This window comes from Nuphar pumila, chromosome 2 (assembly GCF_984573655.1).
Source record: "Nuphar pumila chromosome 2, dmNupPumi1.hap1.1, whole genome shotgun sequence".
NCBI classification, from domain to species: domain Eukaryota; kingdom Viridiplantae; phylum Streptophyta; class Magnoliopsida; order Nymphaeales; family Nymphaeaceae; genus Nuphar; species Nuphar pumila.
In genome coordinates, this window is record NC_143250.1 from 104098982 (window position 1) to 104167194 (window position 68213).

Here is a 68213-nt window from a genome sequence, read left to right on the forward strand (position 1 = left end):
ATGGTGCAGAACCCTTATTCGACGCTGTATGTCATTTCTTCGCCTCTGTTATTAGGGATTAAGTGCATGTCTATTGCTTCTACCTTACAATCAGTTTTTGCAGGTTGATATACCCGGATTCCGCGAAGAACTCTGCAAAAAATTGACGTCTTTTCTAATTGCGGAGGAGAAAGTGAAGGAGGCCTCACGAGCATCTAAAAGGCTTGCAATTGATAAAAGATGTGCGCTCAACCGGCGTGGTTGACAGTCGCTGAGTGAGACTGCGATGTATTTTAATGAACAAAGACTTGTAATGTTCGAAATGATAATAATATTCAACATCGCTATGAAATGTTGTATGCTTAAACATCGCTTTATTGCTGGCATATGAAAAAAGTGGTGAATAACAGACATTAATGTAGCTTTCGTATTTTACGAATAGTACGAAGCGATACGCTTAGTGGTCTACCGTCAACTACACTGCTACCACCATGAAAACTTGTCGGTGTGAATATTATCGATTTGCTGGTTCCTTATTCGCGAAGCAAAGTGAAAGTGTGTGTTGTGTCAATCAAATATTAATGAAACGTCCTATCACCCTCCGTCAGTTTTCAAGTATATACGTCAGTTTCATTAAACCAAAAGCAAATCTTCAGTAAAAATGCACTCCGCATTAATGAAATTAAAAAATGTGGGGGCTATTCCAAATATTAATCAATGCGATTGGACCAAATTTTTCGGTCTAAAATAAATCCAAAAGTACGTCCACACGCATCCCAAGAAATCACCTTAGGCGTACCTTACCGTAGGTTCAGCAATACAGCGATTTCTGAGAACAAACACCAAAACCAGTCAAAATGCACTCCGCATTAATGAAATTGAACAATGTGGGGGCTATTCCAAATATTAATCAATGTGATTCGACCGAATTTTTCTATCTCAAATAAATCTAAAAGTACGTCCACACGCGTCCCAAAAAATCGCCTTAGGCGTACCTTACCGTAGATTCAGCAATACAGCGATTTCTGAGAATAAACCTTTCTTATTGATACGTTCACTGAATGCGATTTTTAGAAATATCTATCTCCGTACAGTATTTTCCATTACTGAAGAACAACCAGCATTTGTTATGCGCATACGACACAAAACTATTTCTGATTACGATTTACATTTCGTAGAACACCCGTCACCGGAATGAGATGAACACCCGTCACCTGAACGACGGCTGTGCTGAGACCTCCTTGCTAGGGAGAGGAAGACGACGTGGTGGAGCTTCTGCTGGCCATCCTCAACGCGACTGCACCAACTGGGTTGCTGTCGAGGAGGAGGGCGAGAACGGTGATGGCGGAGCTCCTAAGGTTGTACAGACAGAACAATCGATATGTTTCACTTCACATATTTTGTCTGTCGTTCTTTTTAAACTCAATCAATTGTTCGCATATTTCATCGCGTATTTTCGGCATAATATCCTGCAACAAAACATGTAATGTGAAACGAATATATAACAAGAATAAACAATAACATCGGATACAAAGCTCATACAGCGTGGAAAGTAACATCCATTCCATTGTATATTGCTTCAATATGCTTCATTACGAATATGCCACAATTGACCCCATTACTTTGTAAAGGAGCATCGTCAGCACAGAGCAACATCCACTCGGCAATGTCCACACCCACAGCCTCGTTAAGGAATCCCGCCTGTGATAAAGGGATAATATATTACACTCCGGTCCACCTCGAATAGCTACGATTCACCTATGGCCACAATCTTAACAAATGCATAGCGTCGCGTTCTACGCCACTGTGGCAGTCCAATGAGTTGTAGCACCATAGTTGTTTTTCCAAAAAATTCATCTCGTATATGACCCAATGGTCGGGATTTTGCCAGAGTGTAGGAAGTAAAATCTGCGAATCGAAAAAATAATTTCTCATTCCAGAGACATATCGTAATGGGGATGTTACGACTAAACCTTGGAGAAGAAGTTTGTTCACTTACCTTTCCAAATTTCGAAATGTCTAGGCACTCATCACCGCTGTTCCAACAAGGTTCTGCATCTTTGAATCCAATGTTGTATGACTTTCGCCGGACGTACATCTGTTGCACGAAATAGTAAGATTTAACCATCAAGAAACTTGAGTACGTAATAAAAACAAAGAAAACAACAGCGGAACAATCATACCATGAAATAAGGGGTGATGATGCGTATTGTATTGCTCGTTGGCTTGCTCTGGATGTAATGGACAAAATCACACATTGTCTGGTTGCACAAATTTACGAACTTCAAAACATACAAACCGGAACGACCTAGAAATTGATAGTGGTTAAATACTTACAAAATTACTGATAGTGTTCCCAACTGCAAATTCTTCTTGCATCTGCTCGATGTCATCTACGCACTCGTCAGGGCGTTGCCGCCCAACCTTGCCTGTGGATGTTGAACTGTCTGCACCATGAGCGTGGTATTCAGGATTCGACATTGAAATTATTGTCTACAGTAAACAACAATAGTCCAAATACGACATGAAAAGGCAAATGTTGACTAAACCGCTCAGGCGTTTCAAAAAATATACGTCTTAAGCGCTAATGTTGGTACTGTGGATGCGGTTGTGTTCTTCTTCGAAGCCGTGTCTGGCCATTTTGCTCCCATCGTCCTCTCCGTTGCCGCTGTGCTTGGTCGTTTTGCTCCCATCGTCCTCTCCGTTGGCGCCGTGCCTGGTCGTTTTGCTCCCACCGTCCTCTTCGTTGCCTCCGTGCCCGGTCGTAATGTTCCCATCATCTTTGGCGTTGTGCCGGGTAGTATTGGCCCCGTAGTCGTCTTCTTGGACGCCATGGCTGGTCGTACTGCTCCGATTGTCCCCTTCTTCGGCGCCATGCCTGGACGGAGATATCGATGGCACATTTGCAACGCAGATACGGAAAGTAAAGTCCTTTAACGTCACGCCCTTTTTCGAAAACAGCCTGCTAATTAAATGTGTTTTAAATAAATAAAAATACGTCGTTTCGCATGCTGCCCTTTTTTCGATACCCGCCGCCAAATTAAATGATTGCTTTCGAAGTATTTAAAAATACTAATCTCCACAAACCGCCCTTTTTTCGATACAAATAATTAATAATACGTCGTCTCACATGCCGGACATTTTCGGAAAACAGCCCGTTAATTAAATGATTGTGTTTTAAATAAATAAAAATACGTCTGCCGCCCTATTTTCGATAGCAGCAGCCAAATTAAATGATTGTTTACGAAAAATTTAAAAATACGTCTTTCCACAAACCGCCCTTTTTCGATAGAAATAATTAAAAATACGTTGTCTTACATGCCGGACTTTTTCGAAAACACCCCAAAAATTTAATTATTAACTTTTAAATAATAAAAACCCCGTCGTTTGTCGGTCGCATTATAACAAGCTTTTGGGTTAGAATAATATTTCACGATTATTCTATTGATTATCGTATATGGATACATCGATATATTCACGCAACGACAAACCCTTTTCTTATCGCTATTGACTGTTATCATTTACGCCGTCAGAACTCGTTAAATTATTGTTCAAGGCTTACATCGCCAATTCTTATTGCGATATTCTTTCGAGGAGGAGACAAATACAGCGATTGCTAAACAAAAATGATATAACTTAGCGATTCTAGAGAGGTTAGGCAATGCCACAATTTTTTAACAAACATCTATTTTCGATTGAAGTTTATTTATTTCAGAGATCCACAGACGAAAAGATGTAATAAAAAAGAATTAAACAATAAAAGAATGTCACGTTACTACAACTCATTATACAATTACAACAAAAACCTAGCGTGATAAAATTGAAAAACTATGATTTATTCCGAGGCACTTGACGAATCAGATGAAATATCATAGAATTGTCTCTCACTTTTTATTTGTACACTGTCTATCCTGCGTGGCATCTTCGTTGCGAGACCTTTATTAAGAAAACTGGTCATCATCTCTACCACTGAGTTCAATTGAATCCCCATAGTGCTTACTTCTGCCCTTAATTTCTTATTCTCCCTCTCCACAACTTCGAACCTTGTGGCAGAGACAATGTTCTCTTTTAGTGCAAGTGTTCGCTCTTCTTCGCGATTTGTTACTGAGGGACCAGTCGTAGTAACCGGAGAGAGACGGCGTTTTGGTTGTAGAGGCTGGGCTGCAACATGAGAAGGGGCAGTTGGGAGGCATGGGTTCACAATTTTTTCAATCTTCCGATTTTGCCTCATTGGTTCCCAATACCTTTCAAAATAGAAGGGATCAAATTGTCGTCCTTCATGTGGTTTCGAAATAGAAGGGATCAAACCACCTGAGTTCCAATTTAATAATTCGTCCCTGTAACGATCGGGCCAATTAACGTTCCTGCCACCACCACTATTCATCTTCCTTCTCACTTCCAAAGGCTTATTTGGGATAGACTGCCCCAAGCCAGATTGTAGAAGAACTCGACTATCTTGCTGCAACTCGGCTTCAAAATTGCAGAATAGCCACAAATCGCGGTAAGCCAATCTAGCAGCCACCGCAACAACGTCTTCATCATCGTCCTCCCCATCTCCATAAGGTCTCCACAAAACCTGTACATTGGTAATTCTTTTTAATAAAGAATGACAAATATATTAACATTTATTTACGCATGATATGGAAACAACGATATGTACTACGGAAGACAATCCTGCAGCGATGGATACTTAAGAATGCTGAACATTACAACGATTTATAATACTCAATGGTAAATGCTGTCGCGATTGTAAATAATTTTAGAACGTTTACCTCGTTTAGTTGCAGCCCATCTAAAATGGACTTAGCATTATAAACTGCGACGTTTATTCTAGCCCAACGACCGATCTTTGGAAAACCACAAATCGGAGGGCCACAACGAGGACGCAATGGGATAATATGTTCCAACGCCCAGGCCTAACAAAAACAATATTATTAGTAACACCACAACCTGCAATGAGATTGTTCTACAATTACTAAGTATGTAATCAACAAATATCTGAACAAATGGCCAAAATCCACTAACTGTTTTCGTACCGTTACTCGCACGGTGGAGTTGACTGTACAAGTGTGCGAGCATAGCGGCACCCCAAACATAGTTGTCCACTTCGTTTAAGTCTGCCAGGTACTGCAGCCACATGGAACTTATTCTCGAACCAGAACAATCGGAAAATAATGTAAGACCAAAAAAATATAGAAGGAAGCCGCACAACTCTTGGTCAGCTATTTCAGATGCACAAGTAGCGGAGTGGCCTTCCCATTTATTACGAAAAAATGAGACCTTCATTGATGTGAAATTTATTCCACCAGAAATACATTGACTTCATTCGTCCATCGACATTCCTAACAGGGCCGTGCATTTCTCCCTTGCCTTATAGTTTGAATGCCGTAACAGGACAGCACTGCCATCGCACTTAAGGCCAGTGATCATCGCCACATCTTCTAGAGTCATGGTGATCTCAAAAGAATCAAACTGGAATGTGTTTGTCTTATCATTCCATTTATTTACCAGGTGGGTCATGGTATTCCAGCAAGTTTCAAAATATTGTTGGTCCAAAAGGCCACCGAAGTGCATATTTCGTAATCGGTCCTTCTGATATGCACTCAGCTGACCATACCACGACAGAACTACAGGCCATTGACACCGACCTCCGAGCTTTTCACCTACTGCTCTACTTCTCATGTGAACTCCCTGTAACACAAAATAACATATTATTCCTACCAATTATAATTTAGTTCCATTTGTACTTATAAATACTATTTTACTAACCGCTATAAATAATATTGGTTGCAGACAGACTATCACAGTAATCGCTATACAAATTAATACCTAACACAGTAATCGCTATACCAAAATCGCTAAACATGTTATTAAATCTTCACAGACAGAACGAATATATTTACCTTGGCCGCTATTTTTTGCTGTTTTCCATCCAACCTGGGACTTTCTGGTGGGTCCACTGCCTCCAATTGCATTTCAATCTCCATCTTTATCGGCTCCACCATCGCATGCCTTTTTCTCACCCTCCTTCTCCATCCTTTCTCTATCCTTCATTTTCTCATCCTCCTTCTCCTTCCTTTCTCTCTCCCTTTTCTATGCCTTCTTCTTCTGCTTCCTTTCTCTCTCCCTATTCTTCTCCTCCTTCCTATCTCTCTCCCTTTTCTCTTCTTCCTTCCTCTGCTTCCTTTCTCTCTCCCTTTTCTCCTCCTGCATCCTTTCTCTCTCCTTTTTCGCCTCCTCCTCCTTCTCCTTCTCCTTCCTTTCTCTCTGCTTTTTTCCCTCATCCTTCTGCTTCATTTCTCTCTCCTTTTTCGCCTCCTCCTCCTTCTCCTTCCTTTCTCTCTGCTTTTTTCCCTCATCCTTCTGCTTCATTTCTCTCTCCCTTTTCGCCTCTTCCTTCTGCTTCTTCCTTAACCTTTCCTGCAATTCCTCCTCCTGCTTCTTCCTTTCCCTTTCCTTTTCTTCCTCCTCCTTCTCCTTCCGCCGCCTTTCTTTCTCTTCCAGTTCTTGTTTCCTTCTTTCCTGGAATTCTTCCTCCTGCTTCTTCCTTTCTCTTTCCTTTTCTTCTTCCTCCTCCTTCTCCTTCCGTTACCTTTCCTTCTTTTCCTCATTCTCCTTCTCCTGCCTTTGCATTTCCTTAGCTTCCTCAAACTCCTTCTCCCTCATTCGCCTTTCCTTTTCTTCCTCATACTGAGGAATATTCTGTTTCTTCTTTTCCTCCTCCTTATTCATTTGCCTTCGCCTCTCCTCCTCCTTCTTCAGTAGCCATGCCTTCTTAAACATTGCACTGCGCTCCAAGCCTCTCCTCTTGCATTCTGCTGCAGTTTCATCCATTAAATATCTAACATAACTTTGAAACTCCTCCTCATTCTTCTTCCTCTTTTCCCTCAACAGTGCCTCAATCCTCAGCCTTCTTTTCAAATTCTCAGCAATATTTCTTGCCTTTGCCTTCTCTTCGTCATCTTTGTTCTGCATCTTTCGTTCTTCAGAGTTCTTCCTTTGGTCCGCAGCCTCGATATCTGATGGATAATCCTCCGCATAATACGATTCCAAGGCTTTTTCACTGTCTTCATCGTTCTCAATCTTAAGTATATTTTGGTATCTTTCAAAAACCTTAGATAGATGGGACTGGTGGATCACTTCTCTAATAGGCAACCCATAGAACGATGAGGTATCTCTAATCTGATGAGGCGCAGACATTGCTAACCTGCACAACACATTACACGATCATCATGATTAGAAATCGTCGGAATATTTGGGTTCATAAGAAACAAATCGTTGTATAAGAAGCAATCTTCAGATTGAAGAAACACATCGTTACACGAAACTCACCGAAACGATGGGAATTTGGATATTCCAACTGTAGAGTAAGCAGTGGTAAGACGAAAACAGATGCTCTGGAACAAAGGGAAAGGATGCTTCGACGACTCCAGATGAAAGCAAAGAATCTCCGGTAGAGTGCTTAGAGCGAGAATGGATTGTTTCGAACTATTTGAATCCTACAACATAACGCTTGCTACATACGCAAACTCTGCGGAACGTTCGTTGGCACGAAATGATGGAGGGCAGTTTTGTCCTTTTCATGAACCGACGGTTCAGTTTTCTAGAAGGAAGGCATTTATGTCCGTTCGAGAAATATGAAGCGAATGACGGTAAAGGGTACTTAAGTCTTTGTTGCGGCACCAAATTACGATGCAGTATGATGCGGACTGTCATCGGGAACCATGCCGGTCTCGATTGTATACGTGGCGCTATTTGGAAGCCCCGAACATGAGATCTCAGTACCGGCCCTGTTCGGGGGGGGGAACATATAACCTGCTTTGATAACCAGAATATGCAAAATGAACTTTTTTTTCTGGTTTACTTCCAAATTTATGAGTGAGTTGAGGACAACTTTGACTGGCTTTCACCTCGTTGCGTTGCGCCTTCTGTTTTTTCTGGTCTTCATGTGTTTCAAAATATGATTTTGTCCAAATGTGATGTTGAGGTGATGGAGTTGCGGAAAACATCCACTTGTTTTGGGTGAGTGTCCTTTGGTGACATGATCGGTCAGGACATGGACACTAACATGTAAGGCTTTTATTTTAATATTTGTAATAATATTTAATACTTTTAATATTAGTTCAATACAAATTGCATTTTTTACTATATTGATTATAAAATAAAAAATGTTTGTGTCCTCCTATCCTATTTTCCCAAAAGATTTCGAACTTGTGAGTTGAACCTGTGTCATGTGTCTTTGTATCTAAATAGTTAATATCTTTGTGACACAGGTGGCAACACTATGAGTGACGATTAGGGGTGGGCAATGGGCCAGGCTGCCCGGTCAGTCAAGCCACCCAACCCACCATGAGCTTGATTTGGGTCAAGGTTTTAGACCCTGACCCATTAGCTACCAGGCCGAAACCCAACTCGTTATATACATGGAGCAGGCTTGGGTTGGTCCACGGGCTACCCCTGATGGGTTTGAGCTATTTAATTAACTTTTTAGGGCTTAAGTTATTTAATTAATTTTTTAGTAGCTGGTTGCATAGTAACTTGGTAACTTACCTAATTAGTTGCAGAAATAAAAAGATAATTAGATGAGTATATTAATCTTTCAATTAATTCATTCTTTTTTTGTATAATAGAAATTAATTTATGAACTTCATTAAAAAATAACTTACAAATGGATTTGGGCAAGGCTAGACCTACCCGCTGAACATTGAGCCAATAGGTTGGGTCATGGGATGCTCTTCAAACCCGATCCCATTAAAAACTGGGTCATCTTCAGGCTGGGCCGCACTTAAAACCCGATGAGTAGTGCTTTAAACAGGCCTGGCCTAATGCCCACCCCTACTGGCGATGTCGGGTTCAAGCAATGACAACCAATAATCTTTTCTCCTGAACCGTATTCAATCCAATGCCTTCTCTGGTTTACACAGGGCTACCAGCAATTAAACTCGAGTATCCAAGGCAACAGAAGGGCATACACAAAGAAATGGCAAAAAACAAAAAATTGTAAGTTTATTTTATTGGGCTCATGAAAATCTAACAAAAGGCTAAGCAACCTTGAGGTAGGAGGAGAACAGATTAGATTAGGGATGGCAGTGGACTTGGGGAAACCGGCTCCCGCCCAGCCTCGCCCCATTTGGACCGGGGATAGAGGACATGAAATGGGGATGGAGGTTAAAATCAAAACTCGAACGGGGATGGACTTATGTTTTCCCCCTCCTAGTCCCTGTCCTGATCTCCGCCTTGCCCCGTCCCGCCCCGTCCCCAATCTTTCTTTAAGGATGGCAATGGACTGAAGAGAAATGGGGCCCCACCCTGCCTCACCCCGTTTGGACTGGGGATTGATGACATGAAACGGGGATGGAGGTTAAAATCAAAACCCATGGGCAGGATTTTGAGATGGGGCAGGGGTGGAGACCTTGTCCCCTGCCCCCACCCCAGTCCACTGTCATCCCTAGAACAAATTTCATCATCTAGGGATGCAAATGGGTCAGATCCAGGATGGGGGCTTTGCAATTTGTAGTTGTTTTTGGATTTGATTCCAATCTGAATCCCCCATGTATTTAACTATTTCGGATTCGAACCATTGGCATCATCCATTCTACATTCAATCTTAGCCGTCCAACCAACAGCTAAGGTTAGTCTAAATTCTCTCCTGGATTAGAATGTGGATTAATTGTAGCCGACTAAATGCATCAGTTGGACAGCTAGGAGCAACATAGATACTTTGAACATCATATGTCAAAGGATAGGATCCTTTTTGCTTATTAAACCACGGTTAAACTAATTGAGTCTTGAGTGGACTAGTTTACAAGATTAAGCCATAAGAGTGATAGCTGGTGAAGTCGACGCACAGTATGGTTTCCTTGGTCTCCAAGCAATCCAACGCTAGGATTTGACCAAGCTTTGACTGGACTGGGCCTAATTAAGTTCCGATGAGCTTGGTCAAATTCAACTCCCTTATAGGTCCAAACCTGCCGAGTCTGAGTCAATATCGGGCCGACTTTGGGTGCACTAACCAAACACTACAAGCCGTATACAATCAGTATCCCTAATGAAACATCATTGGCCCATGCCAGCCTCAAGTGGGTTCCAAACATGCCAAGCAAGATTCATACCAAGTCAGCGTGATCAGGCACAACTCAATCACGTCATGTTTCCAACACCAAGGCTCGATATGGCCTTGAAGAGGCTAACAAGGCTTGGTCAACACGACAAAGACAACCGACTCAACCATATTTTAGATCAAGTTTCCTATGTTCGAGTCATGCTTGAACATTGATCCGAGTCTTATAATGCTTTTGACTGCATCTTAATAATAATAATATTATTGATAGCAAAGGCCACTAGAATATGAAAACTAGTGTGAATTAGGTATTTTTCAATACTTTTTTTTTAAATTCAACCATTGGTTGAAATCGATTGTTGGATCATGCTTTTCCGATAAAAAATATGACTTGAATGCTTAAATATTAAAAATATTTGAAGTGTCGATGTTCAAGCCTTATAAAAATCTTGTTTATGCAACACAATTGGATGAGACCAGAGTCGGTCTCTTTAAAACTAAGCGTGTAGATTACATCCGTATAAGAAATTTAAGAAAAAAACATAAAAATCTCGGTTCACTTATGCTAGTCTGCCCTTGATAACAATGTTAATATGAATGAAGACCCTTGGGCTCCAAGGCAAGACTAGCTTATGAGTGGGGGCTTGACCCTTGGTCACCTTCGAAGAAAAAGTACATGAGTAGGGTTTGTTAGGTCTAAAGCTACAACAGCGACAAACCCCAAGGATACACAACATAATATTTGGACTTTGAATTTTGGATAGAGAAGCGAAGGCTTCGTCTCATACTTAGTATTCATATAGAGGGCAGCAGAGGTAATGGATAAGTGCGAAATGATACATGTTATGAGTTTTTCAGGGTTTTTTGTTTTATTTTTAAATTCTGACTATACAAATGTGATCTATGTACGTGATTTTATAAGGCTTGAAGTGTTCGATTCCCACACATGGGTGGGGTATTTATAAGGTTCAAAAAATCTAACAATTCAAAATCTTTCTAAATTTTTGAGGCTCCAAATATCATTTTTTCATTGGAAACACATGATCCGGATGTAGATTATCATAACTAAAAAAACACTACAGAAAAACTCATTTAAAACATGTCAATTTAGCACCTACCCATCTCTCTCTTAAAGAGAGAGACTAATCAAAAATATCAACATTACAACAAGTTCAACAAAAGTTGAAACTAACAAACACACAAGACCCAAACCAACAAAGAACACATGAGCCAAAAAAGCACAAAATACAAATTAGAAATAAGTTAATCAGTCTGAATTCAGGGGAAGCCTTAACAGCAAGTGACACTGAAGATCAAGAAGAAAAATGCTTAACGAAGCCTATACATCTGCCAGAATATAATTTGGATCTGCTTGAAAATAACATTGTTTGAAAATAACATTGTTGCCCAACATCAAGTTCTCCAAATGACCCACCAACTTTTACATCAACAAACTGACAGGGGTCCCCACAAGAGGTCCACTGACTTATTCCAAGTAACCTATATATATATATATATAGAGAGAGAGAGAGAGAGAAAGAGAGAGAGAGACTCCATGTGGTTTCTCCGAAGCTGCAGAGGCGGCTTGGTGCTAGCTTGCTCAAGTGAGGCAAAGGCAAAGTGCGGTTAGACCTCAATGAGACCCGCAAGATCTCCATGTGACAAGCAGGGTCTTGTGCCAAGCTGAAGGCCCAGGTTCGAATCCCTCTCCCACATGGGGGCTTAAGAGTTATCTGGTAGGGGTCTGCCTAATCCCAGCTAGACTTTCAAAAAAAAAAACTCTAGTGAGCGCGATCTCTCTCTCTCTAAATGGATACGTTTCATGTTTGCTTGACTTAGTTTGGATGGTTATGTTGGTGAAAAATTGATCTCTGATTTTTTATTCATAATTTTCATGGATGGTTTTGGTTGAAGTCTTGGTGAATGAATTTCAGGCAAATGTAGATGTTGTTAATAGCGTGATTTATCGTGTGCCCATATTGGGAATGAAGGTGATTATGGCGGCAGTGGTGTTTATCCTTGATGTTAAGGATGTAGATTTTAGTTTCTGATTGTAAAGATTCAAGGTACACAATTTTGAGAAAATCACATATACAGAACACTTATTGGTTTATCCTTACTGTTAAGGATGTAAATTTTAGTTTTTGATTGTAAAGATTCAAGGTACACAATTTTGAGAAAATTCCCCTTAGGATAAGTTGCAGACCAGAAGAATAGAGAAGAGAGAGGCTACTACTCAAATTACAACCATGCCATCATCATACATTTTTTCAATTAATTACAAAAAAGAAAAAGAAATAGGGGGGGGGGGGGGGGGGGGGGGAGGAAGGAGAAGACGACGAACCTCAAGGTGGGCTCCGCCGTTCATTCTTCGTTGACCTTCACCGGAAATCTAGGTGAGATGACGCCCGTCTTGGCCTTCGGCGGCCGGCCGCGAGGCCGCGTCCCCTTCGTCGTCGGCGGGGCGGCGACATTCACCTGAACCCTAGGTGAGATGACACCCGTCTTGGCCTTCAGCGGCCGACCGCGCGGCCGCGTCCCCATCGTCGTCGGCGGGGAGGCGACCTTCTGGACCTTCCGCGGCCTCCCCCTCGGACTCGGCACCTTCACCGTGGCTGACATGTCCATTGGTTTCGGCGGACGCCCGCGGCCTCGGCTTGGCGGCGTCGCGGGATTGTCGCCCTTCGACTTCGGGGCGAGCTTGTAGCCGAGCATCACCATGACGACCTCGCCCGTCTCCTTTAGCCGCTTGAGGTGCTGAGTGAGGAGCAACGAGTGGGTCGGGGGCAGGTCCGAGTAGGTCGACTCGATATACTTGGCGATCGCCGGCCTGCTGGAGCCGTTATTCTCGTCGAGGGCGGTAAGAGCAGCAATGATCATCTACAATAAAGACAAAAATAATCAAATTTGGGGTTGGGGGGAGAACTTTTCAAGAGCCCTCCTCTGTAGAAAAGGATTCTGCGGGACAGTTTTTCGTTTACCTCTGGGTATGGAGGGTGATTGGGGGAGACCGATGGGGACTTTTCTGCCTCTTCGGACGCCATTAGCGAGGGTTGCGAGCTCTCAGAAGCAGAGAAAGAGAGAGAGAGAGAGAGATTTAAAATGGATTTGATGGTCGATCGGACGGTTGGAAACGGTTTGGGGGAGGTCCGATCGGAGGGCGCCCAGTGGGTTGAGAGGGGGGGACGCGGATCGGTGACGTGGAGGCCTTGGCGTCTTGCTTTTTTGGTGTTTGTGATTCGGATCGGGCACGGATCAGATATAGTCAGATCTAGGTTACTCGGATTCGGAGCTCGAATCACGTTAAGACTATATACCCTAGCTCGTACGCGTGTACGTGTATCTGGGTCGGATTTTCTTGGATTTTGAGTCGGGTACAGATTTGGATTCGGATGTAAAAGTACCACATCCAAATCAAGTCAAATTAGTAGTGGATACAGCTTTCTCTTCCGAATGGGACCGAAATAGACTTGGATTCAGTCAGTCATCCCTAGACACCAAGCCAAATTGCTTGCATCAATAGTCGTGGATGGATGGTCTCATTGGGATCCGTTTGCTTGGTCTAGTCATCATATTTTGGGTATCCAAATTTTCAAATTTTGATCCATTATAATGTATGGATCGGAGTCACCGGACCTGCTATTTGCAGTAGATCCTATTCGTTTGCATATCTTTTACGAGTTCTTTCAGGTGATTGTTCGGATATAGTGAAAACCCAAAAAGAATAAAACACGAATCTATCCAAACTACATTTGGCAAGTTTTCATGTGTAACGTTTTGATTGCAGATGAGCTTGGTTCAGGTTCACACTTAGTTCTGTATTCCGCAATGCAGAGATGGAACCCAACCCAGAATTTGAGAATTACGGATCCAATCATGTTGTCCTTACCCGGCTCTGGGGTTTGAACCCAAGAACCACTGGTTATGGCCGTGCAGAACTACCTGACCCAGCAATCTTGCTCGATCTGATTAAGTTTCACTTGGTTTTGGATAAAGGCCACACCATAGTTGACCAGAATCTGACTTTTAAGCAGCTGCTACTAATTGGATTGCAAATGTGATTTAGATCAGGCAAAGTCAAGTTTGGTCCAGATCCCAATTTCACATGGCTGTACCATACCTTGTCTGAAAAAGTTGTAAACAAGGATTTTGCATGCTTTAAGAAAATAAAGCATCCAACATCTTCTTACACCAGTTATACCGGTTTCTTAATACTATCGGAAGAAGCAAAGAATTGATTTGATCTTATGCATTTTAAAAAATTCTTGAAGGTCATACAATCAAATATTGATCAATGTCTCTTATAGTTCATTGTGTGGTTTTAAAATCTAGTAACCAACACATTTTAGTTCGGAGATAATGAGATAATCATCACATTGAAAGACTTGCAACTTATACAATCACCTATCATTAGTGTAAAAAATAAAATAATTTTAATACCCAACAAATGCTTATATAGCTTATAAATCATACTAAAGGGTTGAACTTCTCAATTATTATTTATGCATTATTTTTATCCGTCATTATTTATTTCATGTCATCAGTATCTTCGTCCTCTTCTATCATTTTTTAGTCATCCTCAACTGACATGTTATGATCATCACCATCATCATTTGATCATCCATTGTCAATGTGATCAACACTATTACTAATTGACTGTTTAGATGCACAAACTAAATCAAAATTTATTGTATCCAATGCTTCATTTTTTTTAATGCATGCATTTTCAACTTTCAAGATTAACCATAAAAATAACACACACATTTCAAACATAAATTACAATGTTTAACAAATTATACATAATTATATCATCGACCCTAAAAGGTTGAATGCCATCCAAATTATTGTGGTGAACATTACTAGCATTAATTTGTCGACGGAGTTCTACATCATCTACAATGTTCTTCATATCATGTACAACATTAATTATTTATGAAAGTTTTTTATTGTCTACACATTCAACATCTATATCTCTTAAGGATGACAATGGGCCAGAGCAAAGGCAAAGGACAAGGTCTTTGCCACCATCTCGTCTCAAAATTCTGCCCTCCATCCTTGCATGGGTTTTGATTTTAACCTCCATCCCCATTTCATGTCCTCCATCCCCAATCCAAATGGGGCAAGGCGGGATGGGACCATGTTTCTTCCCAGTCAGTTGCCATCCCTAAAGGTATTTTAGTTATTTTACTATCAAGGATTGGGGACAGTGCAGGGCAGGGTGGGGGAAAGCGTAAGTTCATCCATGCACAAGTTTTGATTTTAACCTTCATCTCTGTCTACATCCATGTTTCATGTCCTCCATCCTCAGTCCAAATGGAGTGAGGCGGGGCGAGGCCCCATTTTCCCTCGGTTCACTGCCGTTCCTAATATCTCTAATTGGTTGGAGCAACTACATGTCTTTCACGTGCATGTTAAGAACATCATCGCCTACTGTTTTAGACAATTGAATGTTTGCTAAAAGATTGAGTTCAATAGATGGTGTACTTTCTCTTTGTGAATAACTAAATAAACATCGACACTAAATAACATCTATTTTTATATTATCATCATCATAAAAAAATATCTATTCACATTTATTGGTTATCAATGTTTGAAGAATAACTATATCGAAGGGTCGATAACTCTTTCGCATATCCAGTTTTATGAGACATCAAAGCCACAAATTCCTTAAAGTTATAATTTTTTAACACCACTATATATCTCCAAGTAAAGTGACAAGACAATAATGTATTTTAATTCTTTTTGAGGTTATCATTAAATGCCTACACTAACTACACATGTCATTCATCTAATGAAAATAACATGCGAAAAAAAATCATTAATATATATTCATACAATTACTCTAAAAACCAAGTACCTATAATAACCCTAATCTCTATTTAATACTTGTGCACAGTAAACTCTAACTCATCACACTAATTACCTGCTCGTGCGCAGTCAACCCTAGCCACATTATCTCAATACAAAACCATCGAATATTACATAAAGGACAAGTAAACAAATATAAATCATCTACAATACCAACAAATAAATAAATAATATATATATATAACCCTAAACATAATAAATCCTAATAGATAAATATGATGCCAAATATTAAATAAAACATAAAAAAACATACATAAAACATCTCACCATAATAGAGCAAAAAACTTCATGAAAATCACAATAAAAGAAGAGAAAAAAGGGTTAAGTTTTTTTTCTAGAAAGAATCACAAAAATAAAAAAGACTATATATGATTGAACAAACATGTGAATTACAAAAATTTACATGCATATGTTAGAGCATATTTGTGGATCACATTGAAGAGAATTGCATCCAAGAAAATTCGCAGGCACTCTTCGCAAAGGCTTCACATTACTTGCGAAAGTATCATCATATTTGTGATCTTTGTATGGTGTCATGAGAGAGAGATTTAAAAGGGTTTTCATGGTCGACAACTTAGGAGTTACAACAGAAAACTGGGCAGCTTTCTCTTTTTTTCTTCAATCAGCTCTTTTTTCAGCTAGCAATGCAGATGGGGTTCGGGTCGAACATGGGTCAGATGTAGTCACTAGGTTAATCAGATTTGCAGCTGGACTCGGGTTCGGATGAAAAGTAACTATCGAACTGGAATAAGATTCATTAGGCTATATATTGAGAATCTCGCTATGAGATCCCATGTCTGCAAAGATCCAATTCTAGGATCTGAAATCTAAAGCAATCAAACGCACATGTTCCTACAAACTGGGTGTTTGGACTCTCTTGACAGTCGTACCATCCATATGACGACCACTAAAACCTGATCCCGAGATGGAGCTAGGCCGCCACGTGCCTTTAAGACTGCAGTTCAGGTTATGAGTCCTAGAATGCCGCTCATCCACGGCCATTATAGTTTATTTCTCAGATGAGCCCCACAAAATTTTTCACATGGGGGAGATATCTCAGGTCCTGTCCGGTCGCGTCTGCAGAAGTTTCAGGACACGCTATCCTGCTCTGTCCAAGAACCATTAAAAAAAAAGTTTTTTTGGCATCCGTGACTGTCTGTTCGCCACTGTTGGGGGGAGGGGGCGGCATCCTGCAGACGGGGATTCAAACGCCCCCTAACCTACAATGTTTGAAGCCCCCCCTATGTATCAGTCTCAATTGCTTCCTTAAAGACTTAAAGAGGCAGATTTTTTCTTTTCTTTCTTGATCCAATATCATGCAAAAAATTTCATTGAGATTTACAGTGAAAAAATGTAGCTACATTGCCTTGAATGGCAGATATGTGAAAAATCAATGAAAGAATGAAGAGGATGCTGAAGACTTATGTACATGGAGATTGGAAGCTGACTGACTGATTTACAGGGATTATTGAAGACTTAGATGTGTAAGAATGAGGTGCCAATTGGATAGCAGAATTATTCTGCAGCATCAGTGGGGCCTTCTTTGGTACAACGAGTACCCAACAAGTGCAGACATAAAAAGCGTCCACAGAACCTGAAGAAAGTTGAACATTAGTATTGATGCAAACTGGAAGAAAAGAAAATTAGACAAACAATATGATCAGCAGTAATCCTGGGAGTTTGTGAAGTAAGATTGTTTGCAGTAAAGCTTTTTGGAGCACTGCTACACGCTTGGATTTTGGAAGACTAGCAAATCAATCAACTTAAATAGTGTGAATATGCCAGAGCAGTACCGTGTTTATTGCATGCCACCTTTCAAGCCTCCTAATCCTTGATTGCATGTCTTCAAACATTAACTCCATTGCTTGCATGTCTTGGATCATGATTCTTTGGCCCTTGTGAAAGAAGAGAATAAATCTAATGGAATCAAACGGAAAAGTGGAGACCTCTCTCTCTCTCTCTCTCTCTCTCTCTCTCTATATATATATATATATATATATATATATATATATATATATATATATATATATATATATATATATAGCGTGTTTGTGTGTGTGTGTGTTCATAGAGCAACAAGCCCAGAAATGCAGAAAACTTAGCAAGTTGGAATCAGAAACTCGTTATAGCACCCTTTTGAAAAGCACAATGATAATGATCTCTTAAAAGAAATAAAAACGATGAATTATGTTAAGAAGGTACTCTAATGACTAAGAAACAGGCAAAATAACAAGCATAAGTTCATGCAGGCACCAAGTAAACACCCAAATTTAGGTAAGTTATTTTATAAAATAACAATAGTGTGATGAGTTTAGCTCCACTTTATGATCTGATGTTTCCCCATGATGCAAATATAGGAATATCGTCTAACATTTTCAAGTCCCTCTCTGTGGAAGAGTGCCCAAAATGCGATTCCAATGTGCCTATCTTTCTACACTTGCAATGTTGCTCAAGTATTTATCACGATGATGAAATTACCCTACTACATTCTTATCCATGTTCTTGATGGCTTGTCATGCTCCCACATACTCTAGCAAAGGATGAGAGATCAAGGGAAAATATGTGATTTAAAAAGATATACAAAATGTTCTCTAAACCAATACAAGTAGCCTTGTCACGGGCATAGAATTTTTCGCAAACCCGCAACGCGCCAGTCTGAACAGCCCAACGACCAAAGGTCACGCCACAACACTTTCCTATGTGCTGAATCATTTTCATTGGCTCTGCGCATCACCTCGTGCGCAACTACTTAGCGGAAGTTGATCAAGCGCATCTTCAAGTGTGCATTTCATGTAGTCCATGTCGCTTAGTGTATAGCCGTCCCATATCAGCTATCACTTTTGAAAGAGGCACAAACTTTACCTTAGCCTTACGTGTCATGAAGTGTCTTGCAACCCCATGCGCACGACATAACAAAACCCCGCCACTGAAGAGACAAGACCTTGCGGCTCCTAGTCCGAAGACTAGTTGATGATTGAACACCATAGCAAAGAACACCACCCAGACTCATTCACCGGCACCTAGGCATTCACTCGCCTAGTCCCAAGTCACCATACTTGGTTGGAATCACCTAAGGTGATTCTTGAGAGAATTAGCCCTAACCCACACGCACCCCCGTGCATCCAACCACTACGCGTGGGAAACTCCAAGTCGAGAGGTCCATAACAAAATCTCCAAAGGCAACATCCTCTGATCTGTTGGCACTGCACATGCCTCATTCTGAAGGCTCAGTCCGGGACATTCTCCCCCACCCAAACCATTGTCGTCCTCGATAGAGCAGCATGTTCAGCACCTTCAGATTGTATTTCAGACTCTGAAGGACCACAAGTTGTATGTCAAGCGACAAAAGTGGCTATTCGGCCAAAAGGAAGTCCATTTTCTTGGGCATATTGTGAGAGGAGACACTCTCAAAATGGACTACAGGAAGATTGAGGCTATTCAAGCATGGGAGCCGCCCTCTAAGGTTCCAGAGTTACGTTCCTTCTTGGGGCTTGCAAATTATTACTGATGCTTTATCAATGAATACTCGCAGATCGCTGCAACGCTCACAGATCTGTTGAAGAAAGACAGACCATGACTATGGTCTGATGCCTGCTAGAAGGCTTTTGATGGGTTGAAGCATGCCCTGACAGAGGAGTCAGTGCTGAAGTTGTTCGAATGTCGGCAACCGTTTGAAGTGCAGACCGATGTGTCTGACTTCGCTATTGGTGGGGTGTTGCTCCAAGAAGGACATCCTATCGCATTTGAAAGCAGAAAGTTTAACGACGTGCGTCGATACACTGTGCACGAGCGTAAGATGTTGGCGGTCGTGCACTGTCTTCGCACATGGAGGCACTATCTTTTGGGGTCGCAGTTTGTTGTGCGCACTGACAACATTGCGACAAGCTACTTTTAGACTCAGAAGAAGTTGAGTCCAAGGCAAGCGCGCTGGCAGGATTTCTTGGCAGAATTCGATATGGCCTTCGAATACAAGTCAGGCAGGACCAATGTTGTGGCCAACACCTTGAGTCGGAAGGCGAAACTCGCAGCTTTGCTCGCTTGGAACGACAGTGTAAGCTAACCAACGAACAATCTTCTCGAACAGGTGCAAGAAGTTTCAAAAAGTGACCTGATGACTCAACAATTGATCGCATTGGTGAAGGAAGGAAAGACATAGAGATTTTGGCTAGAGGACGATTTGCTCCGCGCAGCGGGCGACCGTCTATATATTCCGCGGCAGGATACATTGAGGAGGCGCTTGATGCACGAATGTCACGATACTACCTGGGCGGGTCACCCGGAGCAACAGAGGACCTTAGCGTTGTTAGAACGCGCATTCTACTGGCCGCAGATGCGCGATGATGTAGATGCTTATGTGCGGACTTGCTTGATTTGCCAACAAGACAAACCCATCAATCAGAGACCCGGTGGACTACTGGAGCCCCTACTTATGCCAAGTCGTTCGTGAGAGTGCATAACCATGGATTTCATTGTGAGCTTGCCGAAAGCACAAGACTGTAGTTTGATCTACGTGGTTGTGGATAGGTTCTCGAAGTATGTTGTCTTCGTGCTTGCCCATGCCACCTGCTCAGCTGCAGATACTGCGAAGTTGTTTGTGCGAAACATAATTAAGTATTGGGGAATTCCTGAGAGCATCGTCAGCGATCGTGATGAACGTTTCACTGGCAAGTTTTGGCGAGAAGTGTTTCGCTTAATGGGGACAAACTTGCATTTCAGCACCAGTTTTCACTAGAGTTACCGGAAGCGCTTAGGCAAAAGGGGAAGTGCGCTTCGAAAGCGCGAAACGTCGCGCTTTCGAAGCGTGAGGGGAAGTGTCGCCCTTTTTTGGGAAGCGCGTTTCCCTTTTATGGGAAGTGCGTCCCCCTTTTATGGGAAATGCGCTTCCCATAAATAGGAAGCGCGCTTCCCCCACGCTTCCCCATTTTTTCCATTTTTTCGCTTCCCCCTCGCTTCCTAGGTCGCTTCTGGTTCGCTTCCGAGACGGTTCGGAATTTTCTTCTAAGTGGTCCCACGCTTCCCCGCTTTCTAAATTTTTGAAAGTGCCTCGCTTCCCGTATCGCTTCTCGCTCCCGCTTCCTCGACTGGTAACTCTGGTTTTCACCCCCAAACCGATGGACAAACAGAGAGAATAAACGGTATGCTAGAGGAATACCTGCGGCACTTTGTCAGTGCCAACTAAAGGGATTGGGTTGATTTACTTGATGCGGCTCAATTTTGCTATAACCTTCAAAAGAGCGAGTCCTCCGGCCACAGTCCATTTGAATTCGCAACAGGATAACAGTCGTAGACTCCGCACTCCCTTGCTGCGCGAGGACGTGGCAAAGCACCTTATGCATACCAGTTCGTCAGGAACTGGCAAGATCAGACAGAGTTGGCGAAGGCATACCTAAACAAGGTGACCAAGCGCATGAAGAAATGGGCAGATGAAAAGCGTCGTCCAACATAATTTCGTGTTGGAGACAAAGTGTTGGTCAAGCTCTTTTCTGACTGCACAACTATCTTTCAAGGCCACTACTGAGGCCTTATTCGCAAGTATGATGGTCCCTTCACCATTATCAAACGTGTGGGAAACTTGGCATACCGACTGGACTTGCCAACAAACTTTTAAGTGCATCCGGTATTCCACATATGTAACCTGAAGTCGATCCACGAAGATGAAGGAGATCCTCAATGGAGTATGCCTCAATGTACTCTGATCCCGCAGCGGGCTCCCTCAACAGTCAGTGTACTAGGCAGAGAGTCAAAGGTCATCCTCAACCATTCCAACAACTATCTAGGGGAAGTCAAAAAGTACTTAGTGCAGTGGAAGGGATTGCCAGAATGTGAAGTCACCTGGGAGAAGGCCAACAACATGTTTCAGCATCGACAGCTTGTAGAAGGCTACCATGAACAATTGGCGTCGAGGACGGCACCAACTTAGGTGGGGGAGCGTGTTCCGAACCGCCACGTTTTTCACCTTCTTGCTTTGATACCAATTTGTCATGGGCATAGAATTTTTCGCAAACCCGCAACGCGCCAGACTGCACAGTCTGAACAACCCAACGATTAAAGGTCACGCCACAACACTTTCCTATGTGCTGAATCATTTTCATTGGCCCTGCGCACCACCTCGTGCGCAACTGCCTAGCGGAAGCTGATCAAGCGCATCTTCAAGTGCGTATTCCATGTAGTCCATGCAGCTTAGTGCATAGTCGTCCCATATCAGCTATCACTTTCGAAAGAGGCACAAACTTTGCCTTAGCCTTGCGTGCCATGAAATGTCTTGCGACCCCATGCGCACGATATATCAAAACCCCGCCACTGAACGGACAAGACCTTGCGGCCCCCAGTCCGAAGACCAGTTGATGATTGAACACCATAGCAAAGAGCACCACCCAGACTCATTCGTCGGTACCTAGGCATTCACTCACCTAGCCCCGAGTCACCATACTCGGTTAGAATCACCTAAGGTGATTCCTGGGGGAATTAGCCCTAACCCACACGCATTCCCGTGCGTCCAACCGCTACGCGTGGGAAACTCCAAGTCGAGAGGTCCATAACAAAATCTCCAAAGGCAACATCCTCTGATCCGTTGGCACTGCACATGCCTCATTCCAAAGGCTCAGTCCGGGACAAGCCTAATGTCACGCAACAATATGCATGCTAGATCTAGTCAAAATGGCTTTTCTGCTTCTCTGATTGCTTAGCACATACAAATTATTACAAATTGTAGACAAAAGCTCATAATCAGAAGGAATAGAAAACATACTTGAGATTGAATGCGTTGCAAAAGTTTCTGCAATCTTGCGGCTGGATGCCCACGAATGCCTATTGAACACTTTTCGCTTGCACCATTGCTCTCCCAAATAATTTGTAGATAATTCTGCAATGCAGAATGCATCAAGATCAATTATATGGATGTCTTCCCAACTAAGCAAGCAAAACCAATTTTATGAATGCACATGTAGATATAAACCAGCCTTGGAGAACACCTGTCAATAATGTCAGAGAACATTCCCTTCTGGTTAAGGATGTTGATGCCAAAAAACACTCAGTATATAAGTGAGCGCATCTGGGTCTTAAGGTAGAAGGCAAATAAAGATACATCCACCCTGTTTTGCCAGTCATTGCTTTTAGACAACATATTATTAAGGCTTGCAGCAGATAGAGGATTGAGATTTCATCCCACTTGAGGATTGAGCTAACTTTATGCTAAAGAGTTGCATATGAAAAACAGACAAAAGTTAAGACAGCTGACACAGTCAAACAACCAAGTTGGTCCAAATCTTCATCAATGAAGTCAATTTTCCTCTACCAAACTTTTTAGAACCAAGAAGTACTAAAGCAAAATGAATAAAGCCCCTCATGTGAAATGCCAAAGAGGAGCCAGAGAACTCAATTACTGAGCAAAACATATTCAACCTTAGCAAGTCAAGAGACCATCAAATCTACTAAGACTTACTGAAGGTTTAACAGGTTTTTAAGCACTTATTTAATTCAGTGCAATGATGGTCTATGTCCAGGAAATAAAGTACATGCTACTTTTGGTTCAAACAGAAATAATTCCGGAGCTTGATTTCATCTTCCGCATATTTAAAACCAACTATCAACCAGTCACATATATCGGCTGCTTTTTGAAAATCTCATGGCAAGATTTGAAAAACCGATAGAATCCCAAAAGAATGAGATATTTATCATATTTTCAAAATAACATCTGTTTTGAAATAGTGCTCTTTTTGCGATATTATCGCATTATTAATGTGATATTTATATTTTTATACATATTTTATATTTTTACAATTTTCTTATATAATTATAATAGTTAAATATACTGATATTTTCCCAAGAAAAACAAATCGGTTAATCTATTGCCAGATTTTCTTTTGCCAAGAAAATCCTGATAATGAGACTTGTGACTATGCTATCAACACCTCTGTCATGGCACGGTGCAAACCTTTGTAGTATATGAGCCATCAATTTTGAGTGCAGAGGCTGCTGCTGCCACTGCTGCTTTATTCAGTCCCTTAATCTGAAGGTAGGGTGTTGCTGCATCTTCAAATTCATCCACCTCTATAAGAATCTGTAGGGCGGAGACAATGAGTATAAGCCGCAGAGAAAAAAAATTATAACGTGAATAGAAAGTTGATCCTATACACACTTGAAATATTTAAATACATGCCATCATAACAATAAACTGGTTAAGTACCTTTTTCTTGAAAAAGCATTTAAGTACCAAAATCACCTAAGGAATTAGGGTTATTCAGAATGTTTAGCAGTTGGCACTTGAGAGACATGCAGCATGATAAGTAAAATTCCTTAGTAGCCATCAACAATATGGCACCTTACCTCAGGTTTAGAACTAGAAGTATGAATCTCATCGATTTGAAATGATCATTTTGAAAGACGGATCAATGGCTTTCATCGTGCTAAGCACATAACATTGATATTAAGGGGTGTTTGGTTGGACATTTTGGAGGAATGATTTTGGAAAGGGCACATTTTGAATGGAATTAGAAAACGGGGTGACAGGCTGGCCCGTGGGCTTTATATATATAATTCAAAAAGTGGATTCATCTTGGATCTCTAATTTTTTTTGTATTTTTCAAAATTTTACTAAAAAACATATGCATTCAAGAAAATAAATGTGAAATATCATGAATATAAGATGTGACTTGTAACCCGGCCCGGCCCGACCCAAATTAGGTCCATGGGCCAAATGGGCGGGCCATGGGAAATGTATTAGACCCAGGTCTGACCCGATTGGTCAATGGGTTGGGCTTGACCTGACCCTGCCCATCAATGGCCTGGTCAAACCCGTCCACTAGCCAGGCCAGCCAGCCAGCCCGTTGTCCAGCCCTATTCAAGATGACAGAAACTTACCAAAATGGATAAAACTTGCAAAATGTGTTTAACTAAATGCATTTCAACAGTTTAACCAAATGCATTACCCTTTCAAAAGTGCATGGTCTATAAAGCTCTTTAGGGTTCTCATCAATGAATTACTTTTTCAAAGCAATAATCTTGAGCGAAAGAATAAAATTGGAGGGGAAGAAAATAACAAATTACACACACAGGAACTATGTCTGCGGAAGTGGTTGGGGTTATGGTCATTAAGGATATGCACAAGAACACACACACACACACACACACACACACACACACACACACACACACACAGACATGTACAAGTTTTTAGGGGTGCACCAGGTTTAGTGTGCACTCATCTTGGACCATCCAATGAAATTATTGGATATTCAAAAGAACCCAATAGATATGATTTATATGGTTGTTTAGTAAAAATGAATTGTGGATCGTGTGATTATAATGTGCAAGAAGGATTTTTTTAAGGGCTACAAAACTCAATGGCTCACATTGTACCAAAATTTCACAGCTCTAAAAGTTATGATTTTACTTAAAAAAAAGAAAGATCTGACGTGTGATCAATAGCAAACAAAACATGCTGAAGACATCTATGGTGTCAGATTGAGAGAGATTGTTGACCAGAGTGCACAATGTGCCGACACCTTAACTGGTACACACCTACAAATTTCTCTCTCACAGGCAGCACAAAAATAGTACATGGATGAGTTAGAAACTTAGAACTTAACCATTACTAAATGATACCTGATGCTGAACAGTGATGCAACATAATAATGTAGTCTTGGGATTCAAGAGCTAAGCAACACTTGATTCAGAATGAAAGACCAAAAAGGAAGGGGACAGCACACGCTGATTTGCTTTTGGAAGAAAGTATTGATGAAATGAAAATAGTAATGACTGAATGACAAACCTTGTCATCTTGGTAAATGGTTGCAGATGCTGATATGTATGCTACAGCCTGGTACCTGAAACCATAAATAAGATCAGAGGAATAAGAAACATACGCACAAGGGTAAATAATAATGCAGGTTATACTGAAGGGATGATCAAAACTGCCTCATCATATAATGCATGTCAAAAAGGTCCTATAACATAAACAGCTAATACAGCCAGATAACCACACACGCACACACATGCATCCTTATACTCAAAAGGTGCAGTATTCAGAGCAGATAAGGATAAGATGGCGAAATTTACTTCAACAATACAGTATGAGACTGCCATTCAACTATTCAAGACTAAATCATGATGATCCTGCCATGATATTTGGTGCCAGCAATTAGCTTGATCAAGCGATTCAATTAGTTATGACAAGAACATGTGCAAAATGCTTTAAGTCAAATGTATTTTGTTATCTAGGGACTTTTCATTATTTGTGTTGCTTAATTTTCTGTCATTACTTGTCATTCCTAATTGGCATTTACATTGTTTTCTCTCCCCATTATAAACTATAGAATGTAAAGAGATGGGACAACATTCTTTCTGCACCAGCACGGATCTATCCTCTCCCTTTTCCTATTCTCTTGCTCTATTCTCTTACATAATCTCCTATATTCAATGATCTTGGCATGAATATGGCATCAGAGCCATTGGTTGTAACTTGTAACCTAATGATGAACCAAAAAATTATAGATGCTAGAAGAAAACGATCACATCACCCATGTTTTGACCAAATCCATACTAAGAGGTGCCTTCAAGAATTGAATAGACTAGTCGTGAAGTAGTCATTTGAATCTTTTTACATAACTTCCCAAGTTACTTTATGAGGAGATCAGATGAAGAACAGAGTAAATGCACATTTTTAACTGGTTGATGAAATCATTCTGTAGATTAGTTCCTAAACCTGTGTCATGACCATGTCACCCATGTTTTGACCAAATTCATAGAAAGAGGCTCCTTCAAAAATTGATTAGACCAGTCATGAAGTAGTCATTTGAATCTTTTTACATAACTTCTGAAAGTCACTTTATGAGGAGATCAGATGAAGAACAGAGTAAATGCACACTTTTAACTGGTTGATTGTCAGAAATGTCAACATGCAAGGGTTAGAGATGAGGTAAAAAGAGAAGAGAGAGAAGAGAGGAGTCGGCGGCAATAGGGTTTTCCCTTTTCTTTTCTTATTTATAAGTGTTATACAGAGTATAACATTACACAAGTAATAAAGTTAAATTACAAACATGCCACCGCCCACGCATCCCGAGGTGGATCCTTGGAATGTGGTGCGGGTCGGATCCATGATCCTAACTAACAGCCTCCCTCAAGTTGAGTATGGTCTTTGATCATGCTCAACTTGTCTTTGAGTGCCCAAAAGTGATGAGTGGATAATCCCTTGGTAAAGATGTTAGCAACTTGCATATCTGACCGAACATATACAGGTTCAATTTCCTTTTCTTCCACCTTTTGTCTAACAAAGTGTTGATCGATCTCGATATGTTTCGTGCGACAATGAAGGATGGGATCGAAGGCAATATTAATAGCACTCTGATTATCGCAAAGAAGCATAGAGGACGAGATCGGTTCTTGTAATTCTTGCAGTAGGTGTCTCACCCATGTAACATCGGTTGTTCCTGCTGCCATTGCACGATACTCTGCTTCAGTACTAGATCGCGCCACTGCCTTTTGCTTCTTGCTACTCCATGTTACAATATTATTGCCGATAAGAATGCAATACCCCGAAACTGATTTGCGCTCGTCAGGATCACCAGCCCAATCCGCGTCTGTGTAGGTGAATAGTTGATGCCCTGACATATAAGTTGTGTCCTTGGTATACATCAAGCCATCTCCAATTGTACCCTTTAAATACCGAAGGATCCTTTTTACTCCTTCCATATGTACATCTGTAGGAGCATGCATAAACTGTGAAGCCTGATTGACAGAGTATGCTATGTCAGGCCTAGTGAATGTTAAGTATTGTAACATCCCTACAACTCGACGATACAAAGTAGGATCATGATAAGTAATGCCTTCTTTAGCACTTAGCTTATGATTTAGAAGGCAAGGTGTGCTAATTGGTTTACAATTCTCCATCCCTGTAGCAAGTAAAATATCAATGGTGTACTTATGTTGGCTCAATGTAATAGTCTCATGTCGACTATCAACTTCCACACCCAGAAAATATCGCAAGGGACCCAAGTCTTTCATCTTGAATTTAGCCATCAGCATAGACTTAACCCAAGATATGTGATCCTCATCACTCCCGGTAATAATGATGTCATCAACATATATAAGCACCCAAACAATGGCTGAATCACTTTTGAATATGAACAATGAATGGTCTAGAACACTTTTAGTGAACCCATGATGCTGGATTTCCGTGGAAAAACTTTCAAACCAAGATCAAGAAGCATGTTTCAGGCCATAAAGAGAGCGTCGAAGTTTACAAACCCAATTTGATGAATCATGTATGCTATAACCAGGTGGTTGCTCCATGTAAACTTCTTCCTTTAGTTCACCATGCAGAAAAGCATTTTTAACATCAAGTTGACTGAGTGACCATCCATGTTGTAATGCCAATGCAATGATAATCCTGACGGTGCCCAATTTTACTACTGGATTGAACGTTTCATCGTAGTCCTGCCCATACTGCTGTGTGAAGCCTCGTGCAACCAGACAAGCCTTATAGCGCTCAACACTACCATCCGATTTATGCTTGATCTTGTACACCCATTTGGATCCTACAACATTCTTGTTATCTGGCCTTGGTACAATTTCTCATGTGTTGTATTCATGCAATGCTTCCATTTCCTCATTCATCGCCTCTACCCAGGCACGGGAATGAACAACCTCATGAAAGGAGGAGGGTTTTGTTTCCTTGGACACTCTAGTTAGAAATGTTTGAAAATCCAAAGAGAAATTGTTATAACTTACCCATCGATCTATAGGGTGTCTAATCCGAGTGGAATGTCGTAGAGGAGTCTTATCATTAACTGGATGAACTCTACGAGAATAAACAAGACCAGAAAAACTTGAGGATGTTGTAGGAGGAATGTCTTCCATATGTGGTTCCACATCAAAAGTATAGGGTTCATTGTCTGTCGATAAAGCTGAATCCTTATAAGGCAACAAGTCATATAAAAGTGAGCCACTGAGCCAAGGATCATAACTATCCTGTGTATCTATGGAAGATGAACCCAGAGTGTCAAAGTTTTCATCATCAAAAACAACATTTCTAGATACCCGAATTTTGCCTATATGAGGATCATAACACTTGTATCCCTTATAGTCATCTGCATACCCAAGAAACTTGCACTGTACAGCTCTGTCTTGAAACTTATTTCTCAATGAATGATCAATATGAACATAACATACACAACCAAAAGGATGTAGCTCTTCATATGATGGATGACAATTATAAAGAACAAAATATGGAGAATTATCTTCAAGGATGGTCATGGGCAACCTGTTAATAACGAAAACAGTTGTATGGAAAGCCTCTGTCCAAAGAGAGAAAGGAATACCCACAGTGTGCATCATGCTCAAGGTTGTCTCAACAATATGCCTGTGTTTTCTCTCAGCTACTCCATTTTGTTGAGGGGTATGAGGGCAAGAAATGTTATATGTAATGCCATGCTCCTTCAAATATTCACTAAAATCATGGGATATGTATTCTCCCCCCCCCCCATCACACTGGAAATATACAACATTGGTATTGAATTGGTTTTGGACTAGTGCATGAAACTGTTTGAACAACTTGAAAACTTCATATTGGTTTTTCATAAAGTAAATCCAACTAAAACGAGTGTAAGAGTCAAGAAAGAGTACATAGTATCGAGATCCAGAAAGAGAGGCAGTGGGCGCAGAACCCCAAACATCTGAGCATATAATCTCAAAAGGCTTTGTTGCTCTTTTATTGATACTATGAAAAGGAAGTACATGACTTTTGCATAAGTGACAACTTGGACATTTTGACTCTAAACTGACTGCGGGTATTAAACCTTTAGCAGACAACTTGTCAAGAAAAACTTGACTACAATGACCCAAACGAAGATGCCATAAGTCTGACTTATTAAGTTTCAAGACTCTAGATGAAGAACTATGATCTGTAGATCGACTTAAAAATGTTGGGAAGGAAGAAGCTGAAGAAGCCACGGCTACGGAAGACGACGTCTTCAAAGGCACATGAGATTATTCAGAGACGTACATGTTCCCGCGCCGGTCACCTTTAGCGAGCATCTTCTTGGTGTGAAGATCCTTAAGATAAACAAAAAGAGTAAATTCAACGGAAGAATTTGTTTCATCAACTAATTTTGACACAGATACAATATTCTTTTGAATAGCAGGTGTGAGTAAGACATTTGACAAGGGTAATTGAGATTCAGGCAAAGAAAGAGAGACATTTCCAGTGTGAGAGATGGGGTGGTGAGATCCATCTCCTATGACTATAGTGCAATTTCCAGTGTAAGGAGTCAAGTGAGAAAATTTATCTGCATCAGAAGTAACATGTGTTGCTGCCCCTGAATCAATATACCATATACCTTCATCATTTTGGCGCAAGTTCATCTGATTGAAAGTAGTCATAAGGATATTTTGTACGTCCTGTGGAAGAACCTGTCCCTGAGAGGTGCGTGCAAACTTATGAGTTGCCTTCTGCCCTGGCCTACTATCTGACCTCCCTGTTTTGTTCCGGTTCTGAGGATTGTACCAGCAATTTGCTTTAACATGTCCCCACTTGTTGCACATAAAACAAGTAGGAACACGTCCCCCTCGTGGTACACTGCCTGAACCAATACCTCCTCCACCTGGTGTAGGTAGTAATCCTCCTTTGTTCATAGGTGTTCCATTGGGACGAGGAGGAGTAAATAAGACTCCTGTTTGAATAGGCGTATGTGCCATCATCACAGGATGGGCATCATCTGACGTGTGTTCCTGATTTAAACTGACCTCATATTGCAAAAGTTTAGATTGAAGATCATCAAAACATGGAAGAACTGAAACAACCTGGAGTGTCGTGCAAAACATGCGATATTCAGGTCCAAGGCTACCTAATACCTGTTGTACCATATCCTTATCTGATACAGGACTTCCAATTGCAGCTAACTGATCTGTAATCACTCTGACATCCCCCATGAACTCTGTAATGGATTTGTTTCCTTTTCGCATGGATTGAAATTGCCACTTGAGTTGTAAAGTCCGAGATTCGGAAACCTGAGAAAAGGAATGAGCTAGTCCATTCCACAACTCGGCAGCAGATTGATCATCAGAAATAGTTTGTAAAACACGATCAGAAAGTGTGGAAGTTATGTAAGCAACTAATGTCTGATCCCGTTGTACCCATACGTCATAAGAAGGATTGGTGATTCGAAGTTGACTCACCTTCCCCTCTTCACCTGTTATTTCTTGCATGATATGTGTAGGTGGGGCGGGTGATCGCCCATCTAGATGCCCATAAAGACCATGACTGCGAATAAAGGGCACAATCTGACGTTTCCAAAGTAAGTAGTTATCATGGGATAACTTGTGGGTCATGAGGTGAGTAAGAAAACTAGGGTTCAACTTGGAATCCATGGGTTATATGAAGAATGAGATGCCAATTGTACCAACAATGTATTGAGGGAAAAAAACAGCAATGTTGTGTGCTGAAAATAATATCAGCACACACGTTACACAGAAGAATAGTGGTGTGCGAGCCAGAAAATTATTGAATGTCGACTGTACTAACAGTGCATTGAGGGGAAAACAACAATGTTGTGTGCTGAAAATAATATCAGCACACACGTTGCACAGAAAATGATATCAGCATACACGTTACACAGAAAATGATATTAACACACACGTTACACAGAGGAATAGTGACGTGTGAACCAGAAGAATATTGAACAGAAATGTTTTGGGAAGAAAAACAGAGATTTGGCAGACTGAATCAAAAAAGAAACTGGAATGACGTGAAAGAGGATTAAGAAAAAGAGGAAAGAAGCAAATTTGATTAAGGAAAAAGGGACAGAAATAAAACCTACGTCCTTTAGCAGCACATGCTGGTCTTTAGAGGCCTTCTAGATGATTGATTTTTGCGCCTGTGCTCTGATACCATGTCAGAAATGTCAACCTGCAAGGGTTAGAGATGAGGTAAAAAGAGAAGAGAGAGAAGAGAGGAGTCGGCGGCAATAGGGTTTTCCCTTTTCTTTTCTTATTTATAAGTGTTATACAGGGTATAACATTACACAAGTAATAAAGTTAAATTACAATCATGCCACCGCCCACGCATCCCGAGGTGGATCCTTGGAATGTGGTGCGGGTCGGATCCATGATCCTAACTAACATTGATGACATCATTCTGTAGATTAGTTCCTAAACTGTGTTCTGGCTTTGAATGAGATTCATTGATAAAGATGTAAATCAAATGCATGAAGTTGCACATACTTGATAAAATTTCCTCAAGAAAAGATATCAAAGGGGAAAATCGGTATGTAGAATAGTTCCTAAACCTACTTTCTGGCTTTGAATGGGACGTCATTGACAAAGATGTAAATCAAATGGGTGAAATTGCTTGTGCTGGATAACTTCTGTGTGAAGAAAAGATACTAAAGGAGTACCAATAACAGTAAATGGATACCATAAAAGAATTTAAAACAGGCCAAGCATATTATTGAAAATAATTCTGGATAACGGAGCATGTAAGTTGAAATTTTGATGGATAGGAGGAAACGAAGTAAGAACTCATGAAAAAAGGAAAACCAGACCTTATTATACCATTGCAACTTTCTGTTTGTGTAGCATACTTGGTACACCCATAGTGATAAAAGTTTAAAATGACAAAACAATGTCACATGCATACAGATGCAAGAACGGGACACAATGGGGATACACTTGGTACACCACAATAATTTTCAAAAATAAATAGATGTGACACAACCATACACACACATAGATGTATGTGTGTGTTTGTCTGTATGTATGTATAAAACAACAATTCTTAATAACCATAACTAGAAACATTAAATAATGAAACTAAATTGAAATTTAATGTAATTGATGACAAATTTAAAAAAAAAAGAACTCAAGTGAATAGGAAATAAGTAAATAAGATTATGAAAATAAATAGATTAAGTTAATGAATGACTCTGTAAAACTGGTTTGACTGTGTGTGTGAAATGTACAAGTGTCATGTCACGATGACACGAGATACACATGCTCCTTTTTTAGTTAGGTCACTGTTCGTACCCTCCAAAAGTTAGTTTTAGGCAATGTTGTCAGTATTGTATCATATGATATGATACAATATATTGTAGTATCAGTGGGGGAACCGATACGATTTAAGTGGTAAATCATATTAGGTACGATTATTATACCGATACAATGTATCATTGTTAAGTTATACATATAAGTATATATGTTTAGCTATATATACTTATATATGTGCATGTACATACATATATACATAAAAATATGTATATTTATATTTTAAGTGGTTGTAATAGGTAATACCCATTAAGGGTATTTTTGTCATCTTACATTTATGTAACAAGCTGTGCCCGTTAGGGGCACATCAGTCTTTTTATATTTTCTTCATTTTTTCCTTTCTTTTGTAATTCCCTTTTTATGTAGGGGCCTTATGGTTAAATGACCATAAAGTCATTGTGAGGGGCTCCCTTGGCCCCTTTTGAGATGTATATAAAAAGGGACATCTTGTCCCTATTTTTGCTAATGTTTTTCCTAAGCAATTTTTATGTCAATAAAGGATTATTTTTTATGTTTTTGTGTTCGTCTGTGTATGCTCATTGGTGCCTCTTGTGATCTTATGCATTTGCCATTGATTGGCTTGTGTTTTGTTCCTTTGTGGACTTGTGCTTGTGCACATTTAGGCTCTTTGTAGTCATTGTATGTGTAATGAAGTGCCAAATGAGGGAAGCGATATCTCCAAGAGCAAAACACACACATACACAAGTAGCCACTAATAGGCAAAAATATAACAAACCACAAAAGTGGTAGAAACGCACAAAATGAAGTGAAAAAATATATTTCACTCAAGAGGGCTTCAAAGAAGCATACTTACAATGGGGGAGAACCCCTTTATTTATAGGCACAAAAAGAGAACCCTTGGAAGGGCTCCTAAGGGATGTTGGAGCCCTTCCAACGTCCCTCAAGGGGTGGCATTTCCAAGGTAAAAGGAAAAAGAAAAAGAAAAGAGAAAAATAAATAGGGAAAAATGTACATGGCGTGAATGGAGGTAAAAAGACTATTTTTACCCTAGTGAGTATTACAAAGAAAATATATAAATATATGTATTTATATATGTAGATAGACACATAGACATATATATATGTAATTATATATATGTACAATCATATTTTAACAGTATGCACTTGTGTACTTGTGTATTGCCTTTGACATTTGTATTGTCCCTTGCAGGACTTGTACTTGTGCACATTATGGTTTGTTTTCCACTTTATTTCCTCACATGGTATCAAAGCCAAGAAAATTTTTCTTGGCATTTTGTCTCTTTGGGTTTTGAGACTCCTTGGTTCGAATTCGTGCTTCGTGAAGAAATCGTGATCGATGTATGGCTTGGATTCAAGGGAGATCTTGACTTGGTATGTATTTTAAACTTTTATATATGTGGTTATGTCTTACTTGAGTTGTTTATCTCATGCATTACACAAGAAAAAACTCATTTTTCTTATTCTTGAAAAATGCATCGTTCACTGGAAAATCTCACCAGTGGAAGAGAGGTGGAGGGGAGACAGTGCCCTAAACCCTTCTCCTTTTCATGTTTTTTATAAAAACTTTTTTTTGTTTTTTTAATAACATTAAGTTGGTCAAATGTGCCTTTGACCCCATTTGACCACCTTATATACATGAGGTGCATGCCTCGAGGAGCATGAGGCACATGCCTCATACCCTGATGTGCTTTATATGTGTGCATTGAGGCAAAGCATGCTGTGCCTCGCTTCGAGGCGCACATTTTAGGCCTCAAAGCAAGCTTTTCACAACACTGCTCCGTACTATTGTTCCTAAGGCATCCATTGTGATATATCTCCAATGCATAAAATGATGTATGTGCTGCTCACTGTAACAATGCTATCATTTTGTAATCTAAGTTCTGACAGTACTCACAACAAGAATGATCTCAATCTGCTGTGCCTGAGTATCTGATGAACTATACTAGGCATTATAGCAGTCATAAATTGGTTATAGTACATCCAACAGGAAACACCATGTAGAAAATAGTGCAAATCATGCCCAATCTCTGCTGGCATGCAAACCGAGGCAACATCTTCAGTTGAGCGAGAAGAAAAAGGAGAAGAAGCCTCAGCTGTAACCTCCAATATTCTGCCGATGGAGGGAGGCCAACTCATTATGATTTGTTTATATATGAAAGTCCTAAAAGGTTGAGTTAAAAAAGGGGAACAAAACAAATAAAATTTACAATGCCATGTAACTATGACTAAAATACATAACACAATAAAAAAATGACAGCAGAGCCGTGCAATGCAACACCCATAAGAAGAATGATAAAAATACCCTCGAGACCTCATGACTTAACAGATAAAGCCTTAGCGCTTCATGAACCCCACATACATGAAAATGCAATTTCCTTACTTTTCCTATCACTGGTTTGGTGGTTCGAGGAGCATGGAGGGGGCCTTCTTTCTTATTGTTTCTTTCTATATCATGATGATAGCCATTCACAGAAAATCACATTAACATAAAATCTAACTGCGTATATAAGAGGAAGTAAATGTGAAGAAGGTCCGCAAGGACATAATTTCTAATGATACCTTCTGGATTACTTCATTCTAATTTCTATGTGATATTTCTCATTATTTTTGTTTTGTTTTTTTAGAGCAAAGAGAAACAATCTAAAACTATGAACTTGACAGACACATGTCAGTGAAGCTAGATATAGATAATCACATGCTTCTGTTTGCCTGCAAATCCGATTTAGCTTTCAGACCAAAAACACTGTATTAGCATGTAAGCTAGCGATAGATGAATCAATGATGTTTAATACATGACACAAACTCACCCAAGTTTTAACAGACCACTGACTGTGCTAACGCTGATGTCAAAATCCACTTTGGGCTGCAAAATATAGTCACCTTCCCTGATAGGCTAAAGTCTCACAAAAAGATAGCACATAGTCAAATTTTCACTATTTATGATGAAACAAAAGAAAGAAATCAACACATAGTAACAACATTGGAAATGAAATGATAATTGAAGTTGATAGAATGAAGTATCAACCTCCCGTATTAATAGTGCAAATCTGCCTTCACACATTCTGACACGTATGAACTCACTTTCTGCAAGCTGTTCAGTCAGACGTTTCCTAGGTGGCATCAAATATATATCTGCAAACTTCTGAACTGAGCTGCTGAGCTTCTCAGAATCAAGAACCTTCATTATTTCACGCTGTGATACCTAAACTTGATACATCATGTACCAAATAAGGGATTTCATTCGAATCATACATGGTTCTTAATAATAACTGAGCAATATACCTTCCTGTTACTCTTCAAAACAAATAATGAACTTTCAGGTGAAAGTACAGGATCAAAGTCGTTCTGTATTTTAATCTGCATTAAAAGGAAAACACACATATGACATCAGCAAAATATTGGTTTCACAGAACCTTAAAAGAATGTCTATTGATAACAAAAAAGACCAAGACCATGACCTACATAAACCACAATGCCCAGAGATACGGTGCAGGTGCAACTGGGAGTAAGTCTAAATGGTTTAATATCCATATACTTTCATAAACTAAAATGAACATCAACGAAATGACTTTCACCACTTTTAAAGAGCTCACATCTGCATCAGCAAGATGAGGTTTGATATTCTGCTGAAACATTGGAAAAACTACATTCATGATCTCCTCCTGTGAGGAAGAGTATCCTGCCCTTTTCCGGTCCTTCATAACTCTGTCGATCAAATGTGAATGCACACCCCCCACCTGCCAGCAAAAAATTACTGAGAAAGCTGTATTTGGACACCAAATCAGAGGCAGACAAACAATACTCATTTACTACTTACAACGGCAATCAGCATATCAAGTGAGTTCCTTATTTCAGGATGCAAAGCATGTACCCCTTCAAAAATTACCTGACCAAAAGAGGAAAATAAATCCGACATTTTACACGAGAGAGTTTAAAAAAAATATTGATCTCTTTCACTTATAAATGCCTAACTTTTTTATGCTTCATCTTTCATGGTCAATTTATGATGCTTTGCAGATCACAGTGTTACTGATCGGCTTGGTGGGGTTGATGTACATTTAATCTCTATGCAGACTTTTTTTTATCATGTTGACTCTTTGAACTTTATCAATACTGATGTGGTTATTTCTCAAGTGTTACAATTTTATATACCACAGTCGTCCCCCTCATTATTACTAAATTTTACAACTTTCAAGTTATTAAGAGAAATACCTGTTACAGATATTTACATTTTATGCTTGTTATTATCTTGCGTACGTTACCTCGCCTTATTCATGCATTAATTCCTATTTTATGCCATTCTTGTGGATCCATGTCAGTCGATAAACTAACTTAGTTAACCTAAGTGAGGTTTATGAACTTTAAATCATAGTCACCAATATCGCTCTCGGCAAGGTTTTTTTTCAAAAAGTTGTGTTCTCAGAAAAATATTAGAAGCATTAAAATTTGAAATATAAAGAATAATAAAGAAATAATAGTTTTTTCCTGCAAAATGTAAAGAAACAATTACAAAAGTTTTTAAAATATAAAATAAACAAAAAATAGAAAACAAATACTTGAAATATAAAAAAAAAAAGATTTCTGAATATCTCAAGAAAATATCACGATAATATCACAATAATATAGTGATATTTTATGTTCTAGCGATATTTTAAAAATCTCAAGAAAATATCAGCAGTCCTTCAAATACCAATAATATCACTCTATTTTCAAAATATTAGTGATATCAGTGACTATTTTTAAATCTAACTTTAAATTGTTCTTTCATGCTTTAAAAGGACTTTCTGCAATGAAAGAGCAAAAAATACAAATAAATGCCTCTTATGGGGTTACAAGAACACAATGACCACTTATGAGTCAATACAAAACTCGTACACTTACGTCACTTATGAGATTGAATCACAAGTAAAAATAATGAATATTTTTTAGAGATTGGGTGATTGAGAAAGCAATACCCATCTAAGGGGAAGCACCGCTATATATACACAAAAGAGAGCCAATATAGTTGTTGGGAACATCCCAACAACTATAAATATAGCTGTTGGGATTTCCCAATAGCTATACTTGGGCAATGACAATATTTCCCTTTACAAAAATAGGAATTTACAAAACAGAAAAAATAAAGAAAACAAAAAATATGCAAAGACACTAGTGCCCTAGTGGGCACAACCTATACAGTGAAAAGACTAAAATACCCCTATCATACATACATTTATATGTATATACCACTGTATCGTGATATTATCGGCTATTTCAAGATAGCTGATAATATCGAGAATATATCACGATATTTGCAAAATATCGGCAAAAAACAAAAATATCTTGATAATATCGTGATATTTTTTGAGAAAAAATATTTTCTTTTTATTTTAAGTTTGCATTTCTTTTTTTTTTAAGCTTTAAAACATGTTTTTTATATTTTTTAAAGAAAATTTTGGGTGAATGACTTTCATTTTTTAAAGAAAATATTATATTTTTATTTTAAGTTTGCGGGTGCGGCACCCGTCTAGGTGAATCCCTGTGACATAGATTCTTGGGATTCAACACATTGTGAATGACTTTCATTTGTGAAAACTTAAACATGCTGTTCATGGAGATTAATGAATTTGCAAAGTTAATTCTTCAATAAAGATAAATTTCATCACCAGAGTCCTAAAAAAGATAACTAAAACTGTCTGCATAGCCCTAGAGACTTGCTTCCAAGCCAGTTCTAAAGCAGGAATCTGCATTTGCAGCCCAACCAAAAACTCAATCCAAACTGGGAAGCATGATGTCATGGAAGTGTGATTTTGCATATACACAAACTGCACTTCCATTAAATAGGAAGCCCATTTCTAGAGTTAAATACTGTTATTACCATGGAAAGATAAAAGCAATTACTAATATACTTTGACATAGACAAAAAAGAAAAATCTTAAATGATGGTCAAGAAGAAGAAACTATCTATTGCCAAAAGAATGTGTTACAATCCCTTATAGGGGTTGGCTTCTCTTCTAGAGGGTAGTATACAGGATTGGACCAGCATGACTTTATTACATTGACTTTTTGGCTCTTACAATGTTTATGAACAAAAACACCGTGTGTGTGTGTATATATATAAATAAATAAATATATATATATATATAACAAATAAGACACTACACTACAATCCAATAACTACACAAGTAATATACATTTTTTTACACTCCCTCAAACTTGGGATGATGAAAGAGGAATCATCCCATGTTTGGAGAGAAATGTCTTCAAGTGTGATGGAGGGAGACTCTTGGTAAATACATCTGCTCATTAAACAAACTCTTGTTTTTCTGACATATCATTCATATACGCGATCTCTCTCTAGCAAAATAACAAAGTTTGTACAAGGACTTTCATTATCCAAGATAAGGAGATAAAATAGATACCACACCGCAATCTTCCACAACATAGAAGTCTTGGAACCCATTACGAGAACGATTCTCAAAATCAAACACAGGGACTTTTGTTCTCTGCTTGGTTCTTATGCCATTAATACTCTGCACGCAAGGTTATAATTAGAAGAAATATTAGAATGGGAATCATGGTTTTCAAGCAAGGATCTAGTAATCTTCAATATCCATGACAATTCAAGAGTTTGGATCCATGACTATTTATTAAATACAAGAGAGCACATGTTGAAAAGTATACCTCCAAAATTAGAGATATGTCTAAAGACTGGAAGTCGTCATGCATAAAATCTTTCACCTTCTCAGGTATGTAATAGCTTTCCAAGGAAATGACCTCGCAACCAACAATATTTGCCATTTTATGAGCCATGCTACTCTTACCAGAACCACTGGGACCTCCTGCAGTTAAGACAAAATGACAATCCTTCTTAAAATAGACAAGATCAATGTAGCCATTCGATCTTTAAAAAGTTAGTAGTAGTACAAAACAAATACATTGGCATAACAAATTAACATTAGCCACAACCTCCAAACATTCAAAATCATTTAAGAAAAAGAGCAAGCTCCAACGACTCTTTTTGTGACTAGAACTCCAACAACTCTTTTGAGCTCTCCTTCTCTCCCTTCTTTTGTATATAAATAGGGGTGATGCCCTCCCATTGTATTTGAAGAATGCTTCTTGCATTTTTGTGAGGTTTCAATAAATCATTATTTTTACATATTGTATCTGCCCTTTGTGGCATTTGTGAGTATGCCCATTAGTGGCTTTTGTAATTGTGCACCTTGTAGCCCTTTAGAAGCATTCTATTTGTGTACACTTTGTTTCATTACATGGTATCAGAGCTTGGATGCTCTTGAATCCTTGAAGATTTTTGCTTCGTTTTCCGGCCTTGTGAGAACAAGAAAAGTACCTCTTGCTCTTTGGTGATTCAAGTGGTCATGTGATCGTGATTTTAAAGACAAGAGTGGCTTGTGGTTCTTGTTCATAGTGTGGTGCATGTGTTTTTGCTTCTTTCCTCTATTTTCTTTGCTTTTCTCATCTCCTCTATATCTCTCTATCTCTTTTACCCCTTGTAAGAATGAGTGACCATAAAAAAGTTACCATCGTACCTATGAAACTCAATAATACTAATTTTGTAATATTGTCTTAAATTGTGATGCACCACCTTTGGGAAAAGGGGTTGTGGGGACTAGTGGATGGTTCCGATCCGAAACCTAAACTAGTTCTCACCAAGGTAGAGAGTGAAAAAGAAATACATCTCATAGATGATGAGAAAACCAAGGCTTTAGCCACTTATGAGAGAAAGAACCACACCCTAACATTATGCAATCACCATTGAATGGCTTATATTCCTTACAAGAATTTCACGCTGAAAAGGAACCAGACCCTAACATGTGGTTCTTTTTTTTAATAAGAAAAAAGGAACCACATGTTAGGGTAAGGCAAATTCAAGTTGAAACACATTTTGCAAATAAAGTTCCCAAAAAAGAAAAATTTAAAGGCTATCACTGAAAATAATCACACAGCAAAGTACTCAATAGAATTTAGCATAGAAGGCTAGTTACCGATTCCCACAATAACCGGAAACCCTTGCTTCTCCAACAATGTCTGAAACAGAAAATAAATGTTAAAGCAAAGGTTATGACAAAAAATTTCAATCCTAAAAGTATCATATACCTAAAAGTTGCAAACTTAAGATTCTTAGTAAGAAAACTAATAAAGTATACTAATTGTAATTTATGCTCTAACAGAAGCTGACCTGAATCCTCAATATAGAAACAAGTAACCCTTCATCAAAGTTATAAAATTTAGAAGCAGGAAGATGCTGAGCCATACTCAAGGCAGAAGAATCTGCAGTTGTTTCTTTAGAGAGACCTATATGACCAAAAGTTCTAATCAATGCAGTCCAGAAAAGGGTGCATAAGTCAATTTCATGAACCATAGAGCGGCAAACAAATGATTGAGCACGAGCCAGAGTCTAACCTCCCACACGCAAGCTAGGGAATGGAGCATGGGGCCTGTCCAGACTTTGAAGTAAAGGATTTGGTTCATTTTTTGATGGAGACATACCTAGACTTACAAGATCCATATGTGAAATCTGCATACAAGTTGGCATTGGAGCAATTATTTCATGACTTTTCGTTCCTGAAGGTGGTGGGGGTGTAGCAAGTGGTGATACACCTGCAAGTGAAATACTGACTTGTTCAGACCCCTTAGCATAAAGCTAGCTCTTCAGATGCAACTGATGATACAAACAAATTTGACAATCACAGCAATTTCAAAAAGATTACCTTTAGATTCTATAAGCATATCTAAATATGATTTAGTGATCCAGGGTCCCTTGACACCAAGTAAAGCTGCCTCTGTCTCAACCACCTATAATGCAGAAAATGGTATCCACATCTTTTCCACATTTAGTTGTTCCTATTTGTATTCAGCATACAAAACACAGAAAAATGCAAGTGATTGACCTGTACTTACATATCATTGGTAAGATAACCAGCAGAACATATGTGATAACTGTGAAAAACTCTATAAAGAGAGTATGTGTATACAAACACAATACTTGAAACAAGAAGTGTGCACAAAGGCACAAGGAGAACTCTCACAAGTGCACAAAGGCATGGATACACATGCACAAAAAGCATGAAAAAATAAAGAACTTCTTTATTGAATGTCAAAGAGCTTTACAAAAAGCTTAAGAAAAACTAAAGGGGGAGCACCCCTATTTATACAAGTGGGAGACCATGGAGGGGCTCCCAATATGATCATTGGGACCCCTCCAACGGTCATAATTAGGACCGTTGGAGGGCCCAAGGATCATATTGTGTGGGCTCCTCCATGTGCAAAAAGCAAAAAGAATAAAAAAGAAGTAAAAATAGAAAAATTACATACATATTCTATAAAAAAGAATATGCATAAAATGAGGAGAAAAGACTGATTTACCCTTATCAGGTATATATACATATATATAATTAGATAGATACATATACATATATATATATGAGATATATATGTATATGTATCTCTATATATATAAATATATATATATATAAGATACAATACAATTTAACACCCCCCTCAAACTTAGGGTGACAACCGAAGTTTGCCAAGAAGAAAGTTAAATCTTGGAGAACACAACGCCTTGGTGAAGAAATCTGTCAGTTGATATTTTGATATTATATATGAGAGATCTATAATTCTTCTTAAGTATTCTTCATGAACATAGTGGCAGTCCATCTCAATATGCTTCGTGCGCTCATGAAATGTGTGATTTTTGGCAATGTAGATTGCACTTTTATTATCACAACACAGTTTTGTGGGCCCTTGAACTTGCATATTCATATCTTCCAGCAGCCTTCGAATCCAAACAATTTTCATGGTAGTGGTTGCAATGGCTCTATACTCAGCTTTGGTGGATGAGAGATATTTTCTGTTGTTTCTTGCATCTCCAGGAAACCAAGGATTCTCTTAAGAAAATGCAAAAACCAGTGGTGGAGTGACGGTTATTTGGGTCACCTCAATCAGAGTCAGTATAAGCAATTAAACTTAATTAAGAAGAAGAAGATAGAAATACCCCCTTATTTATGGTTCCTTTTATGTATCTGACAATTCAGATAATGACACTCATATGTACCGTAGTAGGGGCATGTTGAAATTGACTGGCAACATGCATTGCATGAGAGATATCAGGTCTGATAATGCTGAGATATGTTAATGATCCAATGAGTTGCCTGTAAGGGGTGGGATCTTTTAGAAGAATCTCATCATCAATCTTCATCTTTGAACCCACTATTTCAAGAGTCTCGCAGACCTTGTCATCTGTGATTCTTGATCTGTGAATAATCTCACAAGAAAGTTTAGTTTGAGATAAAAAATAGCCTCTGTGAGAATAGGCAACCTCAATTCCCTAAAAAATATGTCAGAAATCCTAAGTTTGACATTTTAAATTTTGTTGTCAATGTGGATTTAATGTTCTTGATTCCTTTTGTATCATCACCTGTTATTAACATGTCATCAACATATAATAACAATATAACAATTCTTGCATCAGATTTCTTGACAAACAATGAAGTGTCAGTATAACATAAAGAAAAGTTATTTTCTAACATTACATTGTTAAATCTATCATACCAAGCCTTGGGAGCTTGTTTCAAACCATAAAGAGCTTTTAGAAGACAGAGAACTTTATTTTTAGGGATTTTCATACTTGGTGGAGCATCCATATAGACTTCTTCATTAATATCCTCATTCAAAAAAACATTTTTGACGTCCATTTGAAAAATATTTTATTTTTTAATTGAAGCAATGGTGATGAGACATCTGATAGTGATCATACGTGCTACTGGAGCAAATGTCTCTTCATAGTCAATCTCATATTCTTGACTATACCCTTTAGCTACTAAGCTAGTTTTATATCTTTCAAGAGATTCATCACTCTTGGTTTTGACTTTGAATATCCATATGCATCCTATTATTTTTTTTCATTAGGAAGGGTTTGAAATTCTCATGTGTTAGCTTTTCTAAGGGCTTTGAGTTCATTCTCCATGGCTTCTCTCCATTCGACACACTTTTTGGCTTCTTTAAAGTTTTTTGGTTTAAAATATGAATGAATGGCACTAAGGCAATCTCGATATTTAGGTGAGAATGAATCAAAGGATACGAATCTAGAGGGAATCTTCCTAGTTCTTTCAGTTCTCCTAGGATTTATATTATATGTGGAGGTAGATTCACTAGGTTTGTTATATTGTTCAATCGCACTTCTAAAAGTACCTCTAAAGCGAAGAAGCCTATGTATGTATGAGAAAAGTGTCAAGGCAATTACTTGAAAAAGTGCAGTTAATTCACCATGAGTTCGTTGCAACTCATGAAGACCAATATAAGAAAACATGATCGAACAACAAGGTGAAATTCATATTTCTCCTGACTCTTATGATAAGTTGCGCCGAAACGTCAACATCATCTTCGACAAGTTAAAAGTAAACCTTGTAGATTATGATGAAAATATTCACCTAGCGAAGTGTATCAAAAGAAAACCTGCCTCTGATCGCAGTCGATTTGAAAAATCATATTGATATCTTAAAAATCGATATTTAGAATAAAAACAATATCCTTTTTTTAAAACCACTATCATTTTCCAAAAATGTCACATTCCTTGAGAAATATAATTTATCATTCTTAGTATCATAACATCAAAAGCCTTTTTATGTTTTAGAATAACCAAGAAAAGCACAAGGTATGGCTTTTGGTGAGAGTTTATCATTTTTGTTTGTAAGAACAAAACATTTACATCCAAAAATTCTTAATCTATTATAATCGGGGTTTTTTATATAGTATTTCAAAAGAAGAAATTTTATTTAAATTTTTTTATGGAAGACGATTAATAAGATAAACAAATGCAAGAGCCGCCTCGATCCAAAAACTTTTTGTAATGCTTTGGGATATAAGTAAGGTTCTAGTGGTTTCAATGATATCTTATGCTTTCTTTCGGCCAATCCATTTTGTTGAGTGGTTTTAGGACATGCTCTTTGGTGAACAATAACGTAGTCTTCAAGATACCTCTTAAATTCATTGGAGAGGTATTCACCTCCGGAATCGATCCTAAATATCTTTAGATTGCTATTAAATTGATTCTTAATCATCATATGATATGATTTAAAACACAAAAAAAACTTCATGCTTATGTTTAAGAAAATATATCCAACAATATCGAGAGAAATCATCCACAAAAATCACATAATATGTAAAGCCTCCCTTTGATATAACAGGTACTGGTCCCCAAACATCCGAATGAACAATTTCAAAAGGTTTAGTGCAAAACATAGATCTTTGTTCAAAAGGCATACTTCTCATTTTTCCAAGAATACAATCATTACAGGAGAAAATACTTTTACAAAGTTTTTTGACAAAATATAAATAGGATAACTTGGTGATGTTGGGATGTCCAAGTCTTTTGTGCCAAACATTTATATCTTTATGTTGGACAACATTACAAAAAGTGTTTTTAGGTATTTGAAGAGAGTCCACATAGTACAAATCTCCCTTCCTAGAGCCTTGCCCAATCAACTTCTCGGACCGGCGATCCTGTATTTAGCATTTATTAGATGAGAATTTAATGCCACATCCCTGGTCCGAGAGTTGAGAGACGAAAAGTAAGTTTAAATTCAATTTTGGTATAAATTTAATTTTAGGAATAAAGAAGTTTTGTGTTTCAAAGTTCCCAATACCTTTAATTTCAAGGGAAGTGCCATCCGTGGTTAAAACAAAAGATGGTGATGTATTTTTTGAATATTTGAAAAAAGAAAAAACATTCAGGTGATGATCTGCGAGTGTACACTAGAGGAGGATCCTGGTACCAAGCAAATGTGGGAGACTGAGAATGAGAGATAGACTTAGAAAATGACTCCAAAGGAAAAGGAGGAATGGGAAGAGCCAGGGTATCACCCTGTTCAATATGCAGTCTAGATGCAGTGGTAGAAAAATAAGGAACAGATTTAAAGAAAGATACATCTGCACTAAGATACTCTCGCCGGGAGATGGGATCATAGCACCGGTAGCCTTTTTGATTTTTCGAATATCCAAGAAATACACACTTGATAGCTTGGGCAGACAATTTATCACGGTTAGGTCCAAGTTTATGAACAAAGGAAACACATCCAAATACTTTGGGAGAAATCGAGAACAAAGGAGCATTAGGATAGAAAATGTGCAAGGGAATTTGTTCTTCCAAAGATGAAGATGGCATACGATTAATGAGATAACAAGCGGTGAGAACAACGTCCCCCCTTGCAACATAAGGGTGCGAGCTACATCTAGAAGATGCCTATGTTTTCTTTCAGCAATGTCATTTTGCTGAGATGTATGGGCACAAGTAGTTTGAGGACGAATGCCACAGCTTCGATAAAATTGTAACAATTCATTGGATTTGAACACAAGAGCATTATCTGTGCGGATAATCTTGACGAGAGACTGAAACTGAGTCTTTATTTCAATAATTAAAGATATAAGAATGAAGGCAACCTCAGACCTTTCTTTTATTAAGAAAACCCATGACAATCTGGAAAAATCATCAACAATAACTAAGTAATAACGACATTGAGACCTACTAGGTACTCTACTAGGTCCCCATACATCAACATGCAAAATCTCAAACATTGTTTGACTCGATGGACTCTGACGAGAAGGAAAGGAGCTTCTGTGATGTTTGCCCAATTAACAGGCGTCACACTGGAATGAATCAAATGGCGAAATCTGAGGAATAAGTTTACGAAGCTTTGGCAAAGGAACATGACCAAGACGGAGATGCCACTGATAGGTACTGGAAGATGTCTCAGACACAGAATTCATGGATCCAACCAGCTGATGTAGATAATAGACACCACCCTCCTCATGGCCTCCACCAATCTGCTTCCCCGTCAACAAGTCCTAAAAAATGCAACACACATGATCAAATATCACCCTACAATTATTCTCCTTAGCAATACGACTAACAGATAGTAAGTTCTGAGGAAATGAAGGAGCATGAAGGACATTAGTCAATTGAAGTGTGGGGGATATAGGAATGTTTCCTTGGCCTACAACAGGAGAAGATCTCCTATCAGCAAGTATAACATTGCGAGGTTCTGCAATAGGATGTAGCTTAGAAAAATTATGGGAAATCCCACACAAATGTCTAGAGGCACCAGAATCAATAATCCATCTACTACCTTGATAACTCAGGCTATCACCTGTAGAGCATGCCACATCAGCAACAGGCATAGGGGCACTCAAACTGGGAAGCCGGTGAGACATCAGTTCATTATACTCTGCACGACTGAGAATAACCGAATCGCTGGAGGAGGTAGTGTGGTTCTCTGCCTCGAGATTAACAACTAGAGCCTTGGATGCATTCGGTTTAGGTGATGGAATAGGAGGTCGACCAGTCTTATCCCAGCACCTATCTTCAAGATGTCCAATTTTACCACAATATGTACATTGAGGTCTTCCTCTACCTCGAGTACTACGACCTCGACCTCTTCCTTGAAAACTCAAGAAAGTACCTCTTCCACGACTTGAGGTGATTGCTAGGGCAGATGCCTGTGATTCAGAATGAGTTTGAGGAAGAGTGATGGCAAGCCTACTCAGACGATTATAGGACTCTGCTAGAGTAGGAACATCAGAACTCGTTAGCATTTGGACTTTGGCAACCGAGAATTCCGATGACAACCCTGTAAGAAAACGAGCAACCATAGTCTGCTCCTGATGGATCTTCTGTTTGGTGCAGCATAAGGGTATGTGTGCATTTAGCCTCTCAAAAGCATATTTAACTGAGGCATAGTATTGCGCTAAAGTCTGATCTCCTTGTTGCAACTGATAAATTTCATGCTCAACTTGTAGAATACGACTCACATTAGTTTTATGAGAATATGTATCACGGAGATTGTCCCACATTTGTTTAGCTGAGGTGTAATAAATCAGTCCATCAGCTATATGTGGTTGTACACTGTTCATTATCCATGACATCACGATGTCATTGTCTTCATCCCAGGTGGCATATTTTCCTATTCTTTCAGTGGGCTCCAATTCCAACAGGACGTGCTTTTTCCGATGACCGGAAACAGACATTATGAAGGTGCAAGACCACCTCGCATAATTCGAATCATCTAGCTTAACTGAACATCCATATGAAAATGGATTTGCAAAGGCCTTATATTCACCAATGGCCTCTCCCTTTTGATGATTATCTAAAGCACGTGACTCAGCCATGTAAAATTTTTCACCCGGGGCAAACCAAAAAAATTTTAGCCAACCAACTATTTATGTGAAACAATAATCTCCTGCATACTTTGTTTTAGATCAGAATAGTGATCAAATCACTACCACGACGACCAAAGGTTAAACAACGACTATCAACTTGAGATTGAAAACAACTACCGTTTAATCTTCCAAAGCAAAGATCTGTTCCCAGACATTCAACAGTGACTGATCCCTATTTTTAAATCTGATCGCCGACTGCAATAGTTCAACTGCATCCATTAAAAATAATTCTAAACCCAAGACGATATCAAAACGATCTAACCTTGATCTATAAAATTTTTGATCAAGTCGATGTCTTTAGGCGCAATCTACAATCAGCAGTTGCAGTGTCTTCAACCCACAATCAGTTCACGATTTCAGCAGCTTCTCCACAATCAACACCAGCACACAATCACGATCGGTAAGTGACCTCCACACCAGCAAAAAAAAACACGATCACAATTTCAGCAACTTCTCCACGATCAACACCAGCACACGATCACGATCGGTAAGTGACCTCCTCACCAGAAAAAAAAACACGATCACGGCAGCACAATTTTTGTTTTTTTTTCTCAACAACGTCGCCCCATCTACGGCATCCAGTCCTTCTTCACGTTCAGCGACAGCAGCGTCATCCCAGAAGGGAGACCCGCTCTGATACCATGTTGATTTCTTTCAGCCCTAGGTTCGATTTCAAAGAGATGAGAGAGAGAGAGAGCTTATCGGTTCATTAACCCTAATCACCTATTTAAAGAGGTGATTAGGTGTAACACAAATACAAGTAGGCATACGTGATTATGACGCCTTAGGTGAGTCATAACAGGTGACAGTTGGTCGCGTAAGGCCTTGAGAGATGGGAATAGATAAAGGTTGTTCAGGACAAAGCGTTTGTTAGAAGTAGTAAGAGCGATAAACGATGACCTGGATTAGATGCGGAGACCTCGTTCTAGGAACGAGAACAAACATGTTGTGTGGTAGTTCATAGCTTACGATCAAATGAATCATCTTGCTATGTTTTGACAGTTGCGTTGCTTACTTGCTTTGAACTACTTACGCGCTTGCACTACTTACGCGCTTGTACTACTTACTCGCTTGCACTACTTACCCGTTTGTACTGCTTACCTGTTTAACTGCATATCTGCTTTTAACTGCATAACTTGCTGAATTAAATGTACTTAATTCAGTTTTATGTAGTGTCTCTTGTGCACCTACTAGTTTTTCGGGAAACTAACCCATTCTATGGGCACAGGTGATGATTAGGTACACTACGCGCGATTGCAAGATGGCTTCAAGACTTATTCTTCCTGCTCTTAGCTCGCATCCTAGACGCTTTGGGTTTGTAACGGATTTTCCTTAGGATACCCAAATTTTGTGACTTATGGTTATTTTAGCTAACGTGCCCAAAGTTGTCAACTTGCCTTCTGAATTAACGGAAGAATAGTCTTCCGCTGATTTCATAAATAAACTCTGAAGGAAAGAGATTTTTTCTAGTCTCTTGTCTGTTTTCTGAAAGATTCGTAAGTTTGAAATTTTGGGGCGTTACAGATCCATATCCGATCCATATTCTAATAATTTTGGCATTCACGATTTCAGGGGTATCAATGTGTCTTTCATCTGAAATACCTGACCTGGCAACAATATCCAATGGAAATTTAGATTGAGTTAGCAAGTATCCTCTAGGTGAGTATGCAACTTCTATACCAAGAAAGTATTTCAAGAAACCCAAATCACTCATTTCAAAGTGTGTTTTGAGAAATTCTTTAATGTCATAAACTCCATGTTTATCACTTCCGGTGATGATCATGTCGTCAACATAGAGTAGAAGGATGATAATACCTGCATTAGAATTCTTAACAAACAAAGTTGTGTCAGTAAGACAAAAACAAAAACCAAAATCACGCATAACCTTACTAAACCTGTCATACCAAGCTTTTGGAGCTTGTTTGAGACCATACAACGCCTTGTTTAGATGAAATTTTTTCTCTTTAGAGACATTCATTCCTAGTGGTGGGTCCATGTATACTTCTTCAGCTAAGTTTCCATTTAGAAATGCATTTTTGACATCCATTTGAAAAATATGCCATCCTTTTATTGATGCAAGCGCTATTAGGATTCTAACGGTGGTCATTCTAGCTACTGGAGCAAAGGTCTCTTCATAGTCTATTCCATACTCTTGGGAATAGCCTTTTGCCACCAATCGGGCCTTAAATCTTTCAAGAGTGCCATCACTCTTAGTTTTCACCTTATACACCCAGCGACACCCAATAGGTTTCTTGTGGTTTGAAGGATGGTCTTGAATGGACCAAGTATTTGCTTTTTCTAAAGCTTCTAATTCGACTTTCATAGCCTTGACCCATTATGGTTGATCCTTGACTATATCATAACTAGGAGGTTTTTCATAGGAATGAATTAAGGTAATGAAGGCTTGATGTTTTGGTGAAAAAGACTCGTATGACACAAACTTTTCAGGAACCCTCGAGATCCTAGTAGATTTTCTAGATGAAGACACAGATTCTTGTTCCCTTGTGTATTTATCCAGAGCACACTGTCTTTCTAAGTTTGCTCGTCTAGAGTATTGAATACAATCTTGATTGTTGCTAAGAGGATCAAAATCAGTCATATTCGTCTGATCATCCACATTAATTTCTCTTTCACTATCCCTTGGAACTAGATCCAACAAGAAGGAATACTCATCTATTTCAGTAGAGTCTTTGTTTTCAAAAAAACTTTCATTTTCTAGAAAGGATACATTCCGTGAGACATATAACTTGTTATTTTTAGGATCAAAACACATGTACCCTTTTTGATGACTTGCATATCCTAAGAAGGTACAGGGGACAGCTCGGGGAGAGAATTTATCATTCCTATCTGTAAAAACAAAGCATTTGCACCCAAATACCCTTAATCTAGAATAATCAGGAGTTTGTTTGAAAAGCTTTTTAGTGAGAGAGATATTGTTTATTGAGGATGATGGCATTCTGTTAATAAGATAAACAACAGAAAAAATTGCTTCAGCCCAAAAAACCTTAGGAACTTGATGTGGGATAAGTAGTGTTCTAGTTGTTTTTATAATGTGTCTGTGTTTTCTCTCAGCTAACTCATTTTGTTGAGGGGTATAGGGACAAGATTTTTGGTTTGTAATTCCATGTGAGTTTAAATATTCTTTAAATTCAGTTAATAAAAATTCTCTCCCTGAATCAGTGCGGAATATTGAAATATCATTTTTAAATTGATTTTTGACCATATTGTGAAATATTTGAAAAATTGAAAACACTTCAGATTTGTGTTTGAGAAAGTATATCCAGATATATCGTGTAAAGTCATCTACAAAAATTACATAATATAGAAAACCACCTTTGACATAACCGGTGCGGGACCCCAAACATCAGAATATGTTAATTCAAGTGGTCGAGTGAAGACAAAGGCGTTTCATTTTTCCAAGAATACATTTTTCACAAGTGAAAGTTTCAAAATTACAAAAAAAAAGTCATGTTTGGAAAATACTGGAGCTTGGATATACAAGGATGACCAAATCTTTGGTGTAAAAGATCCAAGCCCAATTTTTGAACATTGCAGCATAATGTTTTCTTGGGTAATTCCAAAAAGTCCATGTAATACAAGCCTCCTTCTCTATGGCCTTCCCTAATCAGCTTCCCTGAATGGTGATCATGTACTCGACAATCATGAGAAGAGAAGGAAACATTACACCCATGATCAGTTAATTGTGAGACAGATAAGAGGTTTAGATTAAGTTTAGGAATATATCTAATTTTTGGAACACAAAATCCTTTTGAGTTTTGAGAGCTATTTTCGAAATTTCCTATTCCTTTTATTTCAAGAGTTGTTCCATCCGTAGTCAAAACATTCGTTTCACTTGAGTTATAACAGTGTGACAGTAACTTAAAATTTGGTGTCATGTGAAAGGAAGCACCAGAGTCAAGGAGCCATAGGGGTTTACCTGGATCAGAGATGCCAACAGAAGAAGCAACAGCTCCAGCAGAGGAAGAAGATCCTTCAAGAAGAGGTTGTAGAGCCTCTACCAGCTGAGTTAGGGACATATTTCCAATGGATGTCTCATTTGATTTTTTCGTTGATTCAACAAAAGCTACCTTATTCTCATAAGGTCTCTTCAACTTTGGGCAGTAAGTTTTAACGTGTCCCGGTTCATGACAGTAATAACAAATAACTTTTATTTTTCTAAAATTGCCTCCTTGCCTTTCATTGTTTGTCCTCCCAACATGTGGAGGTTTGTATTTGTGAATGTGATTATCGGGTCTAGATACAGCTAAAACGGTATCATCATCACTTTTGACGACTCGTTTTTTTAGTCTATTTTCTTCCATACTTAGCTCTTCAATTGTATCTTCAATAGAAGGAACCTTTCCCCGATGTAGAAGAGCAGGCTTGGTTGATTCAAATTCGGATCTCAACCCATTGATAAATTGAAAGAAATGTTCTGCATTTACTTGATTCTGGCGAAGCTCAATGTCTTGTGAACAATGCCACTTTGGTTCAAGAAGAGCCAATTCTTCCCATAGCTCGGATAAGCTATTGTAGTACTCTGTAATACTCTTTTTCCCTTGAACCATATTCCGAACTTTTTCTTGCAAATTACATATGTGAGCAATATCTTTAAGAGAATACATTCTCTTAAGATACTCCCACGCATCATTAGCGTGTTCAAATTTTGCGAGACTTGAACACTTCTTTATATCTACACTAGAGATTAGCCAAGACATGATCTTGGCGTAACCCATTCTCCATTCTTTTCAATTTTTCTCATACGTGGAGATGACCTTAATTTTTTCTACTTCCGAAAGAGGTACTTCTCTTCCTCCTTTAGTGTGAGTTAGTTTAGGTTCCGCATTGGTTCTATCAACTAAGCCCCATAGACCTTTTCCCCAAATGATATGCTTCATGATTGAAGCCCATGTTATATAGTTTGAATCGTTGAGTTTTATGGGCTTAATGGTGACATTATCATTGTCATCCATTTTACAAGCTTGAGAATGAGAGGGGAAGCAGAAAAACAAGTAAGGGGAATAATTTTACCACAAAGAGCGAGAATAGGTAGCCTTCCAAACTTTTCAAGGCTACACACAATCAATTCTTCAAAGAGACTTCACTTTGTTGAAGAATACTTGAATGGCATGCTTCCCAATGCACGTTCACTGACCTCGCTCTGGTGAAAATACACTACAAAAATATCTCTCAACAAGTTCTCACAAATACACCACAAGAACCACAAAGGTTCACAAAGAGAACTCAAGAACATAAACTACCCGAAAATGGGTATACAAACATGAAATAAATAAATTTAATGAATTGGGATAAAATCCCATACAAAGGGAATGAATTACAAAGGGGATTAGTCCCCATATTTATAGGGAAGGGGAGAGGAGCCTCAAGAGAGTCTTTGGACTCCCAACGGCTCTAGAGCCGTTGGGAGTCTAACGGCTCCCTTGTGGCTGCACCTTTTTGACTAGTCAAAAGGTGAAGGTTATAAGAGTCCTAAAATGGGCTGATTTAGCTAGTTCTAGTTAGGTTTCAACTAGAAATAACTAAACCAAATACTAACTAAAGAAAAAAGAAAATTACATGAGATTACATGCCTATGAGATGCCTATGAGATTACATATGAGATTACATATTTTAACAAATGTCAAACATGACAAAGCTAGACACAGTAGCTGAAACCCCTCTAGATATGTAATAATGAAAATTCACAGGAAAGAAAAATGGATGATAATAAATATGAGAACCAAAAGACATCAAAGCATTAAAAGTGAAAAATAATCCAAAATAATGAGGTAGCAGTGTTTAAATACTTACTTTCCTGCTTGGGCCCTTTAAGACCAAAAATGTCTCGCCAAGTTCATCAATGCTTTCAAGTGATATGGAGACTCGACCTTTATTGATAGATGTAGATTTACGCTTATAACTAATAACAACTTTGTAATCCAACTGCAGTAGACCACCCAATGTCGTCCGTCCAACCTGTGATATGAAATGTTTACAAAGCAAATGTTTAAACCTTTTTCAAAATAAACATGTAATAGTAATAGCTATCTTAGCCAAGGGATGAGGGCTCAAATCCCACCAGGGTTACACCCCAGCTTGCCTGTGGAAATAAATGATAAATAACATGACTGCAAAGTTCATGAGATGTATCACAAGGTCAGCTCTATCTCAAACAACTCAGTAACGATGAAAATAAAAATGCATAATATTCACAATTACAATAGTAAAACCAAATCCTGCCATGGAAAATCATGTGTCTCTTATGTTCTCTTTCTCCTGTTATCAGACAGAAATCTCAGAAGCAGTTTACTAAAAGACAATAAAATCAAGAACCATCATAAATTTGGTAAGTTGTAAAAGGTTAACCAAATTATGAGGCAGAGCAATGACAAACTTGGTTACTCATCAGCCATCAACCACCTAGACGTAGATAAATAACAGCTGCACAACTGATTTAATTAATTCATAAATGTAAAGATGCCCAAGCACAACAAAAATGAAATGCCATCAGGAAAAAAAATCTTAACGATTGACATCACAAACAGGACAACCAAAAGTATTTGTCGTTTATAGGTAATACAAACTTTGGGTTTCAAGAAGAGAAGCTCTAGCTCAATACACAAGCCCCAAATAAAGGTAGACCTTTGTCCTTTCTATAGAAGATGACTTTTCTAGAATTTTTTTTTTTGCTTGACAAAAACAGATAAAGGAATAGAAGTAGACACAAGCTTAAATTGTCTATTTGTCAATCTTTGTACAAGAACATTGTGAACAGTCCAACAACTCTATTTCATGTTCACCCTCTCCCATATCCAAGCTAGCTTTGGCAACGAGGAGGGAGGCATTGTGTAAAGAAAAAAAAAAGGGAACCTTGAGGAAGTTACTTGTGAAACATCACAAACATGTATACAAATGAATGTAAAATAGAAAAATGTCATATCAAATATCATTATGGAAGGTAAATTCACCTCAAATTCAGCTTTAGGTCTCAGAATGTAGTTCTGATGAACAAGCCTCTGATCACCAAGTGATAAGTAGTATCTAATTCCACATTGTCGCACCTTTATCCAGTCACTAACCCGAGCTGCTTCACTAGCTGTTGGTGATCTTAGAAACATCTCGATATAACTGGAGAAAAAGGTAAATCACAATCGGTGATGACTGCTTTAGAAGCAAACATAGGAACTGGAGAAAGAAATAAAGCATCAACAGACACCAATTTTATGGAAGACAACAGTATTGAATGTGTCAAGGACAATTTAGATTGGCAATGTCCATCGATGAAATCATACTTACTCCTCGCTTCGTGGTTCATTTCCATGAAATGGGAAAGTTGCGGGCGAATATGGCGGCTGTCACACATAATACATTTTGGTCATCAAAAGGATGCCAATTGTAAATATTAGAAGGTTAGGTGATATTAAGGAAATCCAAAACTAAATCTTCCACATATAATGAAACATCAAATATAAGAAATGATAATAAGAAAAAACATTACTTAGTTCTGAAAATAGTAAAAACACCAACAACATAAAGCATATATGCCTACACTCTTGCAACCTTCCCAATGAAACCCCCACACGAAGATACAAGGCCACAGATGGCCATTTGTTTCTTCTGTGAAAGTTTCCACTTTCATTATATGCCAAAACTTCATTGCAAAACAAAATACCAAGTGCAACAAGTTATAAAACTGAATTATATAAGTTTTTGTATAATTGTCACCTATGTCACAGGGATTCGGCTAGGAGGGTGCCGCACCCGCGTCGACGCGACTCGACGCGGGTGCGGGTGCGGGTGCCGCACCGGGTGCGGTCAACTTGATCCTGGGTGCGTTGACCGCACCCAGGATCATTAATGTCCATTTTTAAAAAAAAAAAAATTGCCCAAATGGGCTTCGAATTTTTTTTTAAAAAACTTTATGCTAGTCTGTCAGCTGCCTAGCATAAAGTAAGTTTTTCAGTTTTCACGCACAGCTGCTGACAGCAGCTGTCAGCACAGCTGCTGACAGCAGCTGTCAGCTGTGCTGTCAGCACAGCTGCAGCAGCTGTCTGTCAGCACAGCTGCAGCAGCTGTCTGTCAGCTGCTGTCAGCAGCTGCCTGTCAGCTGCTGACAGCAGCTGCCTGACAGCTGCAAAGTTTAAAAAAAAACCCCGCCTATTCCCCAACCCCCTTTTTAAAAAAAAACCCCGCCTATTCCCCAACCCCCTTTATATATATATATATATATATATATTACTTATTACATTTTTGCCCCTGCCGCACCCCCGCACCCGGGTTTTTTGGAAGTGCCGAATCCCCGCACCCGCACCCGCACCCGCACCCGCGCCCGCACCCGCACCCATGTGACATAGATTGTCACCAAAACCCATCAATGTTAGCTAGAAACAACCATGATTTCGTAAAAGCAAGTATAGGCACCTTACTGCACTTTAGCTTGTAGATTGGCTCCCTAAAAGATGAGACAAAGCTATTGTTGATTCTGATCTGCAAAAGAGACAAAAAACAACAACCAGAAGAACACAGCCAAAAGGCTCCAAGGAGAAGCATTTGCAGCTTTAACAAGTAACAGCCTAACAACCTGTGCATAGTCAAGGTATGGTTCAATGTAATTTCTGAACAATGGGAAGATGCTGTCGACAAGGCTTTCCAATGAACATATATTTCCAATATCGTTGTTGACTTTACTCAAAAGACTAAAATGAACACCACCAACCTGAACCACTTTCAGGTGAGACAATTAAAATATGACAAGAGCTCATTTCAGATGATAAAAACAATACAGCACTCAGACTTACAACTGCAACTCGAAAATCCAGCAAGTCTTCCAATGATGGGTATAATGCAAAAACACCATCAATGATCACCTGCAGATTTCGTTATGAATCAGAAGAAAATCATAAAACCACACATAAAAAAATACACAATACCACTCCAGATGAGCGACTATCCAATATCCTCTGCCCAACACGTATCTTCTTCTGAAAGTCAAATATAGGTACTTGTGTAGCATTTCCCATTAACAAATCCTGTTTGCAATTGCATACATGTATGGCAGCTTGAGCAAATTGTCCTTTTTCCAGTAATAACAATAGATAAGAGTTTGAGGCATAGTTAGTTACCGTAAGACTTTTCCTTAAATCATTAAAGTCTATTGACTCCAATTCATTTCCAACATCGAGTCCATTCTGATAGTCCTCCATTGATATGATAAAACAACCAAAGACCGATGCTATCTTCTTTGCTAAGCTTTAGAAGGCACAAAAACAAATGCATTACATCCTAGTAACAAACAAACAACTCAAACAGACGAAACACGGATCCAGCACCTACCTAGTTTTGCCAGAGCCACTGGGACCGCCTATGCCTACTGTGACAAGACAGCTCTTCTTTCTTCGAAGCTCTTGAATGGCTTTAACCAGTAGATGGTATCCCAAGTCAAAAGACTGTCCAAACCCACAAGAAGACATTAGAGGTAACAATGATAAGTGCACTTTATTTGCTAAATGCTTCAATTTTCTAGACATTAAACATGATTGAAGTATTAACCATTGAATGCAGTCAAGCACAAATGGCAGACATATGTGTGTGCATGCATGCACTTGCACACATATGTATGGTATGTATGCATGCATAGACTCATGCACTAAATGTATTATGAAAATTTACATACAAAAATATGTATTATACATACATATGTAACTACATCTGAATGTTATTCATTTACTTGTTACAATTAGGTCAGAAAATATAGAAGACATGTTGACTTTTTATTCTGGTAGCTAGTTGGACAATGCATGGTAGTAGAGGAACATGGCTAGATCCAATGGATCGTTTTGATCCTTGGAGAAGATTGCCAAGAAGACCATTGACTAGTAAAGGTATGAAGGAGAAACATCAAGTTGTTAGCTTGATAATTTCATCTATTGCATTGCCTGGGACTATATAAGATAGTGATGGCTCCTCATTTCATACATGAGCCAGATGTTATGGGACCTTTCAAGTTTCAAAAGCACAGAGCATTTATGCCTTGTGTTATCTAGTTTGGCTACAGTTTACATCGGTCATGAAAGCACAATCCCATGTTCGCCTTATAAGATTTAAGTTGGTTATTCAACTCAATTTGGCTAAGCCATGATCATGAATAACAAAATGCCTTGGGAAAGATTTATACCTGGTTAAGAATACATCAATTTTAGGTGACTTAGATAAATACAAGATCACTATCATTAAGACAGATTTTAAGAACATTAACATTGTCAAGAAAGGAAACTGATAATGATGAGATAACATCTTAAGGAAATACTCTCCTCGTCTACATTTCCATTTTCTTAATAAGCAAAGTACCCATTTTGCTCATAAGGAACTCAATGTAATTGTATCTTTTCTTATATATATAATATATATATATATATATATTGCCAAAAATGAATTTTTTGCTCTACTCGTGCCCTAATTTTGTAAGATTAGCACAAAACAACATAATAATTTTAACTTAGTATCTAAACATATAACTACAAATGTGCATGTATTTCTGTATTTACATGCATTTAAGTGCACTACCAGCACTACCAGTACATCTCCAAGCACAAAAAAGTTGCTTTCCTTTATGAGAGATGCACAGTTCTATACACAAGCCACTTTAATATGGAAAAAGAAAAATGTCTTGAGTTTTGCAGCTCCTATCACACACTATCGCTTGTCAGTAAGCTTAATAACCATGAGCTCGCAGATAATCAAGTTGTCTTTGCACAATAATGACCATACACTCTAAAATTTTCAATCTAGTTCAAAGCAGCGATCAAATTCAAAGAGGGCCCAGATTCATGTCTGCATATTGCCATCGAGACAAAGTAGCAAGAAAAGTACAGCTGTCTGCTCCCTTATTCCCAGCACAAGTTCTCATTCAGTTGATTTTCCTTCACCAAGATACTGTCAGCAATACTCAGCAAGACTTTTTACTGGATTGGTAAGCAACAGAGGCGTAGCTGGGGGGGGGGGCAGGACTGGGCTGTAGCCCAGTCCTGCCTCCCGAAACAGTTAATTTTTTTTTTTTAAAAGCCCAGTCCTAGCCCAGCCCTGATTCCATATGAAATAGATTTTTATCCATTTTGTAGCCCAGTCCTAGCCCAGCCCAGCCCTGACTGCAGCAAATAGTTTGATTTGTCCATGTGAAATAGATTTTTATTAATAATTGCAGCCATTTTTTATTTTATCTCAAAAAAAATTTTTCCGGGGGCGCTGCCCCCGAACCCCCGACTATCACACCATTTTTTTTTTGCTACACCCCTGTTTGTCCCCCCCCCCCTTCACATGAATCCTAGCCAGGCCACTGGTAAGCAAGAACTAGGCAAACCTAGCACTCACTCGATGAATAGCTTAAAACTAAAGACTGAAACAATACCACATGAGTCCCCCACTAAAAAACGGATGAATAGAATTTCAGGCCCACTACTGCCACACTATCCAAGTAGCAAACAACTTTCTTCAGGAACAATTTAATGGTCGTGAAGCTTCGACATCATATCACAATAAAAAGAATCGCAGTATCCAATTTCTCTTACTACAGAAAGAACAAGAATGAGAAAAAAAACAAGAAAGCATTTAAAAGTTTAAATAAAGTTCTTCCTCCGATGGCGATGATGATGATCAGTGAAGAGCAACCAATTTCCTCCTAAAATGATGGAACAAGATTCATGAAACTACAAATTTCAAATGACCGTACACAAAAACATAACTAATAACTGATTCCATTTCCTTTAACCAGCTCCAAAGTCGAACAAGAATACCAAAATCACCGACACAACTAGCAAAGAATCACAATTCTCGAATCTAAAACCAACTACAAGAAATCCAGACCCGATCACGTTCTCAAGAGCAACGCAGGATTCGCGGGCCTTCATCTTTGAATTACGACGACAACTACAAAACACGATCGATTCCAATTCGACAAGAAACTTCAAGATCAAGAAACGCAAAAGCATTCAATTCTCAAGCCAAAAACCGAAAATCGCAACAAAAAACAAACAGGATAAAAACTCATTTCCAATTCGACAGACCTTCATCTTCGAATTACAACGGCAAAAACTACAAAACACGATCGATTCCAATTCGACAGGAAACATCACGATCAAGAAACGCAAAAGCATTCAATTCTCACTCTAAAAATCAAACAGGAAAAAACTCCAACGCTTCCGTTTCAACGATCCAAACAACAAAACCGAATCGAAACAATACAAAAACTCGGGCATCGTGCATCCAACTCGCGAGAATCGGAGAGTGTGCGATCCTTACAACGTCGAGAGGGAGGTTGAACTCCGGCGAATTGGAGGAAGACGCATTGCTCTCGCCATATTTCCGAGTTATGCTGTATTCTTGAGCGAGCTTGAGGAGGATCTCGTCCTCCATGGCGAGAGAGGTTCGGAGCTTTGGCGCGACTTCCTTTCTTTTCTTTCTTTTTTTTTCAATTGTGGATGGAGAGGGAAAAGAAATAGAAAAAGCGGGGAAGAGGAGACTGAAGATGGCGTGAGAAATGCGTTCGCCTCTATTTATAATTATACCTCTTTTTTCTTTTAATTCCTTGTTTCTCTGTCTAAAAATTATTTTTGTTAAACGTCTTTTCATTTTATGAACAGCATTGCGGTACCCAACTATATTTTGGGGTCATCATGTGTCTCCTGCTAGTTGATTGCCCCCTTCTTGGAGCAAAATTACAATAATACCGTACCCATTTTCCCCTTTCTTGAAAAATTCATTCAAGGGACTCATGTTTCGTTTTTATGCAAAAAAGAGACCTCATATTTTTCTATAAATTATTTAACTGGGGTTAATGCGACCCCTTCCAGAACAAGGGGAGATCTCGTACTCTTGCTGTGAAAAATGTCTTGTGCGCTCTTTGAATCAATAGAAAATCTGACATGAAATTTCAGACAAACGTTATCACACCATTAGGGATTCACAACGAGCCGAGCTAGTTCGGGCTGGACTCGTTTAAGCTCAACTCGAACTCATTCGGGTAGATAAATGAGCCAAGCTTGAGCAGCTCAATCTCGGTACACATAAACGAGCCAAGCTTGATCAGACAATCAAGCTTGGTTGAGCTCGATTAGCCCAATTAAATTCGGTTTATGTAGTTATATAATGCACATAGTATATTATATGTATAATTTATGTTTAATTTAACCTATCAAATGGCTTTGTTCAACCGGTAAGGTGTTACTTTTGTGGAGGAGGTGTAACTTTTTTATTTGAGCTCGTGTAAATGTAACTTTTTTATCAGTTGTCACTCAAACACTTCCATCATCAGTGAAATCAACGTGAATCCTTAAGGTTTATACGCCTTTGTCCCAGGTTCGACTCTCATGGGGTGTGCGGGTGCCTTTAAGTGGCGGGCTGTGTAAGTGACCCATTTCTCGGCAAGGGTTTCTCGCCATCAGAAAAATATTTCTATAAATAGGCTTGGAAGTATTTGTTAATCCCACGACTCGGACTACACTTGAAATCACTCCATGTCTAAGACCAAGATCAGCTGGTTGGACTACGAATAAGATAAAACAACATGCTTCAATCCAACACGGTCAGGACAATAGTGTCAGATGGTAGCAGAAGCAATCTTTATGCCAAAACCAGTAACAAGGTCATGGCTACATTTTCCAAAATCTTTATGCACTTCTCCGTTTCGAAAATGTGAAACACGGCTTCTAAAACGTGTGAGGAAACACAAGTTTTAATTGGGAAGCGTGCTTCCAGTTTTAGCTCTTAAAAATATAAATTTTATAAAAAAAATAAAAGAAATATCTTTTTTTCCTTATTTTCTTTCTTTTTCTGTTTTTTCCTTCATGTTTTTCTTTTTTTTCTTCCTTTTCCTGTTTTTTCATTCTTCTCTTTTTCTTTTTTCCTTTTTTCCCCTCTTATTATTGTTTCTCTCTCTCTCTCGGTCTTTTTGTTTTTCCTGTAGTTTATGTTTTTCAATTATATATATAGCTGACAATATTGTGTTACAGTTATATTATTTATTTTGTATTTCAGTTATTATAATATATATATATATATAATTCATATATAATTTGTGTGACTATTTATGAGTTATGTTGCTTATTTATATTTCTGAGTTATATAATTTATATTTCTGGTTGACTATGTCTGAGTTATATAACTTATATTTTTGGTTGACTGTTTTTTAGTTATATACCTCATTTTTAATTGAGGATCCAATATCACTTTCTGAGTTACATAATTTATATTTCTGATTGACTATTTTTTAGTTATATAACTTATATTTTTGGTTGATTGTTTCTGAGTTATATTTTTTAGTTATATAACTCATATTTATGGTTGACTATTTTTTAGTTATATAACATAAATCTTATATTTGTGTAAAATTAGGATAAATATAATTATATTTTTGCTTTCCTTTCGATTCATATTCGCTTTCCACTCAAATCTTAGGTCGCTTCATTTTTCGTTTTTTCTTTGATTTTTAGTTTGCTTTGTAGGTCTTATTGGTTCGCTTTTCTTCTCGCTTTTGAGATGCTTCTTGGCTGCCTTTTCCGTTTCTTATAATTTTAAAAGTGCTGCGCTTCCTGCTCCTACTTCCTCTAGTGACAACTCTGAGTGAAACCTTGCAATTCAAAATGAATAGTTAATAAGTAATGATCGCAATCCAACTCTAAAGTGATCTAGCTGTTGTTCTCACTACCATACTTCAACTGTTGTATTAGTGTTCCTTGATGCCAAGAGTGTTTCTCCCAACAACAATATACAGATGATTCGGGATGTCCATAACCTCTAAATCACCTAAGGGAATCCTTGTCTTTATATTCTATCTTCACACTGTCTCTGCCAACATGATAGCTTCTAAACCAGGCTACTTGAAGTTGGACACAATCCTAATCCCACCCCCTAACCATCCAACTGTTTTCTCTTGAGGGGTGTATGGGATAAGCTTTGAAAATTGCATTATGCTTCATGACAGAACCAGGTGGAAGTTCACACCATGCATGTCGATGCCCCTCATGAATCAAACATGAACCTAAAATCGTACAAGCATCCAAACACATTCCCTAAATCTAAGCAATCGGTGTTAAGAAAATGAATCCTGCTCTGTGTTCAACTGATCCAGATCCAAATACAGGATCCAACGTGGATACAAAGTCCCACATGATTCCCAGCAGTTAGAGGTCTCTTCATTGAAACTTTTCATCTGAAGAAGACCCCTCGAAATTGGTTTGGCTTTTAGCAAGAATGAATCCAACTTGAACACTTCAGGCTCAGCTTATTCAGCTTGTTTACCAGCCCAATAAATGACGACCAGTGTGTTCCTGCATTTGTGGTTATGGTTTTATTTGTTCTCAGGGAAAGTCTGATTCAACTCTCGTTCTTTGTGAAAATGACGTTCATGGTGGGCCTGCTTTTTCAACTATTGCCAAATTTTTATTATATTGATTAATACATCACTTCTCTCTCTCTCTATATATATATATAGTCTTTTTGAGTTAAAAACTATGGCAAGCCTGTTCTTTATGGTGTTGTTGGAGTGGAGTTTGCATCATGGTGCCTTGTTAGTAATAACAATGAACATTGGTAAATAATTAAAGCATAAAATTAAGAAAAATATGAATAATTTCATCCAACATTTTGATTGAAAACCCCCTATAATAAGTATTTATAGGAGAACACGGATCATCAAGTTTGCCACCCACTCATTTGATTAATTTTAGGCCATATGAAAGCTTAGCAATAACAGTTTCCCCACCCACCATGTAGATCTAAACTACATTGATTTTAGGCCATATAAAAGATTAATTTTATGTGTGCGTAACTTGTATTTACTACTGAAATTAATGATGTGGTTAGAGAAGGAAGAGGTAGCATCCACCTTAATTTGGAGCTTCCAAGGCCTTACGACAATGAGCTAACTGGAATAATTCGTATGACTTATATTTATGCATCTCTTCTCTTAAAAAAAACTTATATTTATGCAAGCCCAAAAGTGCTGAGAAATGGGTGTTGAGGAGTTTGGATATGAAATGAGTCCATTTTTTTCCGATAAGCAATCTTAAATGGCTTGAGCTTACGAGATCAATTCAAGAAAATGTGTCGTGGTGTATGTTGTTTGCTGATGATATTGTTTTGATTGATGAGTCTAGAGCTGGGGTTAATGCTAAGTTAGAATTATGCAGACAGACATTGGAAGCAAGAGGTTTTAAGTTGAGTAAGAGTAAGACAGAATACATGGAATGTCGGTTTAGTAAGCAACGAAGTGGTGATGGAAGTGTAGTGAAGCTTGGTGAGTAAGAAATACCGGTGGATGATTGTTTCAAATATTTGGGATCTATCATTCAAAAGTATGGAGAATTTGATGGAGATATAAATCATAGGATAAAGGTTGGGTGGATGAAATGGAAAAGTGCAACTGGAGTGTTGTGTGATCGTAGAATGTCACTGCGGTTGAAGGGAAAGTTTTATAAGATGACTATTAGGCCCGCTTTACTATATGGTACAGAATGTTGGGCTGCCAAGAGGCATCATATTCAAAAAATGAGTGTAGCTGAGATGCGTATGCTTAGATGGATGTGTGAAAATACAATAAAATATAAGATTTGGAACAAGGAGATACGTAAAAAGGTAGGCGTTGCACCCATTGAAAATAAGATGAGAGAGAATCGTTTACGGTAGTTTGGACATATTCGACAAAGGCCTAATGATGCTTCAGTTAGAAGGATGGAGAAATGGAAAAATATATCAGTTAAAAGAGGTCGGGGTAGGCCTAGGAAGACATGGATGTTGATGATAGGAAAGGATATGAACGCTTTGAACCTCACCGAGGACATGGCATTGGATATAAATGACTGGAGGAGAAGGATTCATGTGGAAGACCTAGAATGATTTTCTTTTTTGGTTCATATCGCTGACCCCAATTGTTTTGGGATGAAGGCGTAGTTGTTGTTGTTGTTGTTGTTGTAATCTTAAATGGATCCATAACATTAACAAAATGTTCAAATCTAAAGAAACTCAAATAAAAAACTTAAACTAAAACTAGATTCAAATGGATTTCTTAGACCTCCCAGTTTCATGCTGCTCTGCTCCTACATCAGTCTCCTAGCATTTGACCTGATTGTTTGAAAGAAAATTACTTGGTTGGTGGGATCTCAGATTTGAAAAATTTGTCTTGTGGTGACTTGAACATGTACCTTGTGCGCTGCATCATGGGTAATTTTTTGGTTCTTGCATTATTAAGCTTTGAAAACACACACATGGTTGTGAAGACCTAACTGTCCAATTTATGTAGATATCATGGGTGTGATTTTGTATTGATTCAACCAAACCATGTGAATGAGTTGTGTGTGTGTTTTCTCTGGTGTTGTGAAATTTGTTTACAATGTGGGCCGTCGATTTTAGGCTTTCCAGTAGCATTCTTTTTTTTCCTTCTTTTAATTTGAGAGAGAGGAAACTGAAAATTTTATTAGAAAGATTGGAAGAATAGTTTTTTTTTAGAAAAAAGATTGGAAGAATAGTTAAAGTAACAAAATATAGATGATGAGAAGTCAACATGCAAAGGTAGAGAAGAGTAGGCAAGGGAAATAGAAACAGTAAAATAGAAAAACAGAAAGGCAATAATGAGAAAGTTACCAAGAGAGAGACACAAAAGAAATATAACGTTACCACTCATGAAGATCAACAAAATGTTGAACTCATGAACTGAACAAGAGTAAAAGCCAAAACAAATAAAGAAAACAAAAGAGAAAAAGAACATCAGACGACAAAACGGGCTCACGCAGAAGCCGTTGGCCCAAAGGGCGGCAAAAAAGGAACATCGTCAGCAGAAGGGAGCGAGAGATCACTAAGATGCATACGCAGGATCGCATAAACATCCACCAAAATTTTATGCACCAGATTATGAATGTTAACCAAAATTTGATGAAAATGAGCATTGTTGCGTGCCATCCAAACAAACCACCAAGAGGTAAGCAACCACGTCTGCCAGATCAACCTCCACCTCGTGCTACGCCTAATACAAATTGGGTCCAAGATCAGATCGAGCGCAAATGACTCCTTAACAAACACTTCTGGATGCCTCCAGGTCCTATTAAAGAGTTCCACAAATATTGGGTAAGACCAGAACAAATGAAACGTAGATTCTTCTGCAGCTTGACAAAGAACACACCAACTCAAGAGCTGAAGGCCTCACTTCTTTAAATTATTGTGGGTCTGAATCCTATCATGCAAAATTAACCAAGTCAGGACCTGAGAACGGGAAGAAGAGGCCTTCGCCCAAAGCACACTCTCAGGCAACCAATCAGGCTCTAGAAGGAGCAATGATCTATAGACTTTGAAGGTGAGGAACTCTCCTCTTGGCGCAAGCGCCCATTGCAACCACTTAGCAAAATTTTTGAAGTCCTCAAAATAGTCTCGAAAGAAGGCTAAAGCCCTCAACCACGATTTACGCAAATGCGAGAACGTCATACCCCGAGTTCCCAGGCAAACCGAGATAAGAGCAGGAGCCCCATATTTAGCAAGAAGCAAACGAGCACAAGGGTTATCCGGTTGGTGGGCTAGCCAACATTGATTGGCGACAAGAACAATGCTCTATAGTTTGGGTGCAGGAACACCTAAGCTAGCCATATGTCGAGGTAAGAACACCGAACGCCAACCAATCAAGTGATGCTTACCCTTGAGTTGACACCCAAACCAAAGAAAACCTGCCAGCAAGCACGTCGGTTGTTTCTCCACTCCCACAGAAATCACAAACATAGACATAAAAAATTCTAAAATAGTGGAAAGAACATCTCTGACTAAAGTTAGACGGCCAACGATGGAGAGATAAGGCGACAGCTACGATAGTAATTTGCGCTTCACGTTTTGAAGTGTCAGAGCTTATGCAGCAGAAGAGAGGCACTTCACTTGTAACGACAATCTCAGGTACATTATAGGTAACTAAGAAATAGTGCAATTAAAAATCCTCCTCCCGGCTGCAAGCATAGTGGACCGAACATTGAACATAGTAAGAGAGCATTTATTTTCATTCAGAGAAATCCTGGATAGAGAGAGGAAGAACTGAAGGATAAGCTTGAACCTAAGCATCTGCTAAACATTTGCACGATAAAAAATGATCATATCATCAGCATAAGTAAGAATATGACCTGAAAAGTCTGAAACCTGTAAAGGATCAATGAATCGCGATGTCGCAGCTTGCTTAAGCAAGACCACAAGACCCTCAACAATTGCATTGAACAACAAAGATGAGAGATGACACCCATGCCGCAGACCCCGCCCCAGCTTGAATCGGTCTCCTCTAACACCATTGATATTTAACATGGCTTGAGCATTTGAGACCAGCTTCCTCACCCAACCAGAAAAACGATGATCAATCCAAAAATTTGATAACATGTAAAATAAAAAGGGCCAATGCACGAAATCAAAAGCTTTATGAAAATCTAATTTAAAGACAAAATAAGGTTGACCACTATGCTGCAAAGAATGAAAACCTCGGATGCCATGATTAACGAGTGTTGAACCCTTTTATTACGGATGAAGGCGAACTGAGAGTCTAAAAAAATTTGGTGAGCCACCAATTTTAGCCTATTTGCCAAAACCTTGGCAAACATCCAATAGAGAACACTCATAACCGAGATTGGTGGCCTCATCATCTTTTGGAATAAGCAAAATAATAACTAAGTGAAAATGATACGGCAATTTGGAGTTACGATAAAACTCGTCAAACATGCTCACCACATTTGACTTAACATAGTCCCAAAAGATTCTGAAAAAGTCGACATGAAACCCGTCAATACCTGGCGCTTTCCAACCCGAGAGATCCTTAATGGCCCTAAAAATCTCATCTTCAGAGAACCTTCTTTGCATAGATCTGGTTTCTCATGCTAAATCGACCCAACTATAACATTACCAATGACACCCTCCACAGCGGACGAAGCAGATTATAAAGCCTTAAAATATAGCGTGACTGTCGGATTAACGTGCTTATTGAGATAGAGAACACCCCCAATGAAGATAGAAGGAACGACCTTCCTTCTATAACGATGTGAAGCATATGAGTAAAAAAATTTAGTGTT

The 68213-nt window shown here is 38.7% G+C and overlaps 2 protein-coding genes across 4 annotated transcripts; both read right to left on the bottom strand.

Annotated features, from left to right (window-relative positions):
* Positions 1-12362: 12362 nt before the first annotated feature.
* LOC149846507 (HMG-Y-related protein A-like) lies at positions 12363-13098 on the bottom strand. Its single transcript, XM_089998035.1, has 2 exons — positions 13021-13098; positions 12363-12919 (listed from the first exon to the last, which is right to left on the bottom strand). Exons 1-2 carry the CDS (start codon positions 13081-13083, stop codon positions 12404-12406), a joined length of 579 nt encoding a protein of 192 aa, XP_089854161.1. The 5' UTR covers positions 13084-13098; the 3' UTR covers positions 12363-12403.
* A 4099-nt stretch (positions 13099-17197) lies between these two features.
* Positions 17198-60657, bottom strand: LOC149846508 (uncharacterized). Of its 3 annotated transcripts, none has more exons than XM_089998036.1 (26): positions 60436-60657; positions 57475-57587; positions 57264-57390; positions 57072-57170; positions 56940-57008; positions 56723-56857; positions 56563-56628; positions 55438-55493; positions 55110-55269; positions 53953-54117; positions 41637-41721; positions 41329-41526; positions 41105-41220; positions 40911-40953; positions 39586-39743; positions 39324-39434; positions 36740-36808; positions 36516-36659; positions 36205-36279; positions 35948-36124; positions 35730-35815; positions 25677-25731; positions 23841-23966; positions 22656-22769; positions 17701-17802; positions 17198-17501 (listed from the first exon to the last, which is right to left on the bottom strand). In XM_089998036.1, exons 1-26 carry the CDS (start codon positions 60547-60549, stop codon positions 17436-17438), a joined length of 2829 nt encoding a protein of 942 aa, XP_089854162.1. In that variant the 5' UTR covers positions 60550-60657; the 3' UTR covers positions 17198-17435. The 3 variants fall into 3 exon arrangements, with proteins under 3 accessions (XP_089854162.1, XP_089854164.1, XP_089854165.1); XM_089998038.1 differs by having other exon boundaries at positions 17199-17501; positions 41416-41526; XM_089998039.1 differs by lacking the exons at positions 17198-17501; positions 17701-17802; positions 22656-22769 and having other exon boundaries at positions 23620-23966.
* Between the last annotated feature and the right edge of the window lie 7556 nt (positions 60658-68213).

What these genes read in the sequence shown, in the direction of transcription:
- LOC149846507 (XM_089998035.1), bottom strand. Translation starts at nt 13,083, where the DNA reads ATGGCGTCCGAAGAGGCAGAAAAGTCCCCATCGGTCTCCCCCAATCAC. An exon ending in ATCACCCTCCATACCCAGAG is followed by an intron (nt 12,920 to 13,020) that starts GTAAACGAAAAA and finishes TCTTTATTGTAG; the next exon opens with ATGATCATTGCTGCTCTTAC.
- LOC149846508 (XM_089998036.1), bottom strand. Translation starts at nt 60,549, where the DNA reads ATGGAGGACGAGATCCTCCTCAAGCTCGCTCAAGAATACAGCATAACT. An exon ending in ATAGTCGCTCATCTGGAGTG is followed by an intron (nt 57,009 to 57,071) that starts GTATTGTGTATT and finishes CGAAATCTGCAG; the next exon opens with GTGATCATTGATGGTGTTTT. An exon ending in TTGCACTATTAATACGGGAG is followed by an intron (nt 35,816 to 35,947) that starts GTTGATACTTCA and finishes GTGAGACTTTAG; the next exon opens with CCTATCAGGGAAGGTGACTA.